The 72,089-nt window shown below is 38.8% G+C and overlaps 2 protein-coding genes across 2 annotated transcripts; one reads left to right on the forward strand and one right to left on the reverse strand.

Annotated features, from left to right (window-relative positions):
• Positions 1 to 12,409: 12,409 nt before the first annotated feature.
• chs1 (chitin synthase 1) lies at positions 12,410 to 39,160 on the forward strand. Its single transcript, XM_012855153.3, has 35 exons — positions 12,410 to 12,624; positions 12,762 to 12,841; positions 18,210 to 18,345; positions 18,772 to 18,957; positions 19,280 to 19,481; positions 19,808 to 19,968; positions 20,100 to 20,175; positions 21,498 to 21,613; positions 22,985 to 23,162; positions 24,185 to 24,281; positions 24,485 to 24,581; positions 24,811 to 24,932; positions 25,826 to 25,921; positions 26,311 to 26,475; positions 26,574 to 26,721; positions 27,675 to 27,740; positions 27,833 to 28,005; positions 28,581 to 28,639; positions 28,880 to 29,080; positions 29,169 to 29,337; positions 29,527 to 29,642; positions 30,432 to 30,611; positions 30,710 to 30,814; positions 32,295 to 32,409; positions 32,718 to 32,799; positions 32,877 to 33,109; positions 33,256 to 33,368; positions 33,491 to 33,572; positions 33,834 to 33,987; positions 34,168 to 34,272; positions 35,414 to 35,524; positions 35,974 to 36,111; positions 36,239 to 36,318; positions 36,929 to 36,995; positions 37,444 to 39,160. The coding sequence occupies exons 2-35, from the start codon at positions 12,795 to 12,797 to the stop codon at positions 37,516 to 37,518; spliced, it is 4,251 nt and encodes a 1,416-aa protein (XP_012710607.2). The 5' UTR covers positions 12,410 to 12,624; positions 12,762 to 12,794; the 3' UTR covers positions 37,519 to 39,160.
• Positions 39,161 to 41,880: 2,720 nt separating this feature from the next.
• On the reverse strand, positions 41,881 to 51,017 carry ddx21 (DEAD (Asp-Glu-Ala-Asp) box helicase 21). Its single transcript, XM_021312050.2, has 16 exons — positions 50,859 to 51,017; positions 48,819 to 49,076; positions 48,497 to 48,652; positions 48,230 to 48,305; positions 47,713 to 47,891; positions 47,507 to 47,624; positions 46,963 to 47,148; positions 46,257 to 46,402; positions 45,900 to 46,049; positions 45,077 to 45,238; positions 44,322 to 44,441; positions 44,159 to 44,232; positions 43,787 to 43,946; positions 43,357 to 43,491; positions 43,201 to 43,245; positions 41,881 to 43,034 (listed from the first exon to the last, which is right to left on the reverse strand). Exons 1-16 carry the CDS (start codon positions 50,940 to 50,942, stop codon positions 42,762 to 42,764), a joined length of 2,322 nt encoding a protein of 773 aa, XP_021167725.2. The 5' UTR covers positions 50,943 to 51,017; the 3' UTR covers positions 41,881 to 42,761.
• Positions 51,018 to 72,089: the final 21,072 nt, after the last annotated feature.

Raw genomic sequence — 72,089 nt, forward strand, 5'->3', positions numbered from 1 at the left:
TCCCTAGGGGTTTGAGTATTTATTGTCGCTTGCTGGGGATCCTGCAGTCTGGTTAATCTGTACTGTTCATACCCAAACCCTGTTTGTTTTCTGTCATTTGTTTAGCTTTCTGTTCATCATTTATGTTAATTATATATTCAGGTATTTGTCAGATTCAGTGCCTGTCTAGTTAGCTTATGTTCTTGGTTATTGTTGAGAGTTCTGGTAGATCTTTATTTTTATGCTTACCTTTCGTTATTTTAGTTCCTGTTCAGTATTTATGTTTATGATTTATTCTTTTGATTATAAGATTTGGTTCCTGTTAGCTTCTGTTATTCTTTTAAGTAGTTTTGTTGGTTCTGCTCTTATTTGGGGTTAGTTTGGGGTCAGCTCAGCCATTACAGATTTTCAGGTCCTCCATCTTCATTCGTCATACTACCCGGTTTTGGTCATGTCTGCCGTGTTCCTGTCATGCCTGTAAGCCTTGCTTTCTATTAAATTCATCTTTAAGCATCTTTTCTTTACTTCGGTCCGGCTCCTAAAATCATGACAGATGCAAGTATGTTCTTTTGTTAACATCTGGCATTGTTAGTGTTGACCCGGTCGCCATATAAGTTTAATCAAGCCCCACTGAGTTAAATACTGACAGGAAACAGCATACTTTGTCCGTGAGGGAACGGGACGTTAACTAATAAAGGAAACATTAAAGGTCTTGTTATCTTCACTTAAATCCCCCACATTTTCAGTTGGTCTGTAAAGAGGTATGAGTGAATTACCTTTTAAAAGAAAAAAGACAAGCTGGTATTATTTTTGGATCAACAGCAAACTATAACTGTTCTTAAAATCCTTCTTATATATTTGGAAGTGTAGTTAATGTTATAATCAACATCCACTGGCATGGCTTTGGCATTTCATTGTTTTGTCCGGGAAGAAAAAGTGCTTCAGATTTGTACAATGCAGAGAGGTTTGTTTTGCTCTATTATCACAAAACGTAAACTTACAGTTCTAATAAATTACCCGATCACTATGAACCTAATCACTCATATAGCCTACTCACTGTTTCATGCAAACTGCCAGAGAGAGAGGCATTAAAAGCAACTTCAAAATGACCAAATCCTATTATTTTAATTGAAATTTTCATCAAATGCACTGTTTAAAATTAATCTCAAATTAATCTTAATGGTGTTTTTTTAGCACCATACAGCCTGCAGGAAATATCGTTGTTTTCGTTCATCATTGTCTGTTCCAAGAACTGCTTTGCTGTTATGTTTTCCATGTAAAGATATTTCTTACTGTAATTACATGTCCTGTAGCTTTCTTATAAATCAAGATGATAAAATAAGTATTCAGTCTTTAATTCAGCCTTACTAGCTTTCCTGAAATATAGATAATTTTTTAGACGTGGATAACTTGCCAATTAGTTCAGATTCCAATGGCTAAAACCAGCACATTGGTTAAAAAGCAACTTCAAAAGCATTAAAAGCATTCAAAAGACTTAAAAGCAACTTCTAAATGACCAAATCCTATTATTTTAATTAAAATTTTCATCAAATGCAATGTTTGAAGTGAATCTCGGTTTTTTTAGTACCATACCGCCTGCAGGAAATATTGCTCTTTTCATTATTCTTTCTCTGTTCCAAGAACTGTTTTGCTGTTTTGTTTTCCATGTAAAGATGTTTCCTACTGGACTTACGTGTCCTGTAGCTTTCTTTTAAATCAAGCTGGCAAAATTAAAAGTCAGTCTTAATTCAGCCTTACTAGCTTTCCTAAAATCTAGATAATTTATTAGACGTGGAAAACTTATCTTTAGTTCAGATTTTAATGGCTAAAACCAGCACGTTGTTTCATAGTTCAAGCCTGACACCAGGGGTCAGCAAACTGCCTTACAGCTATCCAGTTCCACAGGTTGCATAGATTAGCTACAGCACCACCTTCCATAGGCAGATCGGTGCGTGCAAGATGTCCAACAATCCATAAAACAGATTATTCTTTACTTGCAGTGGTATATAATTTCACATTGAAATGGTTAGAAAAAGTCAGCCTTGAATTTACGATCATATGTTCAGGGAGCAATACATTTTTTAGTTCAGGCAACTTTATGAAAGATACCCCAAACAACTCCTATAAAATAAATGTGACTGAAGCTAATTTTAAATGACTACTTATCTTTTTTTCTGATAATCTTGTCGAGTAATGTTTCATTAATCAGTGTCGATTTTCAGTCCTCCAGGTTGGTGTCCTGGATGTGGATGTTTGGGTATTTACTTAGCTCAGAGTTGAAGGAATAGGTCACTACATGGTCTCTGTAGGACTTGATGATATGCAAAGCAGTAATCTGGCCGTTTGAATCTGCTGTGTTGGAGAAGCGACATTTTTAAAACGGGTCGGACGCCGCCTCTTGATATTCAGTATTTCAAGTAACCCGTGATTTTCTGTTTTCCCTGAGGTATGAACATGACGAAGGGACCCACTTTTCCTTATTCACTTTTCAAAATTAGAAAGACAGGTGAACATGGCTTTCAAACAAGGCAGATGTGTGTTGATTTTCAGGTGTTAGAAAATGGCTGCAAGAAAATGACTAATAAATTCCCAAACATTTTCAGTGTGGGATTATGCAACTGGATTAAAGATGCATTTATCTAAAAGCTTTTTACACATCTTTACTAAAGATGGGGTAATGAATATGAAAGGGGAATGTACATTCAGTTTTTATGGCACACACTGGAGCGAGCAGATACAACCCTCACAGCTAAGAGCATGTATGTACACTTAGAGAGGGGTTGTGTGTTTGTGGTCTGCTCTGAAAGACAGGTTGTTTTTTTGTTTTGCTTTACTCGTGCTACTGAAGGTGACTTTAAGTGATCGTCTCTGGATTTTGGATTATTAATCTGCGAGCAAGTCCTGAGTAATGTCCTGGGCGAGTCTTATGTCAATAGTGATGGGCCGTGCATTAAATCTAAGGCAGCGCAGATGTAGGTCACAAGCTTGAGAGTGCATCTCTCCCTATCAAAATGATCATTGACCTGCTCATGTGAAGCAGAGGGTACAGTGTCCTGCTCAAGGACACTTTGACATACAGCCCGGAAGTGAGGGACTGAATCGCCAACGCTTTCATTACCAAATGGCCCACCGTTCAACCAGACCCTGTCGATTGTGTAATTTGGTGCAGCAGCTCTTTTGTAAGAGCAACCCACCAATTGCAGGACAACCTCCCTAACTCCTGCGTCACTGTCATACAACAATCTTCACTTTCACATTTTAAATTTTTATTTTATAGTTTTTGGGTTTTTTACAACTACTGACTATTCAAAACACAAAATACTATAAAATGTATTTATTTAATTTTATGTAATACAAATCACTATTTTAAGGTTTATGTTTCTTTTTGGACTAGAGAAGAAAATATTTTTCGATTGAATGGGAACAGATCTGTAATCTTAGAGGCTACATCAATGCAGCTTGAAAACTATGTTCAAAGCATTCATCACACCTAATGCAATGGTTGGACCAGCTTCTGCTTAGACAAGGTTATTTGTTTTATCAATAAACAAATGAACAAAACTGATGCTTCAGACAAAGAGAAATGATTTGAAAGCAGTATTGATGCATTCCTTCACAAACTGTCCCTCTGGTGGAGCCCTCCGCTTTTTTGCAATTAATTTAGTCGAAGCAAGTCTTGCTTATAATGTCTCATCTTCCCTGCAATTTTGTAAATGCAGTTTTTTATTCATCCTAACTCTGTCGAAGCATGGTAACTTGAGCCACATTGGTTCCTAAGCTCTTTCAGCTTGGGATGCTCACTCTGTCCAGACTGAACTTCATCCCTGCCAGTGCCTCGTCACAAACTGAAACACACAGATTTGTTTTTCACACTGAAGAAAATAGCATCTTTTACCTATTTCTCCTGAAGATTCTGCATCCACTTTTCTTATCTACAGTCCACCTGATTGGCACCCACCCTATCTTATCTGACCATTCACGGCTCAGGTTGTTTTCACTGACCCTGACGTGGGTGACGTATCCACAATCTATTGTTTATCTCTCATTTTAACTGTGATTTATTAGTTTGATATTCCTTAGCAGTTGATATAGATTTAATGACAAATTGTAAAATTGAAATTTTAAATGTATGGCAGCCGTAGTGAATTGCAATGGTTGAGAAATAACTAACTTTCCCACCTGGAATTTAGTCTTTTGTTGAATTTTCTGTATTATGTTACCCATGTTTCTACTTGAGAATTTTAAGACATTAAGCAACTGCATACTTTTGAAAGTTAAGATTGTTAAAACTTGTATTATGACAAAAACGTAGAAAAAGTCAAAGTCCTCTTTTACCACTGCTTCAAAAATGTCTATTAGTACGGTACTTAGAAAATGCATTTGTGTCTTAATGAGGTGACACTTGTTACAGAAAGTCCCTTTTTATTACTGCTGCAATGTACTAACAGTTGAAATATGTTGTCTCCATTGTTGTTTAATTCATTGTTTATAATATTTTATGCTTCCCCTAGGGTGCCACTGTACAACAAGAGACGAAAACTAGCCTTTGGCTAATTCTGGCAAGTTGCAGGTGTACTGGTACAAATACGCGCTGTCCTGGTAAATAAATAAATACATACATAAATCACTTCTCAAATTTCTATGGCAGTAGCTCACTGTGGTTGTGTACAAAGGTTTTGTGATTAAATGTTCACGCCTCTTTGGCTTATTGTGTTTTATTTCTGTGTTTTACACTTTGTTTACCAACAAATGGAGGAGAAACAAAGTGCTTTTGTGTATATTTACCATAACAAGACCATGTGACCAGAAGTACGATATTGTGCATGCATGCAATGAGTTAACAAAAAAAAAAAGCAATTGAGCCAAGCGAGTCAGCAACGCCCAGTTGACTCGTGAAAAGAAAGAGGTAAAGAAACCCTGACCCTGTAGATGGGGTTGGTCTTCGACCCCACCGAGCTGTCCCTTTACTGCGAGGGATTGCAGGACTGTCTACTGGGTCTTACAGTATCTTATTCAATCGTCTCCATCTTGCTTTCTGATATTTTCTCAATACTGTCAGCAGATGGCACAACGATATTAATTTCTGCTGCTCTTGTCCAGTGCAAAGTTCATTTCAGGCTCAAAAAGCACTATCAGGACGAACGCTTGGCCTATATTGTTTCATTTCAAGGTTAATATATAAATATATTTTGGGGGGTGTTCTTTTTATGGTGAAAATACAAGACTAGGCCCCTTTAAGAACTGTATTATCAACGTATACAGTCCTGTAACTTAGTTTTTAATTAATGAATAGGTATTATTTAGAACAAATAAATGTATCTAAACGTTTCCCAAATAAGTAATAGTTAACTACAGCCTTGTCTACTGAGGATGGGGATAAGTAACACCCATTCTTGATCAGATTAGAAGAGCATTTTGTGATTGAAATCTGATTCATAATCCATAAGAAATTATGAGTCCCCTTTTTTTCCCCAAAACATCCTGAAATCCTTTTAAAGATGAAAAAAGACTCTTGAATATAGATGTATAGTCAGCCACCTGTATTTTGGTGAAGAGGATGAAGTAATCACAGCTGTTTTATGCTAGCTGATCTTCAACTTCGAACAGCATATGTAGTTTTATTTTCAGTATGCTCTCTGAACACTGGTGGAACAATTCATTCTGTCCAATATAGACAGAATAGCACATCCATCCGTCTTCTCCATTTTCAGTAAATGCTTTATCCTGTCAGGGACCGCTGGAGGCCCTCGTATGACAACACAGACACACAGGAAAGGCAAAAATATTGAAATCCACGCACACCTATGGCCAATTTAGAGTCAACTAAACATGATCTGCATGTTTTGGGACCGCTGGGCGAAACAAAATCATGCAAACTCCACACAGAAAGGCTCAAGCCGAGATTTGAACTAGCAGCCCTCTAGCTGTATTGCAAAAGTACTAATCACTGAAGGCACCGTGCAGTCTCACTAAAAAAGTCACATTTGCATCCATGTATTATATTGTGCTTTAGAGAATTGAATGTTGATTTCTTTTGTGATTATATAAATGTGTGCTCAGTTGTGCAGCATCCACACCTATTAGTAATAATTTGGCCAGCATGAGTTGAATATAAATACATTGCGATAAAGCCACAATAGAGAAGCATAACTCCGGTTTAATCAGCTACAACAATATGTAACCGATTGGGCCAACAGTTTTCACTGAATTGTCATTAATTATTTTGGTTTGACTCGTAGCAGAATTTCAGCAATTTGGTTCAGCACACACAGTATGCACACATTGATTTCTCATTACCTAAGCGTATTTTACGCTAATTTAAAACTCAGCCTGCAACATACAGTGTAGCAAATAAATTACACAGAAAATAGCTTTCTGCAATGAATATTTCACACCTTTTCACTGCTGTTCGGTTTTTAAAATATTGCGAATTGCACTCTGTCATTCTCCACTGAATTTTTTCCCATACTTGAGCTTTTGATGCTTCCCCAGTACAAAATAGTGGCATTTTAAGTCAAGCAAAGTTACCTGAGATCAAAGGCCTTTCATTTCTAAAAGCAGCGTTGTTCCGTATCAGACAGCAAACCACCACATTTTGCAGAATGCAGTCCAAAAAAGGCTTTGATGAAGTGATTTTTCTGAACTTTTACTCTCTTATTTGTGTCCTAAGCCCCTATATATAGCTGCTCTGCAATACGTTTGGCAGACTACACCAGTCAAATTGTATATTGCTCAACCTCTCGCTGGAAGAAGGTAAGAACGCCACGTGCATGTCAGTAAAGAGAAAGCAAAGTTAAAAAAAATTTGTTCAAATCACACGTGGATTTGAAGTCAAATTCAAAGCCACTGCAATAGCTTGTTTGACATTTTTCAGAAGATTACAAAAAGGACAGAGGCTATTTTCCGCATTTCTTTTAATTCGGTCCAATCTTAGGAAAATCGCTGCCTCCATGTCTGTAAAGGGTTCACTGTGCGTTATTGTTAAACAGTCTTTTCGTCTCTTGTGACTGCATTTTTCTTTATATTATTCTCAGCAGCACTCCCAGTCACTACAATCCCACCTGGCCCTCTGAACAGTTCAAAACCAAATTCTGAACATAACTGCAACCATTTCCAAGCATCTGCTAAAGGAAGGGAAGACCTTGCCTTGTTTGTTTGTTTTGTTTTTTGCAAAGTGTTTATTTATAGTATAATGGATTATTGCCTGATAATATTTATTGCTATAATCACACAGCAACATCCCACTGGGGTCATCTTCCAAAATATCCAATCAGTTGGCAGCATTACGGGCTGAGAGGGCAAGATTGCTGATTACACCTCAACTTTGCTAAAGACCAAGTGTCAACAGAGTCTTTCCATGTGACTCTACAGCAGGGAGATACCTCAACACGGAGCCCATATGGCTACTAATTATGCTTTGGCACTGAGAGATTTCCGTGAGACCAAATCAAAGTCAAGGTTGGGTACCCCACCACTGACCTTTTCTGCAGATCTGAGCGGCATCAGCTGTGCAGAGCGGTAACAAAGCCCCGAGTAACATCACCGCTGTGATGTGAGCCACATTTCACAGATCAGAGATCACGGAGCAGAACTGTCAAGTTAAAATCACAGATACCTGGAAATGACAGCTTTATCTCACACTAACACAAAAATACATTATATATATATATATATATATATATATATATATATATATATATATATATATATATATATATATATATTCTGTTTCCACTAATCTTTATGTACTTCTAATGATGAGCTCACAAACTGCTGCGTAAATCACCAGACCGATCCAGTGAAACACGCTCTATTGTGTTGTTTTCTGTGTTAACACAGGGACCGCTGTCAAACTCAACCACCTGAAGGAGGAAGGAGAAGCTACCGCTATGACGACCAGATGGCCAGATTATTATACGCTGGCAGGGCATCTTAATGAGAGTCCACACACTGACAGTGACTTTCTTTTGATTCCACATCATAGACACACGCTCAGGCACATTAACATGCAGGCACATGGCGAAACACACTCTTGAAGATTAAATTAACAAACAGTAATTACAGAAAAAAAAATCCTATGCTCCATTCATCTCTGTGCACAGTCATACAACTGAAATTAAAAAACCATTCAAGCATAGATAGAAGTTAAAGTTAAAGCCTTATAGTGACACCCAGTGGTGATCGGCAAAGACAGGCTGAGAGTGTTGTCGGCCTCGTGGTTTTAAACCACTCTTAATTCCCATATATTTTGCTTCCAAATAGTTATATGTTTCTTTACTCCATTTAATGTGTCTTGGTTATGTCCCTGTACCTCCTGTATCTGTGACCTCTGGTCATCTACCGTGTGTCAAGTTTTCTGCTAAGGGCTATATTTGCAAATCATGTTGGAACAAAAATATTAGTTTCTTCTGTCTTCATCACTGCTTTATCTTTTTGGTATTTATTAAATCATCCTGGAACAATCTGTGCACATGTTCTGTCATTGTCCTTATAGCTGGTCTGTAAGAGTTTAACATTTTGTCACATTACAGAATCCACAAAGTTCAATGTATTTCATTTATTTAATGAACAGACCAGCACAACGTAGCACATAGTTGAAAAGGGGAAGGAAAAGGATGCAATGTTTTTATGAGCAATATTCTGAAAAATGTGAGGTTGCATTTACATTCATCTCCAAGATAATACTTTACCAAACCATCACATGGTGTATGTGGTCCTCAATATTCAATTTGCTTCATAATGTAAAATAAATCATTATTGTCATTGCACCAACCTGCAATGTGTGGTAGTAGTCCAACGGAATTGGTCCACTGACGCCCTGTAAGATGAATAGAGAAACTAACAAACTATGCACAGAAAAAAAATAAATTGCATAAATTGTGCAGTCATAATCAGAAAAAGAACAATTGCTGCTGTGTATTTCACATGGCCCACTTCAAAGACGCGAGGTATTGATTTGAGTTTTGGCACTAATGTGAAAACTGTCCTCGAGTCTTTTGGTGTGTGACCGGAGGGCAGCAGCTTAAACACCCGCTGGCCTGAGTGTGTACAGTCCCTCAGAGTGCTGCGTGCCCTCTTGAGACAGCGAGCTCTGAAGAGATCCTTCAGGGAGGGAAGAGGGTGGCCGATCATCTTCTGTGCAGTGTTGACAATCCTTTATAGTGCCTTCCTTCGTGCCAAAGTGCAGTTTGGGAACCAACAGTGAGTCAGCACTATCAATGGAGCTACGGTCGAAGACAGCCAGCAGCTCCCGCCTCAGGTTGAGCCTTCTAAGGACTCTCAGAAAGTGCGGACGCTGCTGGGCCTTTTCACAATCGGCGTGGTGTTAGAGCTCTATTGGAGGTCTGCATCCATGTCCCCATTGGTGGTGATAGACTGCAGGCCAGATGTCCCTCCTTCTTGAAGCCAACAATCACCCCCTTCGTTTTAGAGTTAATCCCCAAGTTGTTGTCAGCACACCACCAGCCAGCTGGATGACAGTGTTGTCAGGGTGGTTGCTGACACGGGTCATAGGTCTACAGCAAGGGGTTAAGAACAGACCCTGTGGGGAGCCGGTGTTAAGGCGGAGGGCTGTGGAAAGATGGCGTCCCACCCTGACTCTGGAGCCAGTCAGAAAGAAAGTCTGATCCAGCAGTAAGTGGCGTGAAAGACAGACCCATGACCAATAGCTTTGCTGTCAGTGTCTGAGAGCGGTGTGAAAAGCAGGACTAAAATCAACAAAGATCAACCTTGCAGAGCAGCACTGGTTTTTGCTCTTGACCGTGGTTGAGCCATTCTAACATGTGAATGTGTAGCAGTGTCTTTATGGTGTCATTATCACGCAACAAGGTGAAACTCCAACCCAGTCTCCTGTCTTTTGCTTCCACTATCATGTTTTCTTCCAGGCTTCTCCTGTATTTATCTTTTTCCAGCTTCCCTCTCCCCCCAAAGGAAAAGCATCCCCGCTGCGTGATGCTACCACAACCACGTGTAACGATAAGGACGGTGCTCAGAATAATGTGTTTTTGCAGTGACATGGCTCTCATCTGACCAAAACACAAATAGCTGGACCTTGTAGCTGCTTCTGTGATTAATGCTCTCTTTGCGTCACTTTAGGTGGAGTCAGGTCTGGTTAGATTTACAGCTGTACCATATTCTTTCCATTTTCTGATGATGGATTCCGACTTTGAAAGTGAAACGTTTAAAGGTTTTACAACCTAACTTAGCCCAGCTTTTGACTAACTTTATCCCTGGCTGTTTGAAAAAGGGAAACTATAGGTACATCCGTCCGCCCGTCCGTTGTCTTCCGCTTATCCGGGGTCGGGTCGCGGGGGTAGCAGCTTCAGTAGGGAGGTCCAGACGTCCCTCTCCCCGGCCACTTGGGCCACCTCCTCAGGAGGAATCCCAAGGTGTTCCCAGGCCAGCCGGGAGACATAGTCCCTCCAGCGTGTCCTGGGTCTCCCCCTGGGCCTCCTCCCGGTGGGACGTGCCCGGAACACCTCACCAGGGAGGCGTCCAGGAGGCATCCTGACCAGATGCCCGAGCCACCTCAACTGGCTCTTCTCGACGTGGAGGAGCAGCGGCTCTACTCTGAGTCCTCCCCGGATGACTGAGCTCCTCACCCTATCTCTAAGGGAGAGCCCAGACACACTACGGAGAAAACTCATTTCAGCCGCTTGTATCCGGGACCCAAAGCTCATGACCATAGATGAGGGTAGGAACGTAGATCGACCGGTAAATCGAGAGCTTCGCCTTTTGGCTCAGCTCTCTCTTCACCACAACTGATCGGTACAGCGCCCGCTTCACAGCAGACGCTGCACCGATCCGCCTGTCGATCTCCCGCTCCATCTTCCCATCATTCGTGAACAAGACCCCAAGATACTTGAACTCCTCCACTAGGGGCAGCACATCCTCCCCAACCCGGAGAAGGCACTCTACCCTTTTACGGTTCAAGACCATGGTCTCAGATTTGAAGGCACTGATTTTCATCCCGGCCGCTTCGCACTCGGCTGCGAACCGCTCCAGTGAGAGCTTTAGATCACGCCCTGATGAAGCCAATAGGACCACGTCATCCGCGAATAGCAGAGACGCAATCCTAAGGCCACCAAAACAGATCCCCTCAACACCTTGGCTGCGCCTAGAAATTCTGTCCATAAAAGTTATGAACAGAATCGGTGACAAAGGGCAACCTTGGCGGAGTCCAACTCTCACCGGAAACGAGTCCGACTTACTGCCGGCAATGCGGACCAGACTCTGACACCTGGTCGTACAGAGACCTGACAGCCCTTATTAAAGGGCCCGGTACTCCATACTCCCGGAGTACCCCCCACAGGATCCCTCAGGGGACACTGTCGAATGCCTTCTCCAGATCCACAAAGCACATGTAGACTGGTTGGGCAAACTCCCATGCCCCCTCCAGAATCCTGCTGAGGGTATAGAGCTGGTCCAGTGTTCCACAGCCAGGACGAAAACCACACTCCTCTTCCTGAATCCGAGATTCGACTATCCGATGGACCCTCCTTTCCAGAACCCCTGAATAGACCTTACCAGGGAGGCTTAAGAGTGTGATTCCCCTGTAGTTGGAACACACCCTCCGGTCCCCCTTTTTAAATAGGGGAACCACCACCCCAGTCTGCCAATCCAGGGGAACTGCCCCCGATGTCCACGCAATGTTGCAGAGCCGCGTTAATCAACACAGCCCCACAACATCCAGAGCCTTAAGGTACTCAGGGCGAATCTCATCCACCCCCGGGGCCTTGCCACCGAGGAGCTTTTTAACAACCTCGGCAACCTCAGCACCAGAGATGGGAGAACCCAACCCAGAGTCCTCAGGCTCTGCTTCCGCAATGGAAGACTATAGGTACATTTCACTTTAAATATTTTTCTTTGTGGATGGCAAAATCTTTTAAAACACAGCTGTATATCGTCATTATACCATTATACCAAAAGGTGTTACTTATATATCATATCAATTAAAGTATTCATGTAGCCCCAATGAAACTATAAAACATTTAAGCATGGCAAAAGCCAGACACACACAAAAAATGCCGGCCTGTTTCACAAAACCAAACGTAACATTTGAGAATTAGTGTGCTGCTGTGGTCCATCTTTCCATGTGTTCCATGTGTCATGTTAATGACCCTTGGACCATCTTACAGCTCTCATAAAAACTGGTTAGATAGCTTGAAGTTATTTATTACTGACAAACTTTGATTATTCTACTTCGCATGTAAAGACATGCACGCACGCACACACACATACAAATCACAAGCTTTATGGGGTTCTTACAGTAACTCCTGCTCATGGTGAATTGGTAATACCTTTCCCCGCACACGCACTTCCTGGCCCGCTTATCTTTCATAAACTCTGATAGAGGTGAACACACCTAAGGGGGCTGGAGATGACCGTCTTTATGGGTGTTTCTTTTATAATTTTAGAGATAACGTGGAAAAAAAACCTACTGAACAACGACGAAGCTGCTTCACAGAACAGCAGAAGCTGACTTGATCTGATACAACACACTCAGCTGCTGAATAGGGATGTCTTCTTTTTTTAAAGTTTTCTGATATTTGTCAGCGGACTAAAAGCAGGATCCGAAGGCAGACGTTCTTCTACAAGAGGTTTAATTATAATTGTGGATCACTGTCATTGGATCAAGGTATCGAGGTAAATTTCATTTGGTTTTTTTCTGATTTTATGTCCCGATTAATACAGTAGAACAGAGTTAATGTTCCTGAAATGTTCCTTTTTTAAAGGACGTTTTGTAACCCTGGTAATGAAATAAGAACCATTGTCAATTTCAGGTCTTCACCAAAGCCGAGGATTAGACCGACACAATGGAGGAACTAAGATTCAGGGGGAAGAAAAGAGAGGGAAGGCACAGGTAAACAGGCCTGTTTATCTTCCTTTATTTGCTGTTTGTTCGAGAAAGAAATCTCCTTCAAAGAAGAGGGGCTAAGGACAATATGTGACATGCTGTGAATGGAGAGTGGTGAATCATATTCAGGTTAATGGAGGCCCAATTAGCACACTTTGATCATAATTAGCCGGCATGATTAAAAACAGTACTTACTATAGACTGGATACATTTCTCTAATTAGAGGAGATTTACTTTCTACTTTTCGAGTCGTTCATGTTGCGCAGTAAAGTTATATGATGCACAGGTAGTGGAGATCAGCGTTTATATAGTGTCTTGAATGTCTAATATTAGAATCACACAGAATATTTTATGTTATTTGGAATTACTAAACTATTTTTTATTTCCTAAATGCCAAAATAATGAAAGATACATTACATTATATATTGGTAAATCTTACTTTTTTAACCTTGTGACTTAAGTCAGTATTTTTGGGTATCATTTCAGCTCTGCCCATAAACTTTGTAGAAATTTGGTCTACATTGACTTGGCTGTCCTCAAGCCACTTTGTCACTAACATAGCTTTATGCTTAGGACAATTGTCCATTTACCTCCTGGAGGATGTCAGGAGTCATTGCTTCTTTGTTTCCTCGTAATCTATTTTGTGAAGTACCTTCCTGGAGCTAAACGCCCTCCACGACATGATTCTGCCACCCTCGTGCTCCACAGTTGGGATGGGGCTCTTACTTTGGGGAGCTTTCCACTTTTCCCCCCAAATGTAACAATTGTCCTTATGGTGGGTCACATAAGTTTTTGTTTCATCATGCCATAGGACATGAATCCAGAAACTGAGACGTCTGTCCCTGAGTGCGTCGTAAACCATAACCAGACTCATTTTTGTTTGTTGGGGTGATAACTTCTTCCTTGTCAAGTAGCCTTTTGGTCCTGCCACCACAGGACTTCTCTCTTGAAATGTCTACCAGCGTCTTAACAACATCTTTGGTGTCTTTGAGTTTTGGGGTCAATATGAACTTTCCAACCCAAAACATGTTCATCTCCTTCCTGAACCGTATGACGTCTGGACATTCCACTGGTGTTTATACGTGTATGTATTTGAATGACCAGAAAAACTTGGCAACTTTGGCCATCTGGAAATTGTGCACAGAAATGAAGCAGACTTGTGGAGGTCCACAATCCTCTTCCTAAAACCTCTGGAGATGTCTTTTGTTTATTTATTTTTTTTCCATCATGTCACACAAGGAAGACGTTTGTTTGAGGTGGCGCCATAAAATGCTTCCACTGGTGTGCCTCCGTTTAAGTGAAAGGTTGAAAATCTGAATGAACCCATAAAAAGCTTACAAAGACAAGAATAATTATTTAGATTGCCCAAAATAATTTAAAGACATAGAGGCATTGGTGTACATAAATGTCTGACTTTAAATGTAATTGATGTTCTAATGCTAAATCACCTAAACCCAGAAACCTTTTGTCTTATTTACCTTTAAGAAAAAAAGACTATATCTGTCTGTTTGTAAATACCTGTTATAAACTGTAGATATATAATTTTATAGTGGGTTTGTTTCACTATCGAGGCCTTAGGGGGGATAAATGTACTCTACAATTTACATAGGTAAATTATTAATGCGTTTCTCTCTGTTCAGGAGACCATTTCTCATTAAACACCACCAGTAACTTAAAGTGAAAAAAAAGCAGAAGAGCTAAGTTATTTCCTTATTTCAGAACAGCACGAGCTCTGGAGGGCAATTTATCCAGCCGTCAAGTTTTGAAGCTGTCTCTTATCAGCAGACAAGTTGAATCTCAGAAACTATTCCATTTCCTTGTCCACAGGCACACAATCGAGCTTTATTAACCTCTTCATCATTGTTAGGAGGTTAATTGTTAGCGGGATAGATATTAGTACTGGATAAAATTAAAAACTGCTCGCTTGTATAACCAGGTTTCAATTAAATATAATTTACAGTTTCAGGGAACACTTAATTTCCCCCGAGTACTGCTGCGTTTCTCTTTATTGCTGTGCCGGATATCATCCCCGCTGATGTTGCCTGCTGTTAGACGGGCCATTAAAAATGTTAAATACATACCACGGCTTTAATCACATTCTCTATATTGGTATCTGTGAGGCAAAAATGGAATCAGGTTTCCTGGTTGTGAAAAAAAATGATTTTAAACTCTCAGAGTTGTGGAAAAAAAGCTATCTTAGAATGTTATTATTATTGTTAGTATCATCTAAGGGTCATGAATTTTGATTTAATTCAAGGTATTTCAAAGTGTAATGTCAAAATATGATTCAAAGTCTGATGGTCACATGGCTGTCACTCTTAATGTATATCCTGAGATCACAGCAGATGAGACACATAACACCCAAAGGCTTGAATCCCAGTTTGAACTGTGTGGCCTTTATTTTCTTGGGATTTCCTCACACCATTTAAAAACACATATTTTAAACTGAATTTGGGATTGAGCATGTGAACACCTAGTTGTCCTACCCCCCCACCCCCACCCATGATGACCATAAAAGACATCATAGACCATCATAGATCCTTCCTTACCAGAAATTAAAGTCGAGAGCTCAATTAGGAAGGAAAAACTGAAAAAATAAAGACATTGCTTTTATCATTAACATTTAACAATACTTTACCCTTATTTCTAAACCACTTGCAGACGCTTCAAATCCATATTTAGCTTTTTCCTTTTGAAATATAGCCAAAGGGGGGATGTCTTAATTAGAAAGATGATTTTTTTTTGTGATAACCTTAAACTCTTAATTATGTTTAGAAACTCCAAACACTGACCAAAACTGGCTTGGACTGGTAAATTTGTTCCTGGAACTATTTTTCTACTATTGGTTCAATGAAAGCATTGATAAATGTACGGATATAAATTAGAAGCACATTAATTGTGCTATTTATTTTGTTTGTTTTTGCAACAAATGCTGCAAAATATCACAATAATAATTTTATCCCCATATTGGTCATGCTTACTTTGCCAACTTCCCCACAAAAATGTCTTCTGTGTTGTGCAAGTAATTGCCTGCAGAGCCCCATAGTCTCTGCCCAGCACGAAACCACCCGAGCTCTGGTAGTGGTGGACATTTTATTTTGTTGCTACTCAGTTGCCCAGTCTTTTATTTAGCTCAGAAAAGAGTTTGTTGAAAACTCAGCGTCTGAGCCCGTTTCTCCTGTCTGAGTTCAGCTTTAACAAATACATAAAAAAATGAATGCTTGCTTGTCCATTTAAGCAACTCTAACCAACATTTAACCATACGTTTTTGCACAAATAGATACATAAGGAACATCTTTTTAACTTTCCTGTTTTCAAACTGAAGGTAACGTTGTCCTTTATGGCTTTTCAAAAGAATTCAGCAAAGAAGAAAGACATTCGTTCTCACAGAAATCACTTCCCCAACACTTTAATAAATGCAGTGTAACAAGGCAGTTTGGACACTATTCTGGCACCTCTTGTGTAACAACAATGTGCCGGCTGTGCCTCAGTGGGAAGAGTAGTCATGCTGCAATCAAATGGCTCAACCCCACCTGTCCTTAGACAAGACGCTGAACCCCGAATAGCCTACGAGTCTTTGTATGCCTGTACAAATGGGGGCAGCTTTAGTGAGCGTGGATGGGTGAGTGGGACTCATGGCGTAAAAGTGCTTTGAGTGGTCAGTATGATTAGAAAAGCACTATATAACCACAGTTTGTTTAACCTTTAACAGCCTGCTGCTGGAAAATGCACAAAAAAGGGGGGAATACTTTACTTCTCACAGCTTAGGTCATGTGAAAGAAGGAAGAATTATTTCTTAATAGCATCACAGTAATCTCTATCAAGAGCCCCAGATTTAAATATGCACCACTTTGTCTTCTGTCAGCAGCTAGTTTTGATTTGGGAAGTTGTGTGAAAATGATGGCGTGCGTGACAGCCGCTCGTTTTCTTCTTCTTTTTTTTTTCGAGTGTTGCCAATTAGCCACTGAGCAGATGTTACACAAGAGGGTTTTATGAGGTTGGCTAAAGTGAAAGAACAGCCTTGTTAGCGTAAAGCATTTATTACAGTTCAGGAGCTGTGATTTCTAGAACAGCCCTCCTGAATGTGAACTTTGCTCTGTGAGACTGCAGACAGCTATATGCACACAAAGCTGGAGAACAGGAAAAAGGAGAAGGGATTTTTCTTTTTTCTGAAAGGTCAATAGTCCTCTTTGTCATCGTAGTTCCTGGAGATCTGGCAAATACAGACACAGTATTATACAGAGACTGCTTCCTTATGATGAGGTGTCTTTAAGACTTTTTATAGTGTTGAAAAGACCAAAGGGCATTTCTGCCTCACTGTTAAAAGTTTTATATGAAATGTTACTTGTCTGTCGCATTTTTGTCATCCTAACTTATTGTCTTCCATTTGTTGAAATAATAAATTAGCTTAATAAGTAACAGCCAACGTGTTTCATGAGTTTAGATAAGTTGAATTAGAAGGAGACTATAAAGAGTTTTCTGGAAGCTTTTTATTAGCTGTTTGTTATATAAACTCACTCTTCCTGCATGATTGTGCTCATCTCTGGTCTGAACTGTTTTGATGGTTGCTATGCCGGGGCCAAAGATAAAAAAATAAGGTGTTATCGTTTCAATGAGAGCCCACACCCTGATGATTACTCCATATGCGGGAATCAAACTGGTAGCAACACAGATGACAAAGTTAGCCATCGCCGATCTGATTACATATCACCTGTCAGGGTCAGAGTTATTTAGCTGGATTATATTGTTTCTACAGCATGTGTTGTGGTCTGACTCAGCAGCATTTATCGCTCATGCCGAAATCTCTCTGTTTAGTATAAATCGAAACATAAAATCTAAAAAAACATAGGAAAAATAATGAAAAACAAACACCACTAAAAAAAATAATGATAAAAAGATAAATTGTTGGAGGAAAACCGTTCTGAGAGTTTCTGTAAATCAAAGTCATGGGTTGGTTGAAGCTAGGATATTACCTCCAAACCTTCCTTCAGGGTTTTGTGATTCCTCAAATTTTAGGGACCAACTCTTCTAAAAATGTATACAGTGTTCTTTATTTTACTCAGACAGTCAGAGAAAAACATCTTTAGAGCACCCATGCCTAAAAGCAATGTTTTTGGCTCTACATTGCCCATAAGCTGCAAGAACGTATGGGATTTGGGTTATTAGCATGAAAACCACAGAAAATTACTAGATATCAGTTCTGAAATTAAACTGTAATGTTATCAATATAATTATCCAAATAAATTAGTCGTATCGGACACTGAAATGAACAAGAAATTGAAGAAATACAATGGTGGTCTAATAATTTCTTTTCCATAATTGTATGTATAAGGACTCTTTCTCTTTCATTCACATATCTGTGTTTGCCCCTCAGGGACACATGGGATCCCTTCCAGCTGAACCCGGTAGGAGCAGAGAAGGAGGAGAAAAAGAGGTGCTTCCTGATGGCTCAGTACCTTGTGGCTGTCATTGTGGGGGTGGCAGTGTTGGTCAGCGCTGTTATTGCTAAGGTAAAATGGCCCCAGCTGAATCTTCAATACGTTAGATGTGTTTTTCATAATTAAGGCACGCGGAAGTTTGAGAAATATGTAAGGGTTTACTTACATGTAAAAGATAGCAACAGTATACAGTAAAACTGTTGGTTGTTTTATTATTACTGATAAGCAGGTTAGCCATTTCCTATCTGATCATGATAATAACTACAGTCTTTGTTCAACCTGTTTAAAACCTTTTGTTTCCTTTTGTTCAGTATTTGTTAGAATTTGTTTATTTTATGTCGAGCAGCTTTCTTCCTTTATCCTTGTGTGATGCCTGAATAATTATTAACAGATTTACATTTTATTAGCGCCACACCCTCCTTTGCTACTTTCCACGTCAGTCCACCTTTTAAACTCTTAAAGTAAAAAAAATAATAATAATATGTGGTCCACTTTCAGGGGTCTCTCTTGATCTTGTCAGCATTGTCCAGTCCAAAATCACTGCGTAACGACAGAGACAGACAGTTCTACATGCTGATGTTGGTGTTTTGCCTGGTCTGGCCGAACTTCTTGGTGTTTTTGAAGTCCTTGTGGCGCTGTGCCTTCAAGAAGTTTGAGCCCCCCAACATGAAGACCATGGGCATGGTACGTTTTACCTAACTTTCATCATTTACAGATACGAAAAATGATACGGTGAACTGTTTAGTTTTAAATATTTATTTTAGACAATAAATAGTGTTTATAGATGGGTTAGAAGAACGTTTCGAAATTCAACGTGTTATTTACCGACGTGTATCAGGTGCATAACAAGTGAGTGAGTTGGGGGGAATTAGGCAGAATTAATGTATTACTGCATGACAGGTAAATAGATATGTCGTTTCATTTCCCTTTGTACAGTTTTTTTTCTGAGGAATCAATTCAGGCTCTGATCAGTTTTTGTTTAACGAGGTTCTTGTGTCTTTTCCAGATTTGTGCCATTGAGTGTTTGGTGTCTCTCGGTACTTCAGTCCTGGTCCTAATTGTTATGCCTCAGTTTGACGTTCTGACGAATCTCTTCATCAGCGGCGGAGTCTGCATTGTCTCTGCAGTGTTACAGATCGTGTTCAGATTGCAACGGGAAAACTGGAAGATTCTGTTCCCAATCTGCTCCCTCACACTCACCAGTGTTGGTAATGCTCCTGAATTTACTGTGGTGTTGTGTATTTATTAGAGAGCCTGAAAAACTGTTTTTCTACAAGGAGGTTGTGCTCAAAAAATATTCAATCAGGTCGTAATTAAAAAAAAAAAACATGGACATTTCGGAGGAAAAACCACACACACTTTCTCTCCTAACCTGATAACCAAGACCAATGAGTGGATTTAATTGAACAAAATAACGTTGACAAACTGAACTATTGCTTGGACTGTGATCTGAAACCTCTGCCTCTTGTCTGAGACACAATAGAAACAGAAACACTAATTTCTTTAGGAGACTAAATAACTGACTGGTTTACAGGTTACTGCCTCCTGGGAATGGACTACTATGTTCGTACAGAGTCACATGTGGATCGACAAACCTCCGAATGCTTTTACTACGTGGGCGTGGGTATTTTCTCATCACTCCTCATCTCATTCTGCTGGTGGGAAAATACGATGCAGGCTAGAAACCGCATGCAGGTATTACGTTTTTCCCAAATCCATGTTCAGCTGTACATTCGAACCCTTCGACACAAACATATTTACAGCCAATAGAGTCAAAATGCCAGCTAACAATAATCGGTGAAACTCCATTATGTCTTTCTTCACAGAAAACACTGTCAGAGTTGGAAAGGTTCAAGGACTTTGTATTCGTCATCAGCAGCATTTTGAGAATACTGGTGATAGGTAAATATCTGCTCCTGGTGCTCGAGTCTGTGTACAGCAGTCAAAACTATGCACAGACAAAATCCCGCCTGATGTGGAAATGTGATATCGCTCAGCATCAGGGGCGGTTCTAGACAGGGGCCAACAGGGGCCCATGCCCCTGTAGAAATGGTCCTGGCCCCTGTTATGGCCCCTGTACTAAAGACATAACATTAAATACACTTCTCATAATTATTTGCAATGGCAAAGAAACCATAACTGATTGGTTACTTTGACCAATTTTATTTTTACCTATACAGTTTTACTCTTAGAAGGATTTAAAAATTAAGATGTTTCATGTTTAGCTTTAGCTGTATTGAGCAGGGGGCAAAGTTTTCAACTGCTACATCAGGGGTCTGAAACCAGCAGTTCCAAAACCACAAGTGGCTCACTTAATATGATTACACAGTTAAATATTGCCATTTTATTGTTTCATTTTTTTGTTCTGTGGCCCTGTGAAAAAACAGTGGCCCCACCTTGGCCCCCCTGGTTAATTTGGTCTAGAACCGCCACTGCTCAGCATCACTGGGGTTTCATATGCTTGATGGAAAAAAGTCGACATGAATGCACAAAAGTTCTGTACAGTTTGCAGTAGGGATGCAGAATATGGACTTAAAATTGTATCAGAGTATTTTCTGGTAATGAGAGCAAAGATAAAACGTGTTTAAAATTTGGTTGCATGATCCTGCTACCAAAGCCTCACAAACACAGTTCTTGAAAAAGAAGTACCAATTATGAAAATTGGCTAATGCACAGCAAGAGTTGCATCAAGTAGTTCAATTTTATCAACAAACGGCACACTTTAGCTGCCTTTAATCATATTTTAAAATATATTCATATCTACTGATGCCCTCATGGAGACAAGATTGGAGAAAACAATGAAAATGTCACTATTTCAGCAAGAATTTTTAATTTATTTTTTGCTGTTGTTTTGTTTGTTTGTTTGTTTGTTTGTTTGTTTGTTTCTTTGTCTGTTTTTTGTAGTTTGGAAACATCAGTTAGATTTTGTCCTCCCAATAAATCACAATTCGAATCACAATTTTTTTTAAAGAATTACGATAACCACAAAACAATACAATGATTTTCCATCCCTATAAGCCTCGCAGATGTGTGGTGAATGATGCTCTTGATTTTTTATCCTTTTTTTCCACTCCATAATATCATGCTATCATTCTATTGCCTTTAGAAATCAAACCATTCCTTTTTATGTGACTTAATTAACCATACTTTAATCATAATGTTAATTCCATGTTTGGGTGTTAGCAGTTGTTTTTAAGCATGCAGTGTTATTTATTTTCTTGCAGGAGCTGTGTACCTCATCTACTATAAACTCTGTAAGAACTCTATCGTATGGTCTAACTTTAACCTGGCTGATCATCAGGATGTCCTGCAATTAGGCCTTGTGCTCTTCTTCTTACAGGTAAGTAAAAGATAGACTGGTCACTGGACATCTATGGTAGGGCAATATGTTGTTAGGTACAGTGTGTGCGTGGAATATTTCATTTATGTTTCTCTATACATCTTCTTATTGGGAAGGATTCTTAAAAAGATATTAGCTTGTCTCCACTCTTATCTTATCTTAAATTAACCAGAAATCACAGTATCTAAAATCCTGAGGCACTCTCTGAGCACCTTACCTTCTTTGTAGTCTAGGATAGGGCAGATAAGACTTAGACTCTAGACTTAGACAACTTTATTTATCATTTTGTATGCACGGAGTGCGTACAGAATTAAATTTCATTTGCATACAGCTTGAAAAATCACAGTGAGTTGCAATAAATTACTAACCTGACTCCGCCAGCTGTATGTCGCTCTGCCTAGCTTCACTCACATCCATCTGGGACATCGCCCATAGAGAGTGATTTCTCCAACCAATTTTATGATCTGGCCAATCAGGACGCAGGGCTGGAGTTTCATAGATGTGATGTAGTGGAGAAGCGACCATGAGACTGTTTTGATTCAAACAACAATGGCGGCTCATCGAGGAAGCAAGCGTAAACATTGATGCTGGTATTTCTTCCGTGTTGTCCAATCTACCTAATATTGTTTCATTAAAAGAACATCAGAGAACGCCTCTGAAGGCTTTTGTTGGTGGAAACGATGTTTTCGCCCTTCTCCCGACCGGATTTGGCAAGCTTTGTTTTTTCCAGCGTCGCTCTCACAGCGTCACGGGTTAGCTTCGGTGTGAGTGGTTGAACTAGCACGTCGATAAAGATGACAGACAAGTGGCTTATCAAATCATATGCAAGAATTTTTGATAAGGCCCAGCCTTCAATAAAGGCAATTCCTATGGCGGTGTCCCAGATGTATGTGAGTGAAGCTAGACGGAGCGACACACAGCTGGCAGAGTCAGATTAGTAAATTACAGTAAATTACAGGATAAGGTGCAGCGGAGATTTATGTAAACAATTGAAATGTAAACAATGCAAGGGAGATAGACAGTGTGCAGTTTCACAGTGTACAGGTATTAAAAATAATAATAATAAGGTTAACAGTGTTATAGTGATCTGGCCTTAAACCTTACTCAAATTTTTGTTTTTAGCTTTTTGCACACAGTTTCTCAATTTTGATTGGATTTTTGTTTAATGAATAAATACAGTGGTAAAGACAAGATGATTTGCCTTATGCCCTGATTAATTCAACCTTTGCTTTTTCGTGGCTATATGTGACATAGTAGTTCCCACTGCATTACATGTCAAAGCCGTGGACCTTAAACTACAAAATAAAACTACTTCCTCCAATGTCAAAATGCAGTCACTTTATAATAATGTTTACCTGTATTTTGCCCCAGGCGTTCTGCTCAGCAGCCTGCCACTGGTTTGGTGTGGTTGCCTGTAAGATTCATGCTGTCCGGATGAGCTTTGCTTTGCCGCTGTGCTGCACCGGCCCTGTAGTGCTCGGGTTGGGCCTGATACTCTTCCTGACACAAGGACATCATTTGGATCAGACAAAGTCAACCAGCATCGTTGGTAAGGGTTTTTTTTTTTGTTCTTTATTTTTTTTTACACATAACTCGGCTGCCATTGTTTTCACAATGTTACAACGTGTCAAAACTTTCAATATTAGTCACTCATTGTGTCAAATTGCTCAAAACACATAAAATAAACAAAAACAGAAGGGAACCATATAAATCAACAGAAAAGAAAACTAGAGTAACAAAAGGCCTGCGAGACCCAGCAAGTCCATTCCTGGCGACCCCCCCCCCCCAACCAGCAGTGGCAGACACTCTGCCGACCCGTCTCGCGTTGATCATTTCATATTGCTGCAATTTTTCAAAGGGTCGGGCCCAAACATGCTTCCATAAGCACTAAGGTCTTAAAGGTTTAGCCATTACAATGAACTGGGGCTTTGACAGATGCAAAGCAATCAAAACTCCAACGTTTCTCCACAAATCCTTAAAATATTTCTAGAGGAAGCCTTTGACACAGTGAGCCCTGAAATTCTGAAAATATTCTCAGCTGACCCTGTCTGTATTCTGTACATGCAGGATATTGTTATGTAGAATTTGTGCTAGCCAGATTTTAAAGGGTACTAAATATTCATACAATCCAAGGAACAAATCCCAAGTCTGACCTCAGTTCAACAATCAGGTGATTGGTTTTCATACTTTGTTGATATTCCTCTTCCACTACCATCAATCATATTTGCAGGTTATCCCCTGAAGGTAACTGCAAGGTTTTGTGAAAATCACATCAGTCATTTTCACACAATAAACCTTTTGAAGTTTTAGCAGCACCCTAGTGGTGAATTGTTTGTTTTTCTTCTTCCCAGCAACTGGACTTTCATGTAATATCATAAATTTCATATTTAGCCCCTATATTTATCAGTTCAAATGTTTTTGAAAATTTCAAAATTTTAGCAGGGCAATTTTACTGGGGCACATGAATGTTCATTCTGGGTGTGGCAACTGGATCTCTGTAAATAGGAATGCATTGTAATAAAATGTGATGCAAGAAATTTAATCCTGTTGGAAATATCTTCATTCTTGCAGATTTCTGTGCAAAATTGTATTTGTTGAAGGACAAAAACACAACTAACGTTGCATTGTTAGAGATGACCCGGAGCATCTGCAGGACTTCACTCAACAGGTATGTCAAATTATGCACACCTTTTTAAGCCAGTGAAATGTTCAGTTTGCCTTATTGCTACAGAACTCCATATAAATGTTGTGTTCTGTGAAAATATTGGTCATATATACATTTGTGGGTACTCTAAACAAGGTGGGAGAGGTAGAGAAATCTGTGTAAAGGTGCAAACTTTGGTCCAAAATGATGCATTGTTTTATTGACAGCCACTACTTGCAATGGCCTTTTCTCATGTTGGCCCTGGAGGGAGTGTGCATGTGGGGTGGCTTCGTCACATGTACCTATTATGTGTGGAAGATTAAGGTATTTATCTTTTTATTTACACCTCCCTTTACCGCATCAGTAAAAATTATATGGTTGAAACAAAGATTCTGAAAAAAATGTGGTCAGTTGAGCTGACCTAATAAATGAAAAGACATCTGCCCAAGCTACAATTAAAACTTCACATGTTATAGCTAGAATTTTAGTTTATTTTTTAAACCCACTCAAAAAGGCTCAGACTTTAATGTTTCAATGATCAAACATTTACCAGGTCCAGCGTATAGAGAGAACATCTCAGCTCTTTGTTCGTCGACTGTACGAATCTGCCTTCATCGACCTGTCTCTGCTACTCAACACTAAGATGAAGCTACCAAAAGCCCAAACAAATGACAGGTAAGAGGAGTCACACAGTAGAGTTTTAATAAAATAAAACAGTATACAGGATTTCTTCACAAAATCTATTTTAAGACATGGGCTAGAGATGGGTTGACTGTAGCAAATTCCCTAAGTTTGAGGGGGGGGGGGACTTTCATAACTGCATTTATCTTTTTATGTAGGCAAAGTGTTTTCAAAAATAACACCAAAGTCCTTTCGAAATGTTCTGAATTACAATTGCCGCAACATTACAATTGCTAGAGACGGGGCACTAGACACCAGTTTTATTTTTCAATTACATTGGTAAAGTTAAGAGTCATTCACTATTTGAAATCAGGTTGTCCAATCAGGACTTCCGATTGGACAACCAAAAAGGATTATTTTTGAGGGAGAGAAATGTCTACAAATCCTCCATGCTGAAGTGGAATGAAATCTGACATTCCTTTCAAATTAAGCCAACAGAAATAGAAGTGAACCAAGAATGGACCCTTTGGGGACCCCATATTTGAGAAAAGCTGTAAATCATAACGGTCTAAAAGCAGTCTAAAGGGGAAGGTCTTTAAAGTAAAGTATAAACCACAGAGAAGATCCCAAACATACTTCTACAGTTGAGCTTTTTTTTTTAAATTAATCACTGTGGCTACATGCTCCTCCAGGAGTAAATACTGAACGTCAATGACTCGATTGCAATGGGCTGGGTTTTCCGAAAATAGCAAACGTTTTTAACTAATCTGTCTGTATTATTTGATGGAATTGACTTCATAAAGTGTCTTTAGATGTCGTGCTATGAATTGCCGCTATATAAACCGAACTGAGTTGAAACTGAATTGAATTGTTTACAGTTTGCAACGTTAATATATAAAAAAAGAACAAAAACCCTCCTCTAATCTTTTACATCCTCTTCTCAACAGCCAAGATGAACTGCAAAGTGTTGTGATCTATCTTTGTGCCACCATGTGGCATGAGACCTATGATGAGATGCTGAAGATTCTCACCTCCATGTTCAGGTAAACACAATGAACACCGACAGCGTTTGTAACACTTATATACAATGGGTTCAATTCCTTATGTACACAAATCACCAGAAAACATGTTTAGATTTTTTTTTGTCCCCCAGAAGTTTAGCAGACTCACCTTTAAACAGTCGCACAAAAAAAGACCAAAAGTGGGACATTTGAAGACACTTTTAATGTTTGGTTTGTTAAAAAGGAGCTAACTCATTTAACATATATTTGAGATCTAGATCAACAGCTTGTACCTGATGATATTCACGAGTTAATGTACCACATAAATTACGCTGTAAGGTTTAATTTTTACAAATGTGTTACCCTGTTCACTTTGTTTCACGTTGAAGAGATTTTTTTAGCCCCCTGTAAAATTGTATTTCTTGTTTCAGGCTGGATCGTTATCGAGGGGATCCAAAGGAGGAGCACAAGGACAGTTTTGACTTTGAATGTCACATATTTGTAGACGATGCATTCATGACTGAAAAGGAGACGAAAAAAAGATTGGTCAATGAGTATGTGGAAGACTTGATTCATGTTGTAACGGAGGTTTACAGGTACGGAAATTTTATTTGCCTACCACATAAACCCATGTATGTACATATGCACTCTTATATCGCTCTAATTATCAGTCTACCCATTTTTCCCTTTTCAGAGTGTTCACCAACAAAGAGCCAGACGACGTGTCGATCATTGAGACTCCCTATGGTGGGAGGCTAATGTTTGTCTTGCCTGAGGGTAACATGCTCTATGTTCACCTAAAGGACAAAGCTCTTATTCGCAACAAAAAAAGATGGTCCCAGGTATGGAAAGGCATTATACATTTTCTATGTATAACTTGCAATAAAGCTTTTTCCTAAATTATTTGATAAATAAGAGTTATAGTTTTGCTATAATCTGTGGAAAAAAAGCCAAACTATACAGGCTCGTAAGTCAGAACATATCCCAGGGTCACGTTTTACCCAACAATTGAATAAATAATGTGTGCTTTGCCACACTTTTTCTAATGAGAGATAGCCGTATTTCAGACTAACAGGTGTATTGAATTGAAATTATTAGCTGACCTTTTTTTTAAAGAAAGTGTTCATTTTAAACTACATTTTAAGGACATTTCCTCTAATAACCTGCTCGCCCTGTTGGTCAATGTCAGCTTCGATTTAGATAGATTTTAAAAATGAAGTTGGTGTAAAACATTTCACAATGGACAGGACATTGATTGTTGGGTATAACGTCCAGAGCTAATTATAGTATCTGATTCTAAAATGTTGAAAATGTGAGTTTGTGATACTTTTAGTCCAAATATGACATACAAGTGGCTGTACATATATGCTACCTCCATGCTGGAGGTAGCATATATGTACAGCACACACATTTCATAGAAATCAGTATTGTGATGTTTAGCATCAATGATTATTTGCATTATTGATACATATCACTCTAACATGGCAGTAGATTGATTAGGGAGTTTTTCTCTCGGTAATCAATCTGCCTTTAAAAAGACGTGATACAAATTAACATTAAACAACCAATTTCATAATGAAAATACATTTATGGTGTTGTCATAAATGTTTGTTTTCTGTTCTGTGCTATCCTTATACAACAGTAAATATTTTGAGTCTGTTGGGAAAAGTTATAATTTAAAACCCAAACACACTGGTGATTTGTCACTGAATCTGACTGACAAAAGAAAACGAATTACATTATAATAATATATGCTAAAACTATGCAATGATAATTTGCACTTTTTTTTTATCAGATAATGTACATGTACTATCTGCTCGGCTGGAAAGGTTACATTTCCAAGAACCCCCAGAAAATGCCCGTAAGAGATTTCTTTAACTTGCATTGAATTGCATTTCTATCTCCTCTATGAGAGCTGATAAACGTAGTAATGATCCAACTTTTTGATTCCAGCGCATGGAAACCAGCAGAGAAAGTCTGATCTCTATGGACGGTGAGATTTTCCTTTTGCCCCAGTATGACAACGACAACAAGAGAAGATTCATTTCAGACGACAACACATATATCCTGGCTCTGGACGGAGACACGGACTTCCATCCTAAAGCAGTGGTTCTGCTTGTGGACAGGTTAGGACGGGCAATTTAAAATATCTGCGTAATGTTATGGCTGGAGAATCAGATTGTTATATTGTTAAATATAAATAGTGAGCATGAAATAATTTTATACTACCTGCTTTTAGTAATTTTGATGTTCTCTTATCCTGAGATAATCAAGTTAGTTCTTTTGTTTTCTGCAGAGAAGAAATGCTAATTACATTATGATTGTTATTCGCATTATGAATAAATAAGTTTGACTTGTGCATACCCCTTTTCAGACACTATCTACTAATCAAGGTCACATCTGAGGTTATACTTGCAGATGTATACAGTGGGATATATTTTATTAAAAGAAATATTACTCTGTAGTTTCTATTTATGGTCAGATTCACATTCGATATGTAAGATGGCAGTTGCGCTTATACCGATGAATATGCATTTGTCTTTTTTGTTTACAGATCAATTGTTAATATGTAGAATTGTCTGTCTGAAATAAATTTATCCATTCATTTATTGTGGTGTGTAAAAAAAGTTGTTTCTTATGCTTGACTTCTGTAGTTAATTAATGCTTTGAAATAAAAAAAAAAACATTTGCTTCTCAACAGGCTGAGAATGTATTACAACGTAGGTGCAGCATGTGGCAGAATCCATCCGACTGGCATGGGTGAGTAATGCCTTTCTGATAACTCTTCACTGCTTTGTGAGTTTCAGGTATTAACTTTATGTCCCAGGAAAATGTACAAGATGCTCCCACCACCTGATGTCAGTTTAGCTGTAGAATCAGTGCTTCAAAATTACTTCTTGTTTGCTATATTGTCTAAATTGCTATATTGCTTAGGATGTATAATGTTAAATGCTCATCCACATTACCCCTAAATCTTCGTATTTACCCTGCATACCGTAGGTCCCATGGTTTGGTACCAGAAGTTTGAATACGCAGTGGGCCATTGGCTACAGAAGACGGCAGAGCACGTGTTTGGCTCCGTGTTGTGCAGTCCGGGATGTTTCAGTCTGTTCAGGGGGTCAGCGCTGATGGACGACAATATTTTGAAGAAGTACACAACAACTGCGACAAGAGGAGCGGAGTATGTGCAGTATGATCAAGGTAGGTTCTCATCTAAGCCGCTGTCATAACCAGCTATGTTTGACTGCTCGGGATCAGAGATAACGATGTGCATTTTTTTTTTTTTTAGGGGAGGATCGTTGGTTGTGCACTTTGTTACTGCAACAAGGATGGCGTGTGGAATACAACGCCGCATCGGATGCCTACACAAACTCACCACAGGAGTTCAAAGAGTTTTACAACCAGAGGAGACGATGGGGACCTTCTACACTGGCTAACACACTGGACCTTTTGCACAGGTCAGTAATCTTGGCTAATGATAAAAATAAAAAGGCTACGGTGCTGTAAGCACCTTGCGAAATTACAGGTTTCTTGTCAAACTCGTTCAATCATACTGTACTTAATTATTCAACAAGAGAGACTTGTGATGATGCCAACGCTTTAGATATACATTTACTAATTCTTGTGTTTTCATGATTTAAATACAGCGGAAAAGAGACGGTGAAGAGAAATCAGTCCATCTCAGGGCTTTATATCTTCTATCAGATGTTTACCGTTGGATCCTCTATTCTGGGACCCGCCTCTGTGACACTTATGATTGCAGGTGAGCAGAGCCGGACCCTCACATCTAAGAGTCATGGGCACAAATTAACCAAGAACCATTTATGCACCACTTTTGCCCCCACATAGGCCCAACCACATAGGCCCAAAACAGCACAGCAAACGCCAGTTAACGCACAATTTTTAAACATTTTCTTAAAAATATGAGAACACATCTGGGCTCACATTATAACAATACCAGCAGGTTTTCAGAAAGAATTTAGTAAGAATACCCAATAGGAAGTACCCAACATAAAATGGCTGCGTTCCCTCAGATTCCCACATAACACACCAGGAGAAACCTTTTTAGAGAGGCTTCATAATCAAGCACAGAATAAAAAAAAAACACAAATCTAAGTGGCAAACACAGCTTTTACTTTAATACAAAACAGATTAAATGCTCACAACAAAAATGTAAAAAAATTATTCAAATAATGACCCTGTTCTGTTAGAGCTGATTAAAGGGGTGGTTAAGATGACAAAGTGAAAGTCATAAATCCAAGCTAAGTATGTTCTTGAAATCATTTGGAAATCGTTTTTTTTTCTGTGTAAGACCAATGAACCATCAAAAGAAGCTTTTTTTTCTGAATACTGCGTGAAATATACCATGAACAATGTTTGAGCAGACAGCAGATATCTTATGGACATGAAATATAAGATTTAATATTAACCCGTGATTATGACAACAGTTGAGCTCAGCAGACCTGCTTAAAGGGTCATTATTTATGTATAACATCCAAATACTTTGATAAGTGATTTATTCGCCCCTCACTCTCCGTGTTTTTCCTGACAGGAGCAATGCAGTTCATCTTCGGAATGAAAGGTGAATACACCATCCTCATCGCTTGCGTCCCTCCCACCTTCTACATCATCATTTGCTTTACAACTAAAGCAAATACCCAGATAACAATTGCTGGCATCATGAGCGTTATTTACGCCTTCCTCATGACTGCATCCTTCTTCTCCATCATTGGTGGGTACAATCGTACTTTTAGCTACGTCTGTGCAGTTGTTTTTTTTTTTACCTATACATTAGTTGATGCTTACAAACACCTGGGGTCATACTTTCAGGTGACATGGTGGTACAGGGCACATTCTTGACCCCCACTGGTGTGTTTCTGGTTTCAATGGCTATAATGTACATGGTGACAGCCATACTACACCCTGAAGAATTTGGTAAGTTTTTATTACAATCATAAATATTCTCGCACATTATTGCCTGAAAAGATATATTAAAGCTTAGGAGTACATGAACATTTCTTTACAACACTTTTGTCAGGCAATTTCAATTTCAGTTTCCTTGCCATTTATCTTCTTCTCTTCTGTGATTTCTTTGAGGAAAAAAACAACCTAAATGATATTTAAAATGGTATTTGTGTTTCTTCAAATCTCACCGTAGCTTTTATTTTTCCATTTACATTGAAATGTATTAATTTCAAGTAACTTACATTATAAATTGTAAGTGGCTTTTACTTGTATAGCGCTTTTTGAAGTCCGACGTCCCCAAAGCACTTTAAACTACAGTCAGTCACCCATGATTAGGAATACATGAGGTTATATGCTAAACTACACAGTTATACTTTATGTTATGTCTGTGTTATGCTATGATATGGCAACTGTTTTGCACATTTTTCTGTTGTGTTGGATTAGTATATGATTAGCTCAGTTATTTTTGTACTAAAATACAGTAGCAGATAAAAAAGCATTTGATCCCAATACAGATTTCTACTGTTTTTTTTTTCTTTTTTTGTCACACTAGAACATTTTTAGATCAAACGTACTTTAATATAAGACAAAGAGAACATGACTAAGTACGAAAAGCTGTTTTAAAGTGATGATTTAATTTAGCAACTGGTAAAATTTGTTGAAACCAACCTGGCCTGTCTGGGGGGGGGAAAGATTTATTTCGCTAGCTACACACTAGCCTGATTATCACCAGAATCAAGAAGCCATTTATAAAGAGCTTGTCAAAGATCATGAAGCTAAAACACGTTATAAAGCAACACATCATGCCCAGTTTAAGAGAAATTCAGAGACAGATTAAAAAAATGTCACTGACATTTATCAGTGTGGAAAGGGTTGAGAAAGCCATTTCTAAGGGGTTTGAACTCCAGAGAACCACAGGAGCCTTTATCCACAAATGGAGACAACCCGAAAAAGTGATGACCCCTCCCAGGAGTGGCCAGCCAACCAGTATTACTCCAAGGGGTGGTTGACAGCTTATTTAGGAGGTTACAAAAGAACCCAAAACAAAATCAAAAGTTTTGTGGGCCTCACTCGTCTCAGTTAAGTTTAGTATTTATAATTCCACAATAAAGAAACTGGGCAAAAATGGTTGCTATGGGTGACTTCCAAGGCAAAAACAAAAAAGCTGAACTTTATTTAAGGAATGTGTCAAGTTGCGTCTGATGTTAAAGTCACACAGCGTAACCAATTGAAAAAACTTGGCTCAAATAAATATTTTGGAATGGCCTAGTCAAAGTCCAACATTGAATCAAATTGATATGCGGTGGTGTGGTCTTGAAAAGGCAATTCATGCTTTTTATCATGCTTTTTATGTTTTCATAAATGAAGTCCTTATTGATATATCAACTTAGATTATCTTTGGCCAAAACTCTGCTAACTTTGTGTTTATCCATCTTGTTGCACTCCTCAGGGTTGATCATCTATGGCCTGATGTATTTCATCTGTATCCCCAGTGGCTACCTCCTGCTGACCATCTACTCGCTGGTTAACATGAACAATGTGTCTTGGGGCACAAGAGAAGCCAAGTAATGCAGTAATCAAATATATTATGAAATTGAGTGCTTCCTTAAAACGTTTTATTATAGATTTATAATTTGAGCTTAATAGCATAGGCATGATGTTAAAATGTAAAAATCTAACGATTAATCCAAAAAGAGCATTTTTTCTCTTGTGTAGTTTAATGTGTAGTTTTAATGTGCTAAACATTTGTCATATTATGATATTTAAAGTTACAAAATAGTATATAGAATAAAAGTACAGATACTGATAAGCATAGAATAACACACATCAGTATTGTTATTAATCCTTTCATGTGTCTTTTTTTTTCCATTAGGGAGGAAGGAGAAGAGAAGAAATCTCAGAGCGTTTTGTGCAACAAAGACTGTAGACTCTGCTGCTGGGACATGAAGATACAGGTACTGCTGAGGGACAACCAGAAACAGATCTTTCAGTGCGTGGATGTGCTGAGTTTGTGTGTTTTTCTGTTCTGCAGATAACCCAGGAAGCAGAAAACCCCATGCTTCAACAGATCGTTGGTTTTACCGGACAGAAAGCGCCTCTCCTTCAGCTCACCAACCAAGAAACACAAGCGCAGGCTGCCTCAAATCCAGAGCCTCAAACCAAACCCGAAACCGCAACAGAAAAAGATGCAAAGGTTAAAAATCCTCCAGCTGACAAAAACAAAACTCCAGCATTGAAAGACAAGGACGCCTCCGCCACTCATGAGTTAGTCTTTTTCTTTACCTAATTATTACAGCTTTGGGTTCTGTCAGAATGTGTTTTAAATAAAATTTTAAAAAAGCATGCACACAAAGTTGAATCATCATGTTCGTACTGCTGAAAACACAATTATTTCTTGTGTTTGTACATAGTGATAAAGATGAGAAAAACAGCATAATGTCTGATTCATCCGATTACTCTGATGAAGACGATGTTGACTTTATGAATGCCGATTTGGAGGAAATGGAAGACATCCCCGTCAGCGGTGAGTACCGTTCAATTGTTATTGTCCCTAAACTTGTGAAGCAACCTCAGACACAGATATGCATACCGTATTGTGTACTGAACTAGGGGCAACGATGAGTGTGTTTTTCTTTGTGTATGCAGACTGGGTGGAGCCTGTCAAGACAGAGTTTTTGAAGAAGCTAACTTATTTCAACATGAAGAGAAATCTACAGGCGCAACTACGGTAAATTGTGATGGGCTTTCTGTTTGTTTGTTTTTTTGTATGGTTTTAATCAGCTGTGATTGTAAACTGCACAATGTAACGCTAGAAAATAAACAAATCTTAGTTTGGATTGTTTTACAAATAGCAATCAAAACGTAATGTTCAAAACATTTATGTGCTTGTTTTTTTTAATAGTTACTGTTGTGTTTCTTCATTCATGGTGCATGCCAAAAAGTTGCTGTGGCATTTCTATGTCAGTTGAGTAATTATAGTTACTCCCAGGTACACGCTTCGCAACAAGAATCAGGATGACGTGTGTGAAGACCTGGTCCTAATGTTGACAGACACGTTAAATATGAGACTCAGCAAAGTGGGACCTGAGGATATTTTGGATCAAGCTGAGGTCGACGAGTTACAGCATGAACTGACGAATCAGGTGAATGTGATGTTTGTTTGTTTTTTTCAAACATTCAAAAAGGGATCGGTTGTTCTTATAACAGCAGCTTTAAGAAGAACCATTTGGCTTTAAATAATGAATGATTCACATTTTCTGTTTGAATAAAGCTTACACGGATATGGAGAAATCACTGAGAAATTAACTTTGTTTACGCCTCAGGCTCGACACATCCTGAAGAACAATAGAATGACGAAGTTAGAGAAGAGAGTGAAACGAGCCATAGAGAAAACCCTCAGTGCCCCACAAGTGCAAAGGCTGGACGAGGTAAGGATTCCAATCAGCTCACAGCCCAAGTATACATACTTTAACACAACAAATATACACTGACCAGCTTAGGTACGTGTTCCTAGGAACAGGTTGAATGCTCTTGTGCATGCAGACGTTCCTATGTTACTTTGTGGCACAGATTCAATTTCAATAAAATGTTCTTTACATAGCGCCAGTTCACAACACGTCATCTCAAGGCACTTTACAAAGCCAAATTCTATCAAATCATACAGACAGATTAGTCAAAAGTTTCCTATCTAAGGAAACCCAGCAGTACAAGCCTTGGAAAAAAAAAAAGCATGCAGACACACTGGACAGCCGTCGGCATTGTCGATGGTTTTGCAGCAATCCCTCATACTGACCATGCATTAAGTGACAGTGGAGGGGAAAACTCCCCTTTAACAGGAAGGAAAACCTCCAGCAGAACCAGACTCAGTGTGAACGGTCATCTGCCTCGACCGACTGGGGGTTAGAGAAACAAAAACAAAACAAAAAAAAACACAGAAGCCCACATTGATCCAGGAATCCTTTCTATGTTGGAAAGGGTAATGGCAGATGATCTGCCCCCCTGGATGGTGTCACAGTTAAACAGAATGCCAGACCACATGTATCTACTATGAAGAGTAAAAAAAAAACTAATAAGGCAAGATTGGAGAACAGTAGGAGAACTCAGCAGAGTGAGAAAAAAAGATCTTGATGTCCTCCAGCAGCCTAAGCCTATAGCAACATAACTACAGAGATAACTCAGGGTAACCTAAGCCACTCTAACTATAAGCTTTGTCAAAAAGGAACGTTTTAAGCCTAGTCTTAAAAGTAGACAGGGTGTCTGCATCAGCTGCGTGGTTTGAACTTCAGTTGGTTTTCCTCACTGCTTTGGGGTGCATTAAGGCAGAGTTGCTGCCATGTGATTGAATATTAGCTGTTGTGCCAACTCCGGCATATTTACGTTGATGCTTACTGTTGACACGTTGGTTAATATGCATTGTCCTAGTTTAAATAAATAAATAAATGAAATTCGAAATTTGAAATTGATTGTAGGTGAGAAATCTTATTCACCCCATTTGTCGCAAGGTGTCTGGACTAAAACTCCACTTCTAAATTAATAAATTTTTCAAAATCCATATTTCTCTGTGTTTAGGGTGAGACGGACTTCTGGCATAAGTTGATCGAACGATATTTGAAGCCTATCAATGATTCACCGGAACACAAGGAGAGAGTCAGCAAAGAACTGAAGTCACTGCGAAACAAGGTACAAGAGTGATGCAATTTGTCGTACTCCTGTGTCCCCCCCAAAACAATTTTTCTCACCGTTTTTTTTTTTTTTTGGGTTTGTTTGTTTTTTACGTCAGAGAGGGACAAAAATCTCCCTTGAAACTAAATTTTGTCACACCATATGTTTTATGTCTAAAATCTTCAACAAAGGAGATTACTGATCATTTTTATACCATGTTTTTGTGTAATTTGGTAGTTAGCAACATGACCTACAATAGCATTTTAATGAACATTTCCTCCTGTGTAGCTTGTTAAATCTATGTGAAACTGATGTGGGAGACCCAGACATTAAGCCTTATATTTCTTTAAGTGTTACTAAGCAACACTAACATCCTGAATGTTTAAAGTACATGAGAAAAATTTGCAAAACATTAGATCTGGTCTTAAGACACAACCAAAACCCTTAAACCTGTCTAATTTCCACAGGCGGTCTTCCTGTATTTCATCATCAATGTGCTGTGGGTGGTAGCAACTTTCTTCCTGCAGATCATTGGAAATGACATAATCAGCATCAAGATTCCCAAATATAGCACTGATGGAAATGCAACAGGAGAGTACCTGAAGGTGGGAACATCAGAAAATGGATGCATACTAAACAGAATGACAAAATGCAAAATAAATCTGACTAATTTTAGAGCCACTGCAGCAATCACTAAATTGGTTAAACAATGCTCTCATTTTGCTCTGACAGGTGGAGCCTCTCAGTTTGATGTTCCTGTTTTCCTTTGCCATTCTTCTTCTCGTCCAGTTTGTGGCCATGTTGTATCACAGGTACGCAAACAAATGTTCACACATCTTACATATGGATTAAAAACATATTTATCCTTCAACTGGTACATCTGTTCCTGACTCATCCTCAGTTTTTAAAAATATTTACTCATAAAATCCCTCACGCCTTTGGTATCATCTTCGCTTTTTTTCTTCTCTTTTCTATTCTGTGCGGCGGACTTCTGAACACCTGACATTCTTAGTTTGCAGCGGAACGAACTTTAAAAGTTGCAGCCAGCCGTTGTCCTGATGGTCAAACCATTTTATGTTGGGGTGGGGGAGTTCTAATGGCTCCTTATTTAAAGAAAACATATTACATATACCTAATGCAGAAATATATATATAGTTACTCTATTATTAAATATTTTTCACACAAATATTTTCTGAAAAATTACTTCTGCCTGTATTTTAATGGTCAGAGTGTCAGTTTCCCCCCCCCCCCCCTCTGTCCTGGGCCTGGGAGACCCGTTTGCCTCCCCCCCCCCCTGTCAGCGGGTGTGCTCATGATACCTAGAATTACATCTTCCATTGGAATAAAAAGTGTTGCATGGTTATTTAGTTGTCATTTAATAAGACCAACCGATATTTTACTTTCTTGCCTCTGTGTATTCAGGGTCTACACTCTGATCCACGTGGTGTCCTACCGTAGCACAGAGAAGGACTACAAAGAGAAAGATGTGGTAAGTACAAAACCCAAACGTGCATGCAAGTGCATCCGAATAAATTACGATATTATCAATATGTTAATTTAATAACTTAATTTAAAAAGTGAAATTCAAACATCACATTGATTCATATTTAATATTAATTCATTATCAAACATGTCTGTCTTGTATATGAGATCTTGGATCTCAATGAGACAACCAATACAGATAAAGTTTAAAGAAGATAAAATAATTCTAAGTAATATATTATAAGTGTTAATGTCTGATGATAAATATATTTGACACAAAGCTTAAATAATGGATTCTTTTATTTTTTCAAGTGAGCTAAAATGCTACCAAGATGATCAGGAAATAGTTAAATTAACTTCCGATCTTGTTTTTTAGGCATAGTAAAAAATAATAAAATGTAACGTAAAATATTAATTTCCTTCTAAAAGTTTTTTGGGTTTTTTTTGCAACATAGGAGGAAGAAGAGGAGGACCCCACTATCGAGAACGCTTATGCCGTTTCTATCAGCAGTGAGGACTTCCAGCTGTAACAAGAAATCAAAACCTCTCATCGTCCATTTCTTCCATTGTTGGTTTATACCTTCAAGCATTCACATCGTTTTATAACCCTCTTTTGGTCATACTTCAGAGAGGTTGTATTGCCATTTTTGTAACAAAGCTATATTCTAAATTGGTGAACACAGGAAATAATAAACTTTTCATCTGTTCTGCAGCAGCTGTTTCCCCTCCCAAAGAACTGATTGTAATCAATGTGGGGAGGAACAAATGGCACAGGGGAAATCAGTTTTTTTACAAATTCAATAAGCTTTGTTTGGCAATGCAAAATGAGAACCAGAGAGAACGTTTTAACAAAATCACTGGAGAGAGTGGTTTTAATGACTGTTTTACCTAAATGTGTTTGCTTTCAAGATTTGTATTTATTGTGTTTGTGCGGATAAAAGCATCCTTCAGGGGCTAATTGTAGTGGGTGTCTCAGAGTGTGGGCATATCACTCGGAAATAATTTAGGGAGTGAAAACAGAGACACAGACAAGGTCCACAGAAAATCTGTGCTAACTTTTCTTTGTTGTTTTGTCATTTTGAATGTCTTTCTGTTAAATGATTGACAGATGTGGCCATTATATCATGAAAAGAACACGGCACTTCATTGTTTCTTCCATTAAAAAATGATGAATATTTAACTCCTTTTGAAACAAATGTCTAGATAGGTTTCCAGAAGTCACTGACAGACTAGCATATTTAACGTTTGCACATAAAATAGTTAGAATTGCTGAATTAGTCAATACTGAAGTGTAATTTGGACAGTGTTACCTTTCCTGCACTGCATTAAAATTACGAAATTGTGTGTTAAGCACTTTGAAAACGAGAAGACATTACTAAACATCTATTTTTTTTAATTGTGTGGACAGGCAAAATGTATCTGTAAAATGAAATGTATGCTTGGAAATAAATTCATTTTTTCTGCAGGAAAACGTAATTTTTGTGAAACACTAAAAGTTTTTAAACCAAACTTGCTTTAAAAACTTTTAATCACAAAGAGAGGAATACTTTGCTTCCTTCAATAAAACCAAAGGTTTGTGCAGTGGTATTGTGTAATGCTGGTTTAAGTAAGATGAAGATTTTACTCCATATTAGCAACAAGGGCCATGCCATGGCAATGAAGTACAATAAATAACACAGATCATTACACATATCAAAAAAAAATATTTTTTTAAGTATTTATTGGACAAAACGGATCAAAATCGTTGTCAATGTGTGGCCTAAAAGTAGAAATGTACAGATTTGAACACAATGTTTTGTCCTTGCACTCGTAACATTAGTTCATTTATTTTGAGAAGCAGGGAATCTGTCAAATTTGATATAATCAACACAAAAAAAACATACAGAAAGGAATAGGATGCAGATTCAGACCTAAAATCATGGATTGTCCCAGAGGATGACTAAATAGCTGATTGAAAGCACTGTAATGTAGAAAGCCCAGCACAACTTTATGGTTTGAAAGAACATGGTGCCACAGAAAGCACATAGATCAAATCTTGTCAATTTAAGAGAAGGCAATAGACATACTACACAAGGGCAAGATCACGTTATTGTTTCTATGTATTGTGTGGGGCTGACTGACTTGTTGTTGCAGATTTATTTATAGACGAACAGCTAAAAAATGTTTCATGGCTGTGTGTAAAAGAGAAATGTTATGGTACTTGAAGCTGAGTGAGAACATATTTTTTTGTATTTTACCACCAAAGTGAGGACTTTGCTGTAAAGTGTCAAACTTTATCTGGTTATTGCTGCTTCTCTTGCTGCTTCTCTCTTCTCTTAGAGAGAGTTGAAAATTAATAGAAGTCAAGGCACGTTCCTCAGTATTTAAAACAAGGATGTGTGTGTGTGAGAGAGGAGAAGAGACCACATAATTTATAGTAAGTTGCACTAACAATTCATGCTGGTTTTGGATAGACTTTTTGCGGTTGCTATGACAGCATGATTGGGAAAGCCATCTTTGTGAGTTATGTGGTTGCATACTTTGTGGGGATCCTGTCAGTTGGGGTGTTATAGTATGTTCTTTACTATGTGTGTAATAGTTTTCTACGCTTTTACAATGATTTGTAGGCTATGTCTATTGGGTTAGAAGTGGCCTCTGTATAACATTGGGGTAGTTTGCTTGTTTGGATTTTTTGAGCTTGTTTTCATGGAGCAAGTAACTCGTTTCGCTCACAAGACTGGTGAGCTTGTGTGTGTGTGTGTGTGTGTGTGTGTGTGTGTGTGTGTGTGTGTGTTTGTGTGTGTGTGCGTGTGTGTTCACGGAGGGTCTGTGTGAAAGAAAGATTGGATCTTAGTGTGCTGGTGAAGATTCTCGGTCATCCAGGTCATGGTCATTCCAGAAAAGTTAAAAAACAAAACAACTGGACTTCGAAGTTTGAAGACGTTTTGCTTCCATATCCGAAAGCTTTCTCAATTCAAAATGTCTTGAGTAGTGTGGAGTTGCAAGCTTTATAGTACTGCCCAACAGAGGCCTTGTAATGGCTTAGATTACATGCAAATTGAACCGAAACAGGTCCACCCTCTTAGTAATGTGGAGTCGTTATGGTCATAGTTGGCCTGGCTTACCAGAGCGATGTTTTGATCACCCATATGGAGGTGAGTACTATAAAGCTTGCAACTGCACACTACTCCAGACATTTTGAATTGAGAAAGCTTTCTGGATCGGAAGTCCAGTTGTTTTGTTCCTTTAACTTTTTTGTAATTGGATCTTAATTGACTTTGCAACCTAATTTTTTTCAATAAACTATTATAAATTAAAATCTCAGGCTTTTAATAATACATATATATTTCATAGTATTAGCTGAAATTCGATGTGGATTCAGCGGGTTTCTTCCTGATGTTCGATCCTATCTTTCTACTTACAAGACTTTCTTTCCGCTTGTTTTGAGGCCTCTACATTTCATTGTTGTATGCTGGGATTGAAGCAGGTTGAAATTAACCTACTGGGACATTGACATCTTCCAAAATGATTGGTATTTTGGTTGTTGCCATTCTAGTTTGTGCACAGCTTGTCCGACCATCTGGGAAACCCGAGCTGTCTCTGGGTAAATGTGACGTCATTAAGGTTAAGGAACTTTGCGCTTAGTTTAAGCTATTTTCTTTTTAAATTCCTTTTAACATTTTTTTTTTTAAACAGAAACCATCTTAAAATTATCAAATCTGTTCAACACAGCAAAGGATATTGATTGTTCAGCTCTGTTTACTTTCAGGCAGTTTATTGGATCCAACTCATCTTGCAAATGTTTTGCAGATATACCATGTAACGTATATCAGTTGTTTTCTGAGCTATTAGCAGTTATCAAACCATGGATCAAAATAACAACGTGGCCTTTCCAAAGTGTTCAAGATAGTTCCAAAGTCCATTAGCAACTCGTTTGTGAAGACCTTTAAAAGGTGCGTTCACATTGAACGGGACACATTTACAGTCATGCTCACCATTATTGGCACCCATGACGTTTAAGTACATATTATGGAATATCTACTGAAGAAAATTCATCGAGTGAAACAACGTTTTACTACAGATAGTTTGTGTTTGATACAAAACAACTGATAAACATCATGAGAAAAACATGCACCCTTTGCTGCAAATCAGTATGGAAACTGCAATCGGAGAAAGGAACCCTGCAAATCTTCAAGAGCTTGAGCATATTGCAAAGGAAGTGTTGAAGAAAATATCACCGATAAGCAGAAGAAGCTTATAGATGGATATAAGAAACACTTGGAGGCTGCCAAAGGGTGTGCAACCAAATATTGAGGGGTGTCAATATTAGTGCACATACTGGTTTTGTTTTTTCTTTGGAATTACAATATCTATTTTTGACATAACAATTGTCTTTGTTAAATTACTTAAGCAGTACACCAGGACTACACAGGAATAGATTGCAATGTTCCCTGTTCTGGGTAAAAATGTTTAAAGAACATAATCCAGAAGCATGAAAATTCTTAGTTTTTTGCCTTCTCATTTAAATGTAGGTGTTCATATCTCCTAAAAGTAGAAAAGGAGAGATTCATTATCCAAGTTGTATAGTGTTCTAGTTATATTCAGCAGGATGCAAATCACGCTCAAGGTTATAATCCTATGTAGTAACTGGTTTAACCATCTTGGAGAGCAGAATTACAGGCACATAGTATTCCTGTAAATCTGTAGCATGTGTGCGCGCGGCTTATCTAAAAAGAAAATTCTAACCTAACAACTAATCTGTGAAGTCCTGACAAACATTACTCTAACACGGCAATAAAAATCGCAACACTACAATAAAATTAATCCCTTCATGCACTTTGACCGTATATACGCATTTCAAATCTGACTGGAAGGTCTTATTTTTCCACAACTTTAAAAAGAGAAAACACAGCTCAATTTGACCTTTTTAATAAGTTGTTTCATTCAAATGAATGGAAGCAGTAGTTATTAAATACAGGCAATTGCAAAGCAATCATCCAACATATATCTCTATATATGTATATATATTTGGAGAGGTTTCAGCTGATGGTAACGCAGCAACCCAACCGTGAGCATGCTGTAAACCCCCAGACCAGTTTTGTTCCCTGCAGAGACCCCTGACAGACAGCACTGGGGAGTACATGCTTGATTTTACAAACCATAAACTGTTCTGCTACATGTTTCCCGACTGTTGGGCAAGTCGTCTCTACATAGACAAAGGTCAAAATTTGATAAATGCTGGTAACGGTAACAGTAAGTGACACATCCCAAACTTAATGAGATGGGAAAGGAATTTTAAACAGTGTCCACATATTCAAATATTGGGAAAAATAACTGAGTTGCTGATAATTTATGTAGTATCTGACACTTTTATCCAATCTTTCATTATTGCATAGAAGTGTCTTTAATAAAAGGCCAAATTACCAATTAATGATACAAAGTCAAGACATTGACACCTTCATTAGGACTTAATATTTTATTTTGTGTCTTATTTATCCATCTGTCTCTCTTATGTTTGTATTGTGTAAATTTACACATGGTTATATTCTGAAGGCTACCTGCCGTTCGCCCTTCCTACTTGGTTGAATGAAAATCTCTCTTTAAAATCTAGATCTGCAATTTTGTTGGAGGGCGAGGCGCCCCCCTTGTAGAACGATAGGGGAACACTGACTTGAACAAAAGGGCTAAATTCTTCCATATGTGGTTTTTGAATCTGATATTTTATATCAGAAATATTTTCACTGGTTATGTGTCAGTCTTTATTGATAAAGATGTACATTAACAGCTTGATGCTTTAGTAATCGAATGCGTCGCTGAAGGTCCGTTTGTGATTTCCTCGGTTGTTGTTGAAGCCCCCTCCTCCACCGTTGCCTCCGCTCCGGAAGCCGTTGTTACGCCCTCCATATCCACCAAAACTGCGCCCCCTCCCGCCTCTAAACCCTCCTCTGTCGCCACGGCTCCCACCGCCAAAGCCCCTGTCTCCACGGTTGGTGAACTGCTTTTCCTCCAGCTCCGGCAGCTCAGTGGCTACAGTCAGCTGCCAGCGGCGACAGTCTTTCCAATTATCCTAATGAAGGAGCAAGAGAAGACATTAGGATTTTAGAACAACTTCAGGAAGACACTTGAGATTGGCCTAAAAGTGTCAAAAAAAATGTTCGCATTGGATTTTCTTTTTACCAATTTCTGAAATTGTTTTAAAGGCCTTGACCACTAGATGGTGCTGGGGCTCTTACCTGAATCTCTTTGACTTTATCGGCTGAGACGTCAAAACAAACTCCCTAATACAAACAGATGGAAATGGTGAGCAGCTTGATGATAATGCAAAATCCATAGTTTACATTTTTTTGGTACCAACCAACACCTGGAGTGATACGTCTGAATGTACTTACCGTTTTGCCTTTGAGGAAGGTCATTCTGTGGATGTGGTTTTCAATGTCCTCTCCCAGCTGTTCTTTAATGGTTCTCCAGGCGTAACCTAAATTATGCATCTCCATAGAACACTGTAACTGTATAGTCGTGTAGCCCTGCAGAAAAAAAAAAAAAAAAACTGAAAATGTCACAACAACTACGACATGCATCTCAAACAGGAACATTTCCACCAAATTATGGCAGGATTAACCAAAGCGATACGTGCAACACAGTAAGGGAAGTGCTGCAATCCAACTGAAGCAATACCACAATGATATGACCCTCAGTTATATAGAAAACCGAAGGTTGTGTTTTGAATCTGAGCCAAGTTAACTAACCGCCGAGGTAAGTGGAAAAACAGCGACTGTGTCCAAACATGAAAATAGGTTTCTGTTTGCACACGAAACTTACAACGTCAGAGTTCAGCAGAGACCTCTGCTCTAGACTGGTGGCTCCAGAAATGTGAGCCAGAGCAGCAGCTAGTGCATCTACCGCTCCTCTCTCTTTGACCAGCTTCTCTGCGGATTCCCGAAAATATTCAATAGCCGTTGCTGGAACGGAGTCCAAAAACCTGCAAACAAAGAATGGAAATAGATTGCATGAAGCCATCTGCAAAGGCTTTTCCCCACTGCTAGATTAAAATCTTAACACCTTTGAACAAAATCTGGTGACAGACAGATAATAACTTCATAAACAAAGTTATTTTTTATGTTTTCCAGTAGCTGCACACATAACAGCAGAATATCTGCCTGCCACAGGTTCTGACACGTCAGAGTTACATACCTGACGGCATCTTTGCTTGATGATTTGATGATGTCATTCGCAGTTGGAACGCCGACTCGCCTGAAAGTGATGCCCTGGAATAACATGAAAAATAAGCATTTAGTATCAACTTACACTTAAGAAAAACGGCTACAATCTAATCGAGCAAGTGAACGACACCTACTGATTTGTTCTCTACGTAGCGCAGCTGGTCCTCTTCCTTTCTCTGGTAGAAGCAGATGCAGACTCCAGTCCTGCCCGCGCGCCCCGTTCGCCCTGAGCGATGGATGTACGACTCAACATCCTGACAACAGAAACTTCCTTTATTTCTTTGAATTAAGTCAAACTGTTCACAATTTATACGGCTACAAAATGCATCTTTGCTAATCGATCTGCAGAATACTCTTTTTGATGCGTTTTCATCGTCAAGACTTCATACAGAAGAAACTCCTACAGAGGCTTACTAATTTCTAAATGGATTTATAAATCAAAGGAACAGCAACCTCTATGACCAGAACCTTTTATTTGTATTAATCTAAACCAAGGGTCCACACGTAGCTCTTTGAACCTCTCACAACGACTCTTGACTAAAAATGATGAACAATCAACTAATGATTTTAATAAAAAGGTAGAAAAATAAATGCAAGTATTTGCGGTTTTATGCCCCTATGGATGTGTTTCTTGTCAATAAGTTGGAAACAATGTTCTCATTTTATTTATTTACACAATTTTCCACAAATAACATCCCGAAGGAAGTGGGTCCATCTTTTTGCAAAAAATAAATAAATGTTTTTCCTAATTGTATATCCTAAAAGCTGCTCAAATGCTCCGTTAAACTGCGTTTTATCAGCACTGCCTATTGTTTTGCAATCACACCATAGCTCTGGTACCATTAGTGCATGTTTTTGTCAAGTCGAGTAATTTTCCATGTGAGCCAACCTTGGGTGGAGAACATTGGATCACCAAGTCGACCTCTGGGATGTCCAATCCACGGGCTGCGACGTTTGTGGCAACAAGGACCTCAAAGGCACCATTCCTGAAGCCTTTAAGAGTCGTCTCTCTCTGTTTCTGTGGAATGTCACCATGGAGGGACTGGGAACTCTAAAAGCATCAAATAAAATGGGGGGGATCAAAATGACAGGATATGTAACAGAATTAAAGATTCAAGAACTGCTTCAGTCTTATAGTAAAATTATGAGGCACAAGATGTGTTAGACCAGGCGTGTCAAACTCATTTCTATATGGGGCCACTTTGGTGTCATGAAGTCATTAAATGGGCCGGTTGCGCATGCATAGACAATGCTTTTCATTTCATAATTTCATTCCAGTTCACATAGAAGTATAAAAAATACACAACATAAACATAAAAGTAGCACCTTAGGCCCATATTTATACAGTTTATCTGCAAAAAAAGTTGATACTGGAGTGAGTTACACTTTAAATTCATCATTCTGCATCACTTTTTCTCCTTTTGGATGTCTAGGTTGTTTTAATGTGTTGTGGGGAAAACTGACATCTAGTGGCAGGATGCTCTTACTACACAGTAAAAACATTCACTATAGGAGGCACAGTTTTAGGCACTTTATACACTTTAAAATGATATATGCCTCTACTTTATGACACGATATGCCTTTTTTTTTCTGGCTCTTGAGGGCCGGATAATTTACCTCGGCGGGCCAGATTCGGCCCGCGGGCCTTGAGTTTGACACCTGTGTGTTAGACTGTCAACATGAATGTGCATTATTATAGCATGTGTGGCTACCTGTTTAATGGATGCATTCAAGGCCAGTTCATTGGCCTCCTTCTTTGTCTCACAGAAGACGATTGTTCTGCCGTGGCTGCCGCTGTACACCTGGACTACGTCTCCTATCACCGCAGCCCGCTGGGACCAGTGACACGCTATGGCCAGATGCTACACAGGAAATGACAGGGTGATACATTAAGAGAACAAAAGAGCACGGCCTCATTAGTTCAGTTTTGTTACACCAGCTGGTAGTCGTCCACTGACGATTATCAGAATACAGAAAATTAATATGTTGAGAATTACGCATGGAGCTGTAGTCCGTTAGCTTATATTCAATAGCTTACACACAACCCTTGCATGCCCCATTACCCTTACCTCAACAGTTGTTGCAGCTTTCTGTGTTTTCTTGCCGATCAAGTCGATATGCTTGCATGCTGGTCTCATGTACTTCTTGGCCACATCATACACCCAAGGAGGGCAGGTGGCCGAAAACAGAAGAGTCTGTGGGTTGGAATCGCTGTCTGCGGGACAGACAGACGGTCGATTTAATAATTTTCAGTTACGCTGCCACCAACCTCTAAATCCGCTCTTTCATGAACGCTGGACAAATTTCACACATTATATTCATCAGTATGCACAAATGGTGAAGTCTAGCCGTGCACCAAACGGAAAGAGATCGGAACTGGACAATTTTCTTCTGATCAGAGATCAGCTGGTCGACCCCATAAAAGACAAATTAAAAAAATCTAATCTTTCTATATCCTTTAGACACATCAAACTAAAAAGTCTCACTTTTCTCCATCTACAGAAGGATCAACAAACAGAATTCGCATCATTTTTTAGTTTAATCAAAATCAGAGAGTTTGATGCACAATAATCTTTTACTACCTTAGTTTTCTGTCGCCGTCAAACTACAAACAACCTGAAACAGGTTCTTCCTACCTTTTATGCACAATAGTCCTTAGAATTAAAAATACAATATGCCAGAATAAGATTAAGTATGTCAGAAAATTTAAAGCTTGTCTTGGTTTACTGCTTCTCTACTTGAATCCCTCTTAAGCAACGTTTGATATTGATTTACCTTTCTTATACGATGAACTCAAAATCTCTTCCACCTGTTCTGTAAACCCCATGTCCAACATTTGGTCCACTTCATCCAGGACGACATGCTTCAGTTTGGAGAGGTTGAGTTTGTTGTTCTGAAGGTGATCTTTAATGCGACCGGGCGTTCCCACCAAGATATCAATTCCATTACGAATAGCCTCAACTGGAGACACAGAGGAGCAAATATTGATTCACCATAAAGGAAAAAATACCTTGCTCCTGTAACTTCAGAAACAAATTTAATAAGAAATCAAAAAGAGCAAACTGCATGGTTAATTTCAAACATCCTCTGATAAAAACATCAATAATATCGTATTACGATATGCACAAACTTTGACTCTTTATAGAGAAATATGAAAAAATAAGGGGTAAATGGACACATTTGTAAAGTAGTAAATTATGAGGGCGGTCAAACTACTTCAGTGTGTACTGTAAACACCAGTTGGTTGTTCATTATTCTTCTGCTGCTCAATTGTTTGAAACAACGTTCATTAACAGGTAACAGTAAGATACGGACTTACTCTGCGGATTGTATGAGCTGCCGCCATAGAAACAGGCGATGGAGAGCTTGGTGGATACGTCTTTGAAGTCCTTGGAGACCTGGATAGCCAACTCTCTGGTAGGAGCCAAAACGAGCACCTATCAATAAAAAAATAAAAAAATCAGAGTTTTAGACAAAACGCTAAGGAAAAAACGAGAGACGCGTCTTTTAGTGGCTGGGGAGTACCTTGGGAGGCCGACCTCTGGTTCTCTCAACTGAATCCTTTTGGAGCTTTTCCACCAGCGGTATGGCAAAGGAGAAAGTCTTTCCTGTTCCGGTACGGGCTTGGGCGATTACGTCTTCTCCGTCATATACAGGATTAAATGACTTCACCTGAATGTCAAACAAGTAGGTGACCCCACGAGCTGAGAAGATGACAGTGAAGAGAAAGCATAAAACAGAGAAACAGAGGGAAAGGCAAACAATCTTAAATCTTATTTGGAAGAAAACACAAACAACCTCATTAAAAACAAAGCTTAACTTTAGGCTTTAAAGCTGCAGGCCAACTAATGGGTGACATCCAGCTGAAAGAACATACTTATTTATAGTCTATAGTTGTGTATGAATGTTGTTAATATCATATGTTGAGTTTAAATGTTCATACACCATCAACGCATCAGATGATTCCTCCATACAAATCGCCAAATTTAACAGAGTTTGATTCCTCTGTTAATAAAACTACAAAACAGAGAATAATGTTTACCTTTCAGTTTATCAATGGTGACTTTGGAAATGCGGAAGTTGGAGAAAGCTCCTTCTTTCTGCTCCGGTGTCTGCTCCTAAAGATGTAAAGAAATTCAATCCCAGTGTTTCCTTTCGCACTTTGCAGCTGACTTTTAAACGTCTTCAAACTAGCCCACAGATCAAAGGCCACATGGTGTTATAATCACTTGCTACAAAACCAAACCACAGCAACCGTTTACATTTTATTTATTTTTGCCTTACGTTGAAGCGTTTTTTCAAAGCTTACATTTTCGCTGTCACTCGCGGAGTCTTCGCTTGACTGGGATGGGGTCGGGGCTGGAGTCTGTACTGGAGTCTGGACTGGGGTCTGGGCGGGGGTGTCTGGGGAGGAATGTCCGTTGGTTGCTTCTTCGGCGATCGCTTTCTTTTGCTTCTTGCTTTTCTATGTGTCCAGGAGAAAAGTGTTAAAAGTGTTACACAAGGGGGCAAGTCACTGAAAATAAACATGTATTATTCCAGATTTTAAAACGCCCCAGAGTAACGTTTTACCTATCCAGGCTCAGATGCAACATACTGTTCAGCTGGTACACAAACACTACAGGACTCACCTCAGATGCTTCCTTTTTCTTCTTGGTTTTCTTTTTTGGTGACTCTACATCATTGCCGTTCACGTCATCGGCCTCTTGGATGAAGCCGTTCTCTTGGTCCTTTGTCCGTTTGTCCTTTTTCTTTTTCTTCTTTGGTGCTGGAGGATCACAGTCTGGGTCCTCCTGCTGTTCCTCCTCCTGCTGCTGCTCCTCCTCCTCCTGCTGCTGTTGTTGCTTCTTCTTCTTCAGCTTTTTAGCCTCCTTGGTCTTGTTCTTCACCTTCAAGAAAAAAACAAAAACATTTACATAAAGCAAATATTCAGAATCGAATCAAACATTAACAACACAGCAACATTTGCAAGTACTTGTTGCATTAACAGGCATGTTACTTGTAAACATAAGAAAGTTTTTTTTAATAATTATTAAAACTTTGCTGAAACCTTCATGATTATATCTAAACATTTAAGCCATTATTTTGAGATTTTTGGTCATAACATTTCACAGCACTGAATGCAAATTGAGGAACACAATCCACCATAAAACAGCTCGACATTGTGGGGTAGAAAACAGTATAAAGTCATTAGATTCTACTCCAGTACCTGAAAATCAAAACTGCTTGTTTCATCGCGTTGCTGGATCTGTCGTCGACCTTTTAGGCATTTTACATGTTTCAAAGTTAGTCTTTACTTTATCTCTAAATAGGTTTATTATGAAGTTACAAGTGACCTTATATAATTTTACACCCACGCAGATATACACGTATGTATACACAGAAAAACTAAATACTGTAAACATACAGTACAACAGATACAAATACATGAGCTATGAACAAGCCAGGCCCTCTTCAACTAGATCCCTTTACATTCTTCTTAAACTGGGTGATGTTTGGACGTTCCTGTATATTTACTATTACAATGTGTTTCACTCCTCAGATATAAACACAAAATATTTTCCCAGTTGTTCCAACACTGAGGACCTTTAGATTACATCTGCTGTGGTGTTTGCATTACAAAACTACTCATCCAAAGCAGTTGCATTGAGTGTCCAGTCAGGCTTACAAGGCACAATGAGCCTAAACTAAAGTTGCACAAGTCCCATTTTATTTATTCTCCCCATTTTCTCAGATCACAATATAAGCCACTCAGGTGGTCTTAAAGAGTTTGGAGCTCAGATGAATCCCAGTCGTGTTATAGCTGAATAGTAACATAGTTAAAGTGAATCAATGTGTCTCTGTTGTCTTAAAAAACGTCAACCAGCTGATGGGCCACTCTGTCACATGGCTAGTTGTTTAATGCATGCTGACCTGTGATCCAGTCACTCTGGATGAATGATCATAAAAAGTCATTGCTTGGTTTTTCTACTTACAACATTTTAAGCCAAGGTAGTAGGTCCGACAACTGGTTTGTTCCAAATGAGCAAGTTACAAAGAAGCTCTAATCCAAGTCGAGCAATGCTAAATTCAACGAAATCCCCATTTGCATTGCAACAGCGTTACAATTTTCCCAAAACCTCAACTCCAATGTTTTCCAGCTGTTTAAATCCCACTAATTTTGGGCAATGAGACCAAAGGTTCAGTTCTCCGATCGTCGTGTTATGGATGAGATCGATGTGCACGAAACGAGGCGTATATGAAATATCTCATCAGGTCCCATAAAGGTAAAAACCTGAAAGTGTTTGTAAATTGTTTCACAGCCAACATCTGCCTACAGTACAAATGCCAACTATCTATTATCCATGTTGTTTACCTGTACACGGATCTCCATCCTCTTGAAAACAATAGGGCTCACAGGCTCATGTACGCAAAACCGGCTACACGGTTCCACAAATAAATATGGTGACGCCACATTCTTTCTAATCTGAAATCGTTAATTCAACGCTAATAACATTTCATCTGACTTGTTTAAAGCATCATTGTTTCTATGTTCCCTTTGTTTCATAAGTACAATTATCTCCACCGTCTGACGTTAGCCACTAGCAAGCACCGCCACATGTTGTCAAACATGGAGGACCCGTGACAAAAACCTTTGAGCCCTTTAAGCTCGAGGGGATCATAACACTCACCTTGGAGGTGTCAACTTCCGCGACAGTGTCCATATCCTTCTCTGTGGTTTCTTCCTCGCTTCCAAAGATGATTTTTGACGGCATTTCTCTTCCCTGATGGAGACCCTCGACGTGGACACAGGCTAACCCAGGGACACGCGGATGGAAAGGAACGGAAGGGGCGGAGCGAAGAAATGTGCTCACAGCTGACGAGGGGAGCGTTCAGTGAGCGTTTCGTAATGGCGACGGGCATGTTCACTAAACGGTTTAAATGCAAAACAAATGCCATGAAGTATGCTAGTAATAGTTAACAAGATCTCAAATAAAACATTAGCAAATCCGACTGCTTTGCTGATTTGCAACTGGAACACAGTATAGTTGGACTTTAACCATTGAAGCTCCAAATTCCGAGTGGAAGGGAACGCATCATAATTTTTTCGTTTCACACTGCTACCACCATACACGGAGTGATATCCATAGACAGTATAATGAATACAGCGATAACAAGTTAATAAACAAAAATCATGGTCCATCTGTTGGGTTTCTGCTTTATTCTCACCAAGCAAAAACTCATCTTCAGCGCCAGTCTGAGCCCAAAATGGTGATCAGCAGCACCGCGTGATCTACTTTCAATAATTGTCCCCAGACCCGGCGGCATGGGCGGGCATTAGGGGGCCGTGCCCGCCCTGTGAGCCAGCTGTGCCCGCCCTGGACTGGAAGCTGTCTTTTGTTTTAATATATATACCTCGGAGTGGCCATCGTTCTATTAGTACTATCTTTGATGTGTCAATCATACAATTTAACCAATCAAATCAACGACTGAAGGCAACATGCTAGCCAATCACAGATGGAGTGGGGCGGGACACTGAGTTATAGCCTTCAGTCGCCGACGCGGTGTTCGGCTGTGGTCACCGTCGGTGTCGGTAGAGCGGGATGGAAATTTGGTCTGATTACCAAACAATTACAAGAAGTGACAACGAAGCAGACAAGAGCGAGCTGGAAGCAGCGTGATTAATTACTGTTTGAAATGTCAGCACTGAAGTCTAAAGTGGAGTAAACATTGACGCTAGGAGGGTTAGCTTCGACAGTTAGCAGCACCAGGAGCAGATCTACTGCCAAACTGGAGAAACCTGGGTTACTTGCAGACAGAAGGGAACTCTGCTTTGTTCTGCTCCTTGCGCTCCATACCTGCTGTAATTACAGAACCTCTTTTAGTGTGAATTTTTACTTCAGTCAGTGTTCAGCCTGATCTCATGCTAATAAGCGTGTAGCTTATGCTGAACCTGTAGTGCTGTGCTGAACACAGCACTACAGGTTACCCTATCTCACTGATAGTTTCCAGTAACCCAACATAAAACCTGCCCAACTTAAAAGAAAAAAAAAAAAGCCCAAATCTCAAACTCTCACGTTAAAAGCACAGAACTATTAAACACATAAGAACTATTAAACATAAGAATATTCCATTAGCACACAACTGCACTGAAGCAAAGAAAAAAACTGTGCATATGGCCTCCCAACAAAATATGCAATCAGACAACCAAATAACACACACGAAATCTTTAACAATCATGATATATCAACCGGAAAATAAATAAATAAATGAATAAATAAATAAATAAATAGCTTCCCAACATGAGTTTAATATAAACTTAATTTCTCTCAGTATAGCTCAATCAAACATTTCTCTTACACGCAGTCATGAAATATTTTTAAGTTGATAAGTAGAACTCAACCCCTCCTGGGCGTTTACACTGACCAAACACTTGATTAACCATTATTCTTTTCTTGTTTTATTATAACAATCAATGTCATTCATTATAACTACTATTCAATGATGATGTCAGATCGACAGATTCGACTTATTTAAAAAATAAATTGACCAGTATGAGTTGTAGGAGATGGCATTTTATTAAAATGCTTTGGTTTCCTGTCCGATGTTGACAACTATTTTGATATATTTTGTTAGTAATTTTTTCTAAAAGCCCAACAAATGTTGTGAAAAGCTTCCCAATTTTTTTACAACCTGCCCATTAACTATTTTTGTTCCAGCTAATTAGGCTTTTGAACACAAAAGCCTAATTGGTTGGAAGCCTGCCTAATTTGACAAAATTGACTACACTATTGTTATATATATATATATATATATATATATATATATATATATATATATATATATATATATATATATATATATATATATATATATATATATATATATATATGTAATAAAAAACTTTTTAAAGTGTGCCCCCCTAAAAAAATGGAATGCCCCCCCTGTGATTTGTTTCTGCAGCCGGGTCTGATTGTCCCTAGTTATTGAAACCGTAAACTGCAGGAAATACGGGTAAAGTTGCTCCCTCTTCATTTACTCCCGTTGGCTGCTATACCCATATACATTATACGTAGACACCTCATAACGTGCTGGAGCGCATCCTGTGGGTCGCTCCTGCCAACGGGACGTAGACGCAGAAGGAGCAACTTTGCCCGTATTTTCTGCAGCTCAAGGTTGAAATAACCAGCCATAACTATTGAAAATAGATAGAACCTAAGAGAAAATATCAAAGCAGTTGGTCATTGTAAGTTTCAACCTCAGGAAAATTATGTCAGCAATTAATATTACATAAAACATAACAAATAAAATCAAGAGTCAAGAATCTAGATCTTGATCTATCTATTCTCTATTGTTTGTATATATATATATATATATATATATGTTTGTATATATATGTATATATATATACAAATATATATATATACAAACATACATACCTCTCTAGAGAGCAACTCTGCACATATTTTCTACAGTTTACGGTGCAATAACCGGTGATAACTGCTGAAAGTAGATTACTTGGTGCAGATCACCATTTTAAGCAGAGGTTGGTTCTGAAGATGAGCTTTTAACATGCTGATAACATTGCAGAAACCCAACCCATAAACCATACTTTAATGCTTATTAATTTGTTTTCTCTGTATTTGATAAACTAAGGCTTCGTTGCCAAACGAAGGACCTGGAGTTACTAAACAGTTGCTAAACAGTCTCTTTCAGGGTATTAAGCTCCTGCCTAGTTGCAAGCAAAGTGTAAGACTGGAATGACCTGGAGATTTAAAACCTTTTTCCAGGCTTAAACTGTATGAATATGGATATAAACAGCAAGCAAAAATATTCAAAGAAGTTATTGTTGGTGTGAAAGCTCAGAATTAGATGTGTGTGTGAGAGAGAGTGAAAAAACGAACAATAAAACTTATGACTTTATTGAAATGTAAAATTTTTATTAATGCCTAATACCATGTCTATCTTTGTTTAAGAGGCAAAAATATATATATATATATCGGCATGGTATTTAATTACAAATTTATTTACTCATTGTGTAAACATCAGGGCGTCATTATTAGTCATTTAGCCATCATAGTCCAGAGTTTAACATTTGGCACTATGATGTTTTCATTCCAATTCTCAAAAGTGCTTGAAAAATAACAAAATAAAAATATTTTTTGCACAAGCATGCATTTTATTAGTGTCATTTATTGCAAAATTGCATATTAAAATGCCCAAACAGGCTATTACACTTTCAGAAATAAAAGGATAAAACATACAATTAATTTGCAATTAATGTCGAGTTACCTATCGACATTATGTGATTAATCGAGGAAATTATCCCCCCCTCTGTTTTTTTTTTGCAAATCGCACACTGTATATATATATATATATATATATATATATATATATATATATATATGTATACATTTGGACATCCATCCATCCATTCAGGGCCGGTTCTAGCCCTTTGGTTGCCCTAGGCGAGATTGAGTTTTGCGCCCACCCCCCCCTCACTTTTGCCGTGCGAAATATCAGTACTGTTTTCAGCATCTGTTTAGTGCTTCATTGAGTTGTGTTTACAGTTCCACAAAGGGTGCTGTGCGGGAATTGTGCCTACAGTTGTGCAAAGTGTGTGTTACAAAATTGCAAATTGAGTGCAAAGCAGTGTTTGTTCTTTTAGTTTTGTGAACTCAGTGAGTGGATTTGCTATGGATGATCCATTTTCCAAACCGCTTATTCCCTCATGGGGTCGCGGGGGTTGCTGGTGCGTTCTACATTTGGACAGTACGTTGCAACTTAAAACTTTGAAGTGTAATTTTAAGCATCATCCACCAGAGGGTAGTCAAGGTCTTCACTCGCGCACACACACACACACACACACACACACATATATATATATATATATATATATATATATATATATATATATATATATATATATATATATATATATATATATATATATATATATATATATATATATATATATATATATATATACATATGTGAAATATAGGACTATAAATATAGGAATTAAAGAACAAAAAAATCCACGTTTCCATAACTCATAAGAAAATATCACTGTGTCATATAAGAAATTATCTTTTTAAATTTTTGACTTTAGCTTTCAAATGTAACAGAGAATAGGAAAGGTGACAAAGAGAGTCAAATGTTCTATGTGGTTTTATTTGTCTGTTTTAACACTTTGAACTGTATATGTGTAAATAAGGGTACAAGGTAAAAAACAAAAGTAATGAAATACATAAAAAAGGATTAATACCAGTGCAGCATGAGTGGTGTAAGGTGTTTCCTCCAAAGGGAAATTACATAGTTTTCTGGCATTTGGTAGTAGATTTGTTTAGTTAAAGAGAGCACATTTATTTAGTTTTCAATGTAGTCCAAGTGTGTGTACTTGTACTTGAGTGAGAACATATTTTTCATATTTTGGGTTTGAAAATGAATGGATGTCAATGAAAGCTCCTCAGTAATTGTTTAAAACAATGGTGTGTGTGTGTGTGTGTGTGTGTGTGTGTGTGTGTGTGTGTGTGTGTGTGTGTGTGTGTGTGTGTGTGTGTGTGTGTGTGTGAATAAATACATATTCAAGTAAAATCTAATAACCTCACATCAAAAATGAAAGTGTTTTCATAACTTAGAATTATCCATCCATCCTCTTCCGCTTATCTGGAGTTAGGGCGCGGGGGTAGCCGCTTCAGTAGGCAAGGCAAGGGCAAGGCAAGGCCAATTTATTTATATAGCACATTTCAGTACAGAGACAATGCAAAGTGCTTTACATGATTAAAATACAGGAAAAAAACAGAGTAAACCAAGTAGGAACAAAATGTAGAAACAAAATAGAACATGGAAAAATAGAATATAAAAGCAAACATTAAAAACAGTTGGACTACAAAGTTGAGCTAACGATGTTTCAGTAAAAAACAGTTTAACTAGAGCAGTCGAAGGCAATCCTGAACAAATGTGTTTTTAATCTTGATTTAAAGGAACTCAGGCTTTCTGCACTTTTACAGCTTTCTGGAAGTTTTGTTCCAGATAAGTGGAGCATAGGAACTAAATGCTGCTTCTCCGTGTTTGGTTCTGGTCCTAGGTATGCAGAGTAGGCTGGAGCCAGAAGACCTTAGTGGTCTGTAGGGTTCATACACTGATAACAAACCTATGACGTATTTAGGTGCTAAGCCATTCAGAGATTTATAGACTAACAGAAGTATTTTAAAGTCTGTTCTCTGAGATACAGGGAGCCAGTGTAAGGACTTTAGAACTGGGGTTATGTGCTCTACTTTCTTAGTCTTGGTGAGGACGCGGGCAGCAGCGTTCTGGATCAGCTGCAGCTGTATGGTCCACTTTTTAGGCAGACCTGTGAAGACACCGTTGCAGTAATCTATTCAACTAAAAATAAACGCATGGATTAGTTTTTCTAGATCCTGCTGAGACATCAGTCCTTTAATCCTAGAAATGTTCTTCAGGTGATAGAAAGCCGACCTTGTAACTGTCTTTAGGTGCTTTTGGAGGTTCAGGTCTGAGTCCATCACTACTCCCAGATTTCGGGCCTGATTAGTGGTTCCTAGCTGAAGCAGCTGAAGCTGTGAGCTAACTTTTGTTTGCTCCTCTACTGGTCCAAAAATTAGTACTTCAGTTTTGTTTTTGATTTTGACACATCCATGCATTGATTTCTTCTAGGCATTTTCTTAGTGCTTGAATGGGTCCATAGTCACCTGATGACATGGTGATGTAGAGCTGTGTGTCGTCTGTATAGTTATGGTAGCTGATGTTGTTGTTTTTTATGATCTGAGCTAGAGGGAGCATGTAGATATTGAAGAGGAGGAGACCCAGGATGAACCCTTGGGGAACCCCACATGTAATTTCTGTCGTCTGGGATGTAAAGTTACCTACTGATACAAAAAAGTCCCTGTCCTTTAAGTAGGATTTAAACCAGTTGAGAGCTGTACCAGAAAGCATTTTTCCAAGCGCTCTAACAGAATGGGGTGATCGACAGTATCGAATGCTGCACTGAGGTCCAATAGTACCAGCACTGTGGTTCTTCCGCAGTCTGTATTTATATGGATGTCATTAAACACCTTGATAAGGGTGGTCTCTGTACTGTGGTGAGCGCGGAAGCCTGACTGGAAAACATCAAAGTGGCTGGTCATTGTTAAGAAGGTGTTTAATTGTTGAAATACAGCTTTTTCAATAATCTTACTGATAAAGGGGAGGTTTGAGATGGGCCTGTAGTTCTGGAGTAGTAGTTTGTCTAAATTGTTCTTTTTCAGCAGTGGTTTGATAATTGCTTTTGTTAGGGACTGGGGGAAAACACCTGACAGAAGGGAGTTGTTTATCATCTGAATCAAATCAGACGCTATCACAGGCAAAACAGTAGGGAGGCCCAGACCTCCCTCTTCCCAGCAACTTGGGCCAGCTCCTTGTAACTACATTCAAGGACAATGGATTTAGATAATATAATAATAAAATAATCTAGCAAGCCAAATTGATAATGTGTAGGACTCTTGCTTTAGTTCTGCACATTATCAAAGCCATTCGATTGGACGAAGCAACACCTAGCACCCACCTATCCAAAGGTTGGTATTAGCCAATCACGGTATCATGGGTGGGTTTACAACTAATGAACAAGATTAGAATGGATTCATAGATTAGAATATTACATCAGACCAATAATATTAATATTAATAATATTAATAATAATAACATTTTAATGTGATGATCTCGGGACTGGCACTGATCTTGTCCTCCAGTCAGTACACCTGCTCATCTCCACCGTGCCTGCAATTAGTCCTCATTGGTTCCATCTGTTTTCGCCTCCTTATAATCCCTGTGCAGATCAGATGCCAGTGTCAGATTGTCTCAAACCAACCGTATGAGCATTCCAGCGTTCTCTTCTCTCCCTGCCTGTTGCCTGACCCGATTCTGCTTAAGTTTGGGGAGTGGTGGCCTAGTGCTTAGAGCACAGAGCTTCGGTCCCAGAGGTTCTGAGTTCAACTCCCACAAGCTGTCATTCTGGGTCCCTGAGCAAGACCCTTAACCCCCAGGCGCCGCACAGTGGCAGCCCACTGCTCCCCAAGGGGATGGGTTAAGATGCAGAAGTGAATTTCTCCATTGTGAGATCAATAAAGTTCAATTATTATTATTCTAAGTTACTGAGCCTGCCTGTATCCTTTACTGTTTCTGCCCGTCTACCTGGAGACCTGATCTTCGCCTGTGAGTACCGGATTTTTGCCTGTCCCCTGTGATCAAACCTGGACCTCCCCTGTCGGACCTCCCTATCTGTACTGCCGCCGGATAATTGCCTTTCTGTGTTTTGGACCCGGACTCCCCTGGATTACGCCCCTGGAAAAGCCCCTAACGGATCCCCTGCCAGTTCGCCCGCAGACGGACCGCCGCTCCCGGATTAGCCCGCTTGGTTTTCTGCCGGCTTTCCAGGCTCTGCTACCCCGACTTCACGTTAGTGGACCAGTCCTTCGCATTGTTGCTGTGAACCAACCACTGTTCACTAACCTGTCGTCTCTGCCTCAGGGGGTTTAACCAGACCAAGCGTGAGCTGCTGCGCGTTGAGAGGGCGAGACCACTTCCTGCTTTTAAATAAAAACCTTAAAACGCCACTGACCTATGTCGGTTGAATTATAAGTCCAGTTCCTGTATGTTACATTTTAATACAGAGATATTTACTTCATGGACAGTATATTTAATACTCCCTTAAAGGTTGTTATTTTCAAAAAGTACTTTTAATCTGATAAAAGCGCCTGATGAGAATGCATATTCTAATTTAGTGAGTATGACTGTTGACAATAGATTGCATAAATCTATAGCCAATGAGTATGTAGTGCAATTTAAGCTTCATGTTTTAGTGTCTCTGAAAACATTTGTGAGGAACTAAAACGCAGTCAAATATTTTATAGGGAACCATTTTAGAGATCGCTTCTGCTCTAATGGCAGATTTTGTCACGAGAACAGTTTTACGAAAACTTGGGCCATTAGGTTACCTACTTTTTAAAACTGCTTCGCTACCTGAATACTTTCACAGAATTTTCCAGAGAAGCCACTGAGCAAACCAGAACCTGAAAACCCTGTTAAAAAAAAAAAAAAAAATCAAGAATTACTAGACAAAAATTAGGATAATGTCACAAGAATTAATCCTTTTTACAATGTGTTGAACTACTGGTAAGATTGAAAAGATTTCTGGCTAACATATGCATGACCCTGCATTTCCTCTTCTTCTTTCAGCTAATCCCTTTCAGGAGTTGCCACAGCAAGTCATTTGTCTCCGCCTAACACTATCTTTTACATCATCTTCTCTCACAACTACCTTCATGTCCTCTTTCACTCCATCCATAAATCTTATCTTTGGTCTTCCTCTAGGCCTCCTGCCAGGCAATTCCAGCCAAATTATCTTTCAGCCGATGTACTCACCTATGTCTACACCTCTGGGGACCCTCTGGCTTTATCTCCAATACATCTAAGATGAGTTATCCCTCTGATGTACACATTTTTGATCCTATACATCTTCGTCGCTCCCAAAGAGAACCCCAATATCTTCAGCTCGGCCTCCTGTCTCTTCCTCAGCATCATTGTCTATAAGCCATACGACATTGCTGGTGTATCCATCGTCTTGTATGCCTTTGATTCTCGCTGATACTTACCCTTATTTTTCACCTGAATACTTTATTTGCAGAACAAAAACTTTTTAACAATTGAAATGTGTGCACGTATTTAACTAGTAAATGAATCATGTTTCAGTCTGTTTTAAGATATCAGAAAGCCTTGGTTTGGACAACAATCTTTGGATCTCAAGAGATTATTATCATGCAAAGACCTACTGCCAACCCGACCCTGCACCAGTACTTGGCAGTAACAGAATCACTCAACTTTTTTTTTTTCTTACAGATCAGGAAAACAGGGTGTATATTTATCAAAATACAGGTACATCTAAAAAAAATTGTATATTTCATAAAAGAGCAATATTTTATGTCAGTCATTTCAGAAAGGGAAGCTGTTGTTTTATAGAGATTCATAACGTGTAGAATAAAATATTTCAAGCCTTTAATTCTTGTAATTTTGTTGAGTATGACTTACAGGGTTAAAAAAAATCAGTGTCAGAAAATTAGAAAGTCACATTAAACCAATCAAAAAAGGATGTTTTAAGCACAGATGTCAGATTTCTGATAAGTACGTCCATTTCTGTCCACTTAATATTTAGTTGGGCCTCCTCTTGCATGAATTACTGCATCAATGTGCAGTGGCATAAATGCTATCAGTCTGTGGTGCTGCGTAGGTGTAATGGAAGCCTGGATTTTTTTGATAGCTACCTTCAGTGATCTGTCTTGTTGAATTTGGTGACTCTCATCTTCCTCTTGACAACAGCCCCATAGATTTTCTATGGGGTTCAGCTCAGGAGAGTTTGCTGGCCAGTCAAGCAAAGAAACATCATGGTCATTGAACCAGCTTTGGCAGTGTTCGCAGGTGCCAAGTCCTGCTGGAAAATTAAATCAACATCTCAACACAGCTTGTCTGCAATGAGAAACATGCAGTGCTCTAAAAGTTCCTGGTTGAGGGCTGCATTTACTGCAGACCAACACCAGCAGATGACATGGCACCCCAAAATCTCACTGACTGTGGAAACTTCACACTGGATTTCAAGTAACATGGATTCTGTGCCTCTTCACTCTTCCTCCAGACTCTGATACATTTAACTTCCAAATGAAAGGTGTTTTCCAGAGCACTGCTGGCCTCCAGACCACTTTTGCCACTGGCATCCAATGTTCCTGCGCCGTCAGCCTTCAAACCTCTTGAGCCATCATCCTCCAAGGTCATCTACGGTTTGGCCTCCAAGGTGCCTCCTTGGGGCATCAACCTCCAAGGGTCCTCCTGCGGCGTTGGCCTTCAAGGGTCCTTCTGCGCCGTCAACCTCAAAGTTTCCTGCACAACAGGCTTCCTAATATTTTGCACCAACAACCTCCCAGTTACCCTCCTGAACTTTGGGTTTTGTGACCTCTTTCTGGGACCTCCTCCACCCACTGTGTGATTTGTATTTTTTGTTGCCTATGTTGATATTTAATCAATTTCATTATATTGCATTTTATATTTGATAATTTAACTCAGTAGTATGTAAAGTTACAATAACAGGCAAGTCATCCAAATTCATTGACATTTTAGATCGTAACTGCATAGTTACTTTACCTAGTAACTAGTTGCTTTGATAGTGGTGCCGATGTATGGCAGCCTCACCTCTGTCAGTCTGCCCCATGGCAGCTGTGGCCACTACCATAGCTCACCACTGTAGGGTGTGAATGTGTGTGTGAATGGGTGAATGGCTCACAGTAGTGTAAAGCATTTTGGGGTGGTTGAACTACTTAAAGCACTATAACAGTACAAGCCATTTGCCATATAGTGCTGTAACTCAGTTAGTAACTCAGTAACTTGGGAGAAGAAACTAATAACTATAACTAGTAGGGCTGTGTGGCAAATACATTTTATTGATTAATTTAATGTAACTTAAAGATTTGGCTTTTATAAATAAAACAAAAAGACATTGAAGGAAACCTAGAAAATATACTGATCAAAATAGCTTTCAAATACAACAAAAATGTGTCAAGAAATTAGTTCTCGTAACCTTTCCACGATGTTAGACATATTTTAATTTCCCACGTTTCTTTACAATGTTATTCTCTCTGATTATGCCATCTCCCATGATATAATAAATAATTTGTTCTCACAAAGTCATATAAACTGTGAAAACCCTACAGCCAATAATACTGTTGTGCCTTTTAACGGGACCATCTGAAAACAACTTCCTCAGGTTTCATTTTAATACAGAAGTAGCTCAACTCCGCAGCTGAAAGAGCGGAAAGGTCAATGACTAAATCTCCCTGTCTGTGTAACTCATGTCCACATCTCTGCAGAGCTACATGGCGTTTCATCCAGTGACTTGCCTGTTGTGAACGTTTTACCCACAGAGCAAAGCTTTCTTTTGGCAAAAAGCCCTTATCTCCCTGTTGAGTCTAACCAAGGGGCGGAAGTCATGTTGTAGATTACATAAAGGACTATTTCACTGCTTTTAAGGGGCGTGAATTATTTTTGATCAGCTTTAACACAAGATCTAAGATTGGTTCATATTATTCTTAACTAAAGGCAAATTATCAAAAACTTTTTTTTTTTTTTTGGTAAACTCATATGCGGAACTCGATTTCATAATTATTATAATTTTTTTTTTACAGAATACATGTTTTGCAAGCAACACGGTGAGTTTTGAATTCCACCCTTAATTTGATGAAGTCCAGTTTGGACAGCTGACATGTATTTTTGCTTTTGAGCAGATGGAAGAAAACATTTAGCAGAAATTGTCTTTTAGGCAAGCTACAATCTGAGCAACCTAATCATGTTAATTCTTTCTTAAAAATAGTTTAAATGTCAACCTTGGGGTACTTCTAGCCCTTCATATTATCTTATAGCTATATCCTCAGGTATAACTAATGCTTACCCCGCCCAGGGCTCTACCTTCCAAGGTTACGTGCCAGACTGTTACCTGGATATCCTGGACCAATAACCTCAATGCTACCTCCCCTGGCAACGCTCTAAGTAAAACCTGTCCGCCTTCCAATGGTGAAACTATACATGCTCCTCCACACATGCATCCCTTCATTCTGATATGTATATATATTTCCCTGCTGTCCTGGATACCTTTTCGGTGATCACCATCTCACCCATAATTACTTTCTCTGAAGTTTGTCTCAATCTCACTCACAGTCCTCCCCGCCCTTTCCCTTGGGGACTCCTGGAACATTTCCCGGACCAAGCATCCTGTAAACAATGAAACTGGTAAACTTTTATACAATGTCCTGTGTTTTTTTTTCAGAAACGTAACATCCCCAGTTTCTGACTTGCTCCTCACCGTAGGGAACTCTGACAAGTGTATAAAAAGCTGTTGCTCCTTCCTCTTCTGCTTTGAATAAATGCTACTTTCATGATTGTATCTTCTCACATCTGGCCCTGCAGGCACAGTTTGTTTCCTGTACATTGGGTTTCTTCATACTCTAATAGGTCAAAGGCTAAATGCACTATAAATGACCCTGAACCGAAACTGGGCTCGATGTTATTTAGTTATATTTTATCAGGCTCTGCTGATTGGTGAAACATGTTTTATGCAAATATAATAAATTGTTTCAAAATCAGTTTTTAGCTTCCTTTTGTCTGGTCCTATTGGTGCAAGCCCCATTCACATTTTGCTGGCCTAGAACTTCCCGAGCAATAATAAGCCCCAAGTAGCTTTACTCCTTTTAATTATTTTCAAGACACTAAAATATTTTAGCGCTCCATTTAAAACATGGTTGGAATAAAATATTTGATCAGAAAAACATTTACATCTTGCGATGCTTATTTGGAATAAAATAGGTAGCAAAAACAGTTTAAACCATTTTTTTTTTTAGCTCTGCTAAAATCAGGCGGTCGTCCAGAAAAACAACTTTAAAATAGGCTACTACTTATCTTATTCCAACGGTAGTCAAGTCAGCCGTGGAAAGGAAGAAGTGAAAATGTTTATTACTTTTTTTTATTTCTTCTTTCTCTTGTTCATTACAGCTTCCTCATGGTGATGATGAGAACATCCGTCCTCCTGCAACCGCTTCTGTCCCGCCCTACAGAATCTGCTGTGCTCTTCCCATCCTCTGCGCAAGTCTCAGCAGGCACAGTCCTATGAAAACGGCCCCAGCCCCTCAGTTCCGTTTCTCCTCGCTGTTGTTCTTCACGTCCGGTGTAGTTCGGCTCATAACGGATTGAAAATGCAGCGGAACATCAGCAAGAACCATCTTTTTGTCATCGCAGCTTCTCTTACCATCCTGGTGTGAGTAATTGACTCAATTAATTTGCTACGCTGGTTTTGAATAGTGCAAAAAAAAAAAAAAAAAAAAAAAACGAGACAAAATAACTTATGCAAGTGCAAAACATGATACAAAGGGATTTGCTGTCTGTATAATTTTGGCATATGATCAGAACATATTTTGCGCGCAAAGCGGCGCAAGTCGTCGCTACATTTACTGAGTAGCCTATCCAAACTATAAAAATCTATAGGAAATAGTTTCAATGGAACCGACGGAATTAGATAAAGCGCAATATTTATTACCGCAATTTCGCTTGTATACCTTTTTTTAAACTTGTACACGTATGTATAAGTTCAACTATTTTATCTTTTTTTATTGCGGGGAAAATGAATATATATGTAATTAGGGTCAGAATTAAGATCCCGCGAAGGCGGGTTGTAAAATGATATACCATTAATAAACTGTTTAAATGTGGAGTAGGATTACGTCAGGGGTGAAATAACGAATTCCCCAGTTAAAATTATATTTTTCAGGATCTGTATGTTTTGTTCTTGGCAGATCGAGTGTTGTTTTTTTTTTTTTATTATTATTATTATTTTGTATAAACGTGGCTTCAGCGTGACTCCGAATCTAGGAAGACTTGTAGGCTACTCCGCTTGTTTGATCTATTTTAGTTTTTGTTGAATTGTCGTGTGTTATGGTTGTAAAAATCGTCATTTTAAGCACAACAGATAACGAGCAACTCAACTCAAATGAAAACAAGCGACAGAGGTTAGGTCTAAACACAACTTGTAGAGATCCGCTTGTTGTCGGTTCGGCATCCACGTTCTCTGATCAGCCGTGTGACGCACTGGTGAATTAATTCCTGTCAGATCTACATGCACTTTTAATCTGTTTTGACACTCTGTTTTTTATTTATACATGCTGTATTTTTAATGCGATTTCTTTCAGTATTTTCGACATTCCATTGTAATTTCTTTCTTAATATAATTTGTTTTTCCATTCAGCCCGTTTGTGCGTGATCGCTGACAGTGACGTAGCCTACTGAAAGTAGTCCACAGTGTCTGCAGCGCTATATCGTTCTCTGAAGCTATAATGTACAAAAATGCAATTGCATTAAACATAACTTACTCGATTCACAAACTATCGTCCTTGAACAACCATGCCATAAGGAATATTGTGCGGATTTTTTTTTTTTTTTTTTTTTTTTTTTTTTTTTTTTTTTTTAGACTTCCTGTGCATAAAAAAAGAGGGGGATGCCTCTTCCTTCACTTAGAAAAAGTATCAGCTGTCAGTATGTACTGGAAGCTAGAAGATGTCTGCAGATGGGGACCTGGTGATGATTTTATACAGAGACATCTCAAAAAGTTTGAATATTGTGAAAAAGTTCCATAAATTAATTACACATAGAGTCAAATATTTTAAGCCTCTTTTTTGTTTGACATTTTGGTCATTATGACTTACAGATAATGAAAATCCCACATTCTGTGGCTTGGAAAATTTCATTATGACATAGGATCAATAAAAAAGGAAGTTTTAACCCTTTGTCTATGTTGGTTTATTATATTATTCCAATTAAATCTTGAACAGATGACATTGTGAGTCTTTACAATGCCACTATGGCTTTCCATGGACAATACCTGAAACTCCTTAAAAGGTACCCCCCCCCCCCCCCCATCAACTTTTTTTGCCTGTAACTGCTAACATGGTAGTCATAGTAATGTCTAAATATTCTGGTTATTATTTTGAGGGTTGCGTTTGTTGTGGATCAACACCAGCAGGTGACATGGCAACCCAAAACATCTGTCTGACATCTGTGCATTATTTTGACAAACTAGTGCACGTCTGTTGAAATTCTGCTTTTGTGTCTAAATTCATCAGTGTGGTGCCCTCCTAGGGTTAAACAGGGGTCTTGCATTGAATTCCGAATCAGGATTACTATTGGTTTAAAAGTTTTTGTGACGTAATTTGGAGAAACTGACATCAGTAGCTCAGCTGCATAGGGTTTAAAAGCAGCTCCATCTTAAAAAATAAAAAATAAAAAAAAACACAGCCCCATCTTGTGCCTGCACAGCAAGCATTGCTGACCAGCAAGTGACCAGCTACAAATCTAGTGACTTTATATGTGTTATTAGCGAATTTACATAAAAGCACCAATTGTTCTACAGTCAACTGTCTTGATGTGGCAGCTATGCTGCCTTGAGCCCCTTCCCACTCCCTTCAGCACTGTCTCTCAGGCAGACAGCTGCTGCCTCCTCCTGAAACCCTCTTGCAGTCAGAGCAAAGAGGGTTCTCACACTCACACTCACACCTCGATGCGAGCCGCCATTGTTGAATCAAAACAGTCTCACGTCACGGTCGCTTCTCCACTACGTCACATCTATGAAACTTCAGCCCTGCGTCCTGATTGGCTGGACAATAAAATTGGTTGGAGAAATCACTCTCTATGGGAGAGGTCCCAGATGGATGTGAGTGAAGCTAGGCGGAGCGATATCAATCTAGCTAGAGTCAGGTTATCTGCGGTGAGGATCAGCTCCAAAGAATAGTTTCATATCTTTACTGAAAGAATTTAACGTTCATTGCAATAGCATTGTTATTTTCATAGAAAATATGTTGTGTTCTTTGAATTTTAAGTATTTACCAGGAATGCTAAATTTAGGGGCAAATTTTCTTAGGGTTTTCCATTTCCTCTGGTGTATACTGGTTGTTCTGATCCTAAGAGGTTTGAGTTTTAGGGGGATCTTTTGTGTTTCTGTTTTCATAATTTCCATGTTGTTAATGTTGTCTAACTGTTGCCAACATTTGTTTGCCCCATTGTGCAGTACTTTTCTAGTTTGTTCTTGTCTTATTTGTACATTTAGAATATTCCTGTTCAGCTCCAATCAGGTTAATTAGTCTCCTTCCCTCAGGTCCCTCAGGAAATTATAGACTAATTAAAATCTAGAAACTTAAGGCTTTTGCTTGTTTTTTGTTCTTTGCTGTCAGGCCAAATTCAAATTTCTACAAACCCATTTTTTTACTATAAAAACACCAAGCAGTATAAATCGATATGTCAGATATCGGCTTCATCAGTGACCACGTTCTTAACACCAGTTATTAAGAATTCTTCTTTTTTTTATCGCCCCTGAATCTGTGCCAAGTGTCTCGGCGACTAATGTTACGAAATAACAGTACACGCAAAACCGAACTTCTCTTCCCCAAAAGAGCGTTTGAAACCGTAAAGGGCATAAGTACACAGCAAACCATGATGCCTAACCGAAATAAACATTATGTACTTACCACTTGTTGTCTTAATGCTGAAGCAAGGGCTCCTATTCACAGGAGAAATTATTTTTTTAACAGACGTGCGAAATGGCATCCGATTTGTATGCTTACCCAAATCCACAAAATTAATGGAAGAAGGGTCGTGTTACTTGATTCCTTTTATGTCTGCTTTTTTTTTATCATGGAGGGTAAATAAATATCTTTTATCAAACTGCTTTCCTGTACAACAGACACCATTGTTTTCCCCTTATACTCTTCCTGCTGCTATCCAGGAATGCTACCCCCCTCCCCCCCATCCCCAAACACATACACACACGCACACACTTAAAAATGTGGGAAGCAGTTGCTGCGTTTACTCTATTGCTTGTGTGCCAATGACAGCTAGATTACTATTGTTAGTGTTGCTGTCATCAGTGTTTTACAGCCATCCTGTAGAACAAAACGCTTTGGAAATGTCTGGAGAAAGTTTACATTTGCACCAGATCAGGTCCATATTTGGATGAGATATTTCAAATGAGACTTTCTTTTAAAAAAAATCCTTATTTATGGTAGTCTGCACATTTAGGACATTTGTAACAATTATTGAAGAAATACATTTCTGCCATTTGTAATTGGTGAATTTAAGCTGCCCATGCTTTGGTGTTGTGATGGTGTAGCTGTCTTCTCACTCTGTGTCAATCTACCTTTTTGCCAGTTAATATCCACTTTTGTACCTTCACTTTGCCATTTTATTCCATTCTGCTTCCGTTTTGTACCTCTAAACAAACAGTTTTATTCCCATGGGCCAATATCATAGCATCTGAGTTTCATTCTATCAGTTTTAGAGAAACAAGTTAATAAAAAATCCAGTTTAACACAGTTTATTCAGGATAAAGTAACGCATGGAACTAGACTTCCATTATGCCGGCACGTAGACAAAGGAGTGAAAGGAACTGGCAATAAACAGAATGAAGTGGTGGGAATATTGTAGACATCAACTCAGGTGAATCACATGAGAGTTGGGGAGCAGACACAGGAGGTGAGGCAGATCTGACAGGTTGCTATGACAATTTCTTTAAAGTGGGTGTTAAGGACCAAATAGAAATTTACTTTAAATCGTTGGTTGTACTCTGTGGAGCAAAATTGACCAAAACAATGGAAAAAAGACCAAACAGAACAAGAGTAACAATAGAATAGCAATGGTAGGACTCCAAGACTAGGTGTAACCTATAGAGATACAATCGGCACAAATCTAAAATCTAAAACAATGCTCATTTAAAAATGATACAAACATAATTTCCCAACTGTAATTTCCCACTGGGATTATTAAAGTATTTCTGATTCTGAAACATGACACTGTAAGCCTTAACCACTCACTCAACCCTGTCAACTGCCACTTCATCAACTTAGGGAGGCTTTCAGACATTGTAATTAACCTAAAAAGAATACTTTCATCTGGATAAGAAATATCAGCAAACAGTCTAACATGTTAGCTAATCCTCCACAAGAAATCGAGAGAAAAAAAAAAGATCTGAAATTGAAGCTCCTCTTTTTTCAGAACAAGCTAATATTTGTAGCAGAGCCCAGCTTGCTGGAACAGGAAGTCAGAAAAGAAACCTGTCTTACCGAACGTATCTGCTGTTCCTTTTGGTTTTGCAGAGGATATGAAACATCAGTTGAAACCACAAGAAGTGTGTTTGTGCCAGCAAGCCACATGGTAGCTTGCTCTTAAAAGTGTACACACCCTTGTCAAGACTCTCTCCACATATAGTAAAAAATGTGTCCTTTACAATTTAATTGAAAAGCAAACTAATATGTTAGAAGGAAAATAAATAAAGGTGCTATAACCCAGTTACTTTAGTGTATACCCCCATATTTAGTATTTTAATTAAACAGTTTATGTTTTTTTGTTTTATTTTCAATTTTAAAGTATTTCTGATTTAGCATTCAGTCTTATTTTGTGAGAGTCTATTACTGTCCACTAACTTGACTTTGAAATAGTTGATCTATTGACCTTAAAGGGTTCTCCAAATCTGTCAAACCATGAGGACATCTGTTGTTTACAGCTCTCTTCAGATGGCTCCACAGGTTTAGTTCTAGACTCATTCCAAAATCGTTCTTCTGGTGAAGCAAAACCTTTGCTAAATGGTAAATGGCCAGTACTTGTATAGCGTTTTTTCTAGAAGTGAGGACTCCAAAGAGCTTTACACTACATTCAGTCATTCACTCCATTCACGACACATTCACATGGTGAACGTGGCAAGCTACATTATAGCCATACATCAGCACCATTGATGAGATAAGAGTTTGCATGCTTGACCTTAACAAACATGAATAATATATGATCATGTAAATAGTTTAAAGGCAAGCAGGGCCAATTCGAAACACGGTAAGTCTAACCTCTGTTTCTACATGCTGCTTAGTTTAACTTCTATTTTTTCAAAATGTGGGCATGCAGGCATGCATTGGTTTAACTTTTGCCCTCTAAACGGCTCACTGCTCAGACATCACAGACCGAGAAGGAGGATTTTTTAATCCCTTTTTATTACCCAAGGACTCATACATAAGCTAATATTCAACCAGAACAGTTTCTTTTGTTGCACACTAACCTCTTTCAGTTTAGTTTTTAATTGTGTCAGTTACGCTCTTCTACATTTACGGCATTTAGGGAGTGGATCTAAATCCTTCTGGATCTAAAATTAAAGTAATACATTTTATTACAGTACACACACTTTGACCCCTCTACAATGGAAACTCGGCAAGGCAAGGCAAATTTATTTGTATAGCAAATTTCAGTACAAAGACAATGCACAATGCTTTACATGATTAAAAATAAAACATGGGAAAAAAGAAACTAAAAGTAAACATTTGGACTAGAAAGTTGAACTAATGACGTTTCAGTAAAACTGTTTAACTAGAACAGTCGAAGGCAAACTAGGGCTGCAACTAACGAAAATGTTAATAATCGATTAATCAATAAATCGGATGACAAAAAAGTTTAGTTCCACTTCTTTTATCCAAAATAGAATATTTGGACTGACAGAGCTAATAAGCGCACAAAATACAAGTTGCTACTTAGGTGTTCTGTTACAATAATATTAGATACCATATTTGGCGGACTATAAGGCACACTTAAAATCCTTAAATTTTCTCAAATATTGATGGTGCACCTTATAATCCGGTGCACCTTATATATGATTAATGTTGTGCTTACTGAACGGTTTTATGTTGTACAGTGCACTCAAAAATCTGTTAAAAGTACTTTGGTAAGCAAAGAAGCAGCTTTGCTCAATGGCTGTTATGAGCATTACGTTACAATGTGTCAGTACCTGACCGGACCCCTAGAAGTCTACAAGACCTACCTGACTGTAATGTTGAATCTAGAAATGCATTCATGTAAAGGCCCCCTAATACTCGGGCGTAGTTCAGTCCGCGAACGGTAAAACATCCGCGGAGTCAGCACGGAGTCCACCAAGCTCCCTCGCACTGTAGTCCAACAACTCTATCCTCCGGACAGAAACAGACAGCTCTCTCTCTGAGGAGAGACATTACACACTTGGGAAAAATATTTAGCGCGGCTTATAATCCGGTGCGCCTTATGATTCCGAAAAATGCGGCAATAAATATATTTGCTTCAAATAAAGAAGTTTCTATTGACGAGATTGTACATCAGTCATTTACAGTAATAGCCAATGTCGTGAACAGCGATTAAACACAGTAAAAGTGAAACTGTAAAACCCTGTGTCAAATGCGGTTCGTTGTAACCTCACCCTTGTGCTAAGGCACCTAGGGAAGGAAATTCGGCATAACAATGCAACCAGATCAAAAACACTTCCACTGACAAACAAATAAACCACCAGCCCATTTCATAGACAGTTTGCCTCTTATTGTTCTGAGTGTCTCACCAACATTTAATTATGGTGACAGAACAACAATAAAGACTTGATTCTTGAAAAGTTAGTTTAGAGCCCTGCTCCTCTCTCCCGTACAGTACCTTAACTCAGACTTTGTCAGCAATTTAAAACTTATAGGTTAATCAACAAATTATTACCATCAGAATTACAGTTTTTATTGATTGCTTTGACCTGCAAATGAGTTAACCCATTCTCATTGGTTCAACAGTTAATGCAGATGTCATTCAAGCAGTCCAAACTCCATTACTTTAGCTGTGGTTGCCAAACAGAAACCATATGTTCCCAGCTCTTAGAAACTTCTTGATCGGTATGAAATCACTGACGCACCCGTTTGACACTTCGTCACACAACCTTTCAATTTGCAATCAGTCTGCAGGCATTACAGTAAAAGGTGCCATGTTGTGTGTTCTTTGAAAGCATGGATAGTCTAAGGCAGATGAGAGTCAGAGTCCGAGGAAGAGGAATCCCTGTGCGAGGTGGAGATGTAACTGCTGCCCAATATGTAGACGCAGAGGCATGTCATGGATGGATTAGGCATGCAAGAAGAGTTTTCCCTATACGTGCATTGCAAGGAAAAAAATATGAGTGTGAAGAAAATGAGGCCTTGTGGCCTATTCGTCAAGAGAGAAGAGGCAGCCAGCCCTAGTATTTTTTGTTGGAATATTTCATTTGTAGCCACAATCTGGAAAAAAAAGAACGAATAATCAATAAAATTTGCATCACAGCATATCTGATTCTGGATCCATTTTTTGCAAGGCAAATTTGACTACGACACTGACATGGAAGCTGCCTACAGTCTTTGGCTACAATGAACCAGCAATGCCGCACTGATTCACATTGACTGTGGTATTTTGTATTTTGTTGCCCCTTTGTTTAATGAATGATTGGAAGGGCTCATACATTTGTGTGCAAGTTGTGTTGTTTGAGGGCAAAATGGACT

This window comes from Fundulus heteroclitus, chromosome 4 (genome assembly GCF_011125445.2).
Source record: "Fundulus heteroclitus isolate FHET01 chromosome 4, MU-UCD_Fhet_4.1, whole genome shotgun sequence".
In the NCBI taxonomy this organism is placed as follows: Eukaryota; Metazoa; Chordata; class Actinopteri; order Cyprinodontiformes; family Fundulidae; genus Fundulus; species Fundulus heteroclitus.

Bases quoted from the DNA above. Each gene is read 5' to 3' on its own strand.
- chs1 (XM_012855153.3), top strand. From the start codon at position 12,795: ATGGAGGAACTAAGATTCAGGGGGAAGAAAAGAGAGGGAAGGCACAG. The intron at 30,612-30,709 runs GTGGGTACAATC...TCATACTTTCAG, and splicing joins ATCCTTCTTCTCCATCATTG to GTGACATGGTGGTACAGGGC. The intron at 33,369-33,490 runs GTGAGTACCGTT...TTGTGTATGCAG, and splicing joins GGAAGACATCCCCGTCAGCG to ACTGGGTGGAGCCTGTCAAG.
- ddx21 (XM_021312050.2), bottom strand. From the start codon at position 50,942: ATGCCGTCAAAAATCATCTTTGGAAGCGAGGAAGAAACCACAGAGAAG. The intron at 45,239-45,899 runs GTAGCCACACAT...TGATGCTTTTAG, and splicing joins TGAATGCATCCATTAAACAG to AGTTCCCAGTCCCTCCATGG. The intron at 43,035-43,200 runs GTAAGAGCCCCA...CTCCTTCATTAG, and splicing joins ATAAAGTCAAAGAGATTCAG to GATAATTGGAAAGACTGTCG.